Raw genomic sequence first — 72,089 nt, forward strand, 5'->3', positions numbered from 1 at the left:
GAAAAGACCTAGGTCAATTTTAAAACATCATGATTCCAGTTACACTAGTACCTCAGGAGAGGAGTCATCCTACACTGACAGCGAGGGAGGCACCAGTGTCAGATCCCCTGTAAAAAAGAAAAATCAATCTAAGTTCCCTTTAGACATGTTGGGAAATCCCGAGGGGGGAGGAAGCATAAGAGCAGATATAAATACAGATTCCATGACAGGGTTAGTTCAGGCACTGCTGAACAAATAGTTGAACCTTTTGACAATGTCCTGAATTTGTCTGATCATATACTTACTAAGGAACAACATTGCATTCTCAATAAAGGATTGGGTTTTGTCCCAAGTTTTTTCTCCGACCATTATTCAGTATCGGTTGATGTTATTGAATTTTGTAGAAAGTTGAATTTAAAAATTTTCTTTCATGATCAGAGTAATCCTGTCACTCAAAGATCTACTGATTTTATTTTTAAAAAATCAACATTCCAGCCTCCAATGAATAAAAATGTTGGGATTTTCCAACAAGCTGTTTTGAGGGACCTACATTTTCCAAATTTCAATATTAATATAGCTAAGGATAATATCACACCTTCTGAGAGGGAAGCTTTGTTTGAATTGAGACAAAATCACAATATTGTCATTATCCAGGCGGATAAAGGGGGTGCTGTGGTTGTCCTGAATAATGATTATTATGTACAGGAAGGATTAAGACAGTTGTCTGATGCCCAGTGCTATAAGCACATGAGGATAGATCCAACACCCCAGTTTAAACTAGACATTGACGCATTCATCCAACAAGCAGTACAAGAAGGCATTATTTCATCCAAAACTGCAAGTCATCTTCAAGTTGGTGATCCACAAAAGCAGATTCTTTATCTGTTACCCAAAATCCACAAATCTCTCAGTGCTCCTCCTGGGAGACCTATTGTGTCCGGATATGGATCCCTTACAGAACCTATATCGGTTTTTCTAACATCATATCTTAAGCCACTATTGCCCATGGTCAGAGCTCGTATACAGGATACCACGGAATTTTTAAATATCATTGTTGATACACAATTAGATCCAGAATGGATAATGTGTACTTTAGACGTGAAATCCCTTTATACGAGCATTCCGCATTGGGCTGGCCTACAGGCGTTGGATTATTGGCTTCAAAGATCTGATCTATACCCACCCGGATTTAACACGCTACTAGTATGTTTGTCAGAGCATGTTCTAAATAAAAATGTTTTTTTCTTCCAGGGTGATTGCTATTGGCAACTTAGAGGCACAGCTATGGGGGCTTCTTTTGCCCCCATATATGCTGACCTCTTTATGGCATACCTGGAGGAATGTCTCATTTATGATCCTTTGCACAACATTTACTTAGAGGAGATGGATATTTGGAGACGCTATCTTGATGATTGTTGGATGGTGTGGCGTGCGGATGTTGATTATTTGATGGAATTTGTGGAACATTTGAACAGCAATGCTTGGGGTATTGAATTCTCTATAACATACCATAAGTTTACTATTGACTTTTTGGATGTCACGGTATATCGGAATGAGGATAATACCCTAAGTACTAAAATACACAGGAAGTATCCACAATTTAACACGTTACTTCATTCGTCAAGCATGCACCCATGCCACACCATCCGCAACATCCCTAAATCACAATATCTGCGTCTTAAACGCATCAATTCATCTCCTCAGGATCATGAGGATGCCATCAAGGATTTAAATCACAGATTTCTTGATAGAGGTTATTCCACCAGGGACATATCTAGTGCCAGGGTGTGGACAGACCAGCAGTCTAGATCAGATCTTTTAAAATATCAGATTAGGGACACTGTTAAAGGTGATACCATTCGATTTATTACTACATTTGGGAAAAATCACCAATTGATTAGAAGTGTGTTGAACAATAATTGGAATATACTTTTGGCTAATGAACATCTTCGTCATATCTTGACTGACCAATGTTCTATTTCTTACAGGAGGGGCAAAACTTTGGGCACGTTATTTTCTCATTATAAACATCAGGACAGTGGAGGTGCAACATACAGACAACTTACCCTTACTGGTGATGAGTTGTTGGGGACTTTCCCGTGTGGTCATTGCACTTCCTGTATAAGTATTAACAAAACTAAGGAATTTTCCAGTGCCAATACTAGTAAGATATTTGATATACGTATATTTGCCAATTGTTCAACATGTTGGGTGATTTATTTAGCCATATGTCAGTGTCAGGCATTTTATGTTGGTAAAACCTCACGGTCCCTCAGAACTAGAATAGGAGAACATCGTAGTGACATTCGGACTCACAAAATCAGTAATGCATTATATCAACACACTGTTAAGCATCCATCTGCTAAATTTATATTTTGTGTCATTGATAAAGTACAGGGTAACAGGTCCAACCAGACTGGTTGGCAGAGTGTTCTAAGTATGAAAGAGAAATATTGGATCATTCACCTGGGAGCCCTTTTTTCTCCAGGTTTGAATGACCATTTGTAATATACCAATATATATACATTTATAAGTTATTATATACCACATCTTGGCCATATATTATTGTTATTGACATTATATTTTTGATTATACTGTATTATTCATGCACAGTTTGTGCATTTATGAATTTCTATTTATTAGTTAGATTTCAGGGTGATGCATGTCTTTAAATCTGACTTTGCAATTAATTGTTAGCCATTTGGTTATTGGCTAATTATTTATGCATATATAAGGAGCATGTCTTATGGAATTATCATGGCTTTTATCCTCACTGAAGAAGGTATTACACCGAAACTAGTTTGAGGTTTTTCTGTTTGGAGAGTGTTGGTGTCTTTGACACTATTTTTACTTCAATAAAGCTTTTGGGAACCGGTTGCTGGCTCTTGTTTGTTCGAGTTTGCAAACTATACCTGAGTAGGATATGTTTCAAATGCCTTATCCAGGTCCTGGTAGGCAGCATGCACCATTTTCCCCTCATCCATTGCCTTGGCAACCTTCTCAAAGAAGTCCACCAGATTTACTAGGCATGCCATTCCTCTGACAAAGTCAAACTGGGTTGGGTCTAGTCTCTGAAGGTTGCTTATGCGTTTTGTGATCATTTCCATGATAATTTGTTCCATGGCTTTGCATATTAGATGAGTCAGAGTAATGGGTGTTTAGTTTCCAGGGTCAGTTGATAGTCCACCCTTATGAATTTGGATGACCATTGCAAGCCTCTATTCTTGAGGTATAAAGCTTGTTTTGAGACTATAGTTGAAAGGCGAATCAGTGGTCCTGACAGGTTATGTTTCAATGTATTTGTTAAGCATCCCAGGACATTGTCAGGGCCTATTGAGACTGTCTTTTTGGATTTAGTGAGCATCTCCAGGACCTGCTTCATGCTAATAGTTGGAAGGTTATGCTAGTAGATGTTTTATGGGGGAAGCAGGGTTGAGTCAGGGATGAAGTTTGAGCTGAATTTGTCAGACAGCAGATAAGCTATTTTGCTGTGCTCAGTGAAGGTGTCACCATTGATCACCAGTTTGGCAAACTGGTCTGTGTTGCCTTTGGTGTTTTGAATATAGCTGTAGAAAGTCTTGTGGTGCTCTTTAGCCTGTGAGGCTATCTTGATCTCATACTTGGCCTTGTTGTACTTAATTAGTCCTCTTTGTTTCCTGTTAAGTTTAATTAGAGAGCTCTTAACATTATGGGAGGTGCCCTTCCTGATTTTAGCGATGATTTTTTTCCTTTTGTTGTATACGCTGTTACGGTTAGGATTTCACCAGTGTGATTTGTTTTTACAGTTTTTTTTCTGCTTACCTCTAGTAGGAACAGCAGCCACTAGACAGCCATTTACATGGGTCTATATCATTTCATTGAAAACTCATTTAATTGAAGCTTAATTCACGGACACATATTCACTGAAAGCTCGCTTCACTGAAAACCCAATTCACTGAAAGCTCAATTCACTGAAAACCCATTTCACTGAAACTCATTTAGTTGAAAGGTATATATGGCCTATTCCCCACTGTTGTGTGATCCTGGAGTTAGTATATAAAGTAAGGGGGGGTATTCAGGGGGTGCGGGGGGCGAAGCCCCCCACATAAATTGGTTATATGTTCTGTTCTTGAAGAATTTATTCATTACACTTGTAAGTATCCATCTATATGCTTTAAAATATTTACAATATGTGGGGGGCTGTGCCCCACACCCCCCCCCTTACTTTATACTAACTCCAGGATCACACAACAGTGGGGAAAAGGCCATATATACAATTCAACTAAATGGGTTTCAGTGAAATGGGTTTTCAGTGAAGTGAGCTTTCAGTGAATTGGGTTTTCAGTGAAGTTAGCTTTCACTGAATATGTGTCTATGAATTAAGCTTCAATGAAATGAGTTTTCAATGAAATGATATAGACCCATTTACATTAATGTACAGGGTCTCTGTGACCAATTCTGCATAGGTTGCCGTGAACTCAGAGTTAGCAGGGGCACTGCATTTTGACAAACCATTGCTTAATAGGATATAGTTTGCTTTGAAATAGTTGCAAATTGTTAAAGGATTTGCTAAGGTTACAGAGTTCATTTTTATTTCAAAGGAGACAGCTTTGTGATCTGATCTCACCAGTGAGAATGTGATATAGGGAGAGTGCGGTGCTCTCCTATAGTGGTGAGTACCAGGTCCAGTATGTTTGAACCTCTGATGCATATGCACACTATCTGGTCAAGGGTATTTGAGTTAATAAAGTCCAGGAATCAATGTGCATGCAAGTCTGAGGCAGTGTGTGTTTCACAGTCCTTAGAAGGGTAGTTAATCTCTCCCATGTTTAGGGTATTTGGTTTAATGGTGAGTGTCTCCAGTAAGTCTGGGTATGAGCTATGGGATTACTGGGGCATAGAGGCTGACCTATAGCTAGGATATGATACAGGACTTTGTATATGATGATTTTCAAGTTGGTAAACCCACAGCATTGTCGTATTTATGCAGCCTAGAGGTATACTTTTTTTCTTTTTCTATTTTTTAAACCTAGAGGTTTACTTTTTTCTTTTTCTATTTTTTAAACCTAGAGGTTTACTTTTTTCTTTTTCTATTTTTTAAACCTAGAGGTATACTTTTTTTTCTTTTTCTATTTTTTAAACCTAGAGGTTTACTTGTTTCTCATGTAGATCAAGACTCCTCCAGCTTTAGTCTCTGTTTGTGCAGCTGATGGTCTAAATGAGTGGAAGACAATGACGCCTTGCACTGTCAGAGTAGTTTTTGTGGGTTTAAACCATATCTTGCAAATGGCAGAGATGTCTATTTTCCAGAATGAGGAGAGCTTCTAGTGTTTAATGTTTCTTGTTCAGGCTCCTAGCATCGAGCAGTAATACCTTTAGGTTTTTTTAGGTTGTATTTGCTATGTTGGCAGGTTTTCCAGTTTGGCATTATCTAAAAGGCTGTTAGGGGTGGATAACATTTTAGTTAATATTTGGAAGCCCTGGTGGAATTGGTTCAGACCATCTTTTGCAAAGCAACATGGTTTGTTAACCATGTCTTTCCATGCTGACAAATATTGCATCCCTCAGGACAGACACCAGAAACTAAGGCAATTATTGAACTCAGTCATGCTTTGTTCGTACTGTGGTATCATTCTTGGTGGAGGTAGAATGCTGCTCAATGTAAGTCATGTACCTGCTGGAGACACATATTCAGAGAGATCAATAATGTTTGTCTTTATATAGCCTGCGAGGTAGATCTCAGTTCATTAACATCCACATGGACTATGGTAGAATCATACTGATACCTGTGATCAAGTGACTTGACTGTGTGTAAAGTGGTGGATCCTGGCTCCAGATAAGCAACTAAACAAACATCTTCTCCTTGTTTAGTCTGGTGAGTGGGGCATCTGTGTGTCATACAATGGACTCCCCTTGTGACAAGATTCCTGGGTAATATGTTTGCCTTGGGGCCCTACTGGGTGTAGGTGTATGTGTGGTATTTGGTGGTGGTTTTAGTGAGTGCTTTAGTAATTGCTGAGGATAGATGTTTCCATTTATAGGCTTAGGAGGTCTTTGATGTTTGGGAAGATTGCAGTTTAGTGCCTCAGCATAAGTTGGTCAATGTGTGTGATGGACAGTATGTGTGGTGCATGTAAAATGTTGTGTGTTCTTGACAATATTGCTTGCATGTGAGACTTTTCCCTCCAGTGAAACTGTGTATGTTCATCTTTCGAATGCTGTATTTAATTTTTTAAAGATTAAATGGTACATGACAGGGATAGTAAACTGCTACATTGTCTCAGGATGCCCTTATCTACCAAGCTGAATACAAAGATATATGGAAATCATATATCCATGTTGTCTGGAGTGTATTTGGTTGAGCTACTGTACACTATGGACTACATTATACAGAGGTCTTTTTTTACAGTTTCTGAGTTTTGGCAATGGACTAGGATAGATTGTGCTAAGATTTGATAGTAGTGTTGTTTAGTGCACATACTTGCTGCTCTAAGCTTGTCTCCACACAGTGGCTTTGTTTCAACCTCAGTAAGTTACAGGTTGCAGTTCTAATGGTATTTTTATAGATAAAATTTGCTCAAGAGCAATACTGGCTTGCTTGGTGGGCACAGTATTATGGATATATGGAAACAATGGGTAGGAAAAGTACTTTTAATAGCTTACATAACAGACAATAGCAATGAAAGTTGGGGGGGAAGGGACTTTGGATGTCAGATTAACATAAACCACAAGAGAAGAGGGTGATAAGGTTATTGAAAACATCAAGCTGCAAGATGCAGATTTCCTACTGAGGGATCCAATCCTTTAGTGAGATCTAGTCCTGTAGGACTATGGCAGACACAAAGAGCAGGGGAAACATAGTAGCTTAATACAAAGAAAGACAGTAGGATGCAACGTTAAGTGGGTAAATGATAATCAGAATGTAAGACTGCAGCATCAAAACTGGAATACAAATAGCTGTAAAAGTACTGAAGCACAAATCCTGGAGAAGAATTTAAAATACTGCCTCTACTGTTATCTTACCATAGACTAAGGCACCAGACTATGCAAACATTTACCAGTAATGTTGTTTATGGAAAAATGATATAATAAATGACTAAATTAGGCTTAATCCTGGCAGGAGTTCATAGTTCTGTCACAACTCTGAATGACACTACAATATTAATGCCCCAGACAAGGATCAAAATACAAACAGCTTTTACAACCAATTCTACTTATGGAGAAGATAGATGTACAATATATTGTATAAACAATGCTAAAATCTTGCAGCAATATACAATCTTACCACAAATGCAAATGAAGTGAAAAGACTAAGGTCACAGAACAAACTAAAAAAAAAGGCAAACAGATAATTTTTCTGGCTAAAATGTGCAAAAATAAAAAAACAGTACAGAAGAAAAGTATCACCACACAGGTCACTACAAATGCAATTTAAAATATTTAAGCAGCATTTAAATAAATGCTTTTTTCTTCCCTTTTGATGAAAAGCTTGTTTCTCAAACTTCGGGGGTTTCTACACTTCTCAGAGTTCATAGGTTCATACTAGGCTATCTGCCCTAGGGCATTTATAAGCCTAGCCAGAGTATGTTTGGCTTTCGCCACCCATTTTAAATTAATTTTGCTATGCCCTTTTTCGAGGTTAGTATACTGTGCCTCTGTCTAACAGTGACACAGAAGTGATACCCGGGGTAAACCTATGATCTCCCATCCACTCATCAAGATTCCTCTTGAAGAGAGTCAATGAGGGACTCTGCCTAACCTGGACTGGGATTTTATTCCAGAGTGAAGGGAGCCTCTGGGTTATGAATCTGTCCCTCCAGCATGTCCTATTTATTTCAGTGTTGAGGTTCAAGTCTCTCGAGCATGTAGCTCGATGGGATTTGGATTTTTTGAGGTGCAGCATGTCCCTTAATTCCGGGTTGGACATGGCTTTATACATCAGCACAGGTCGCCTCTGAGCAGGCAGTATGCCACTGAGTAGAGCTGGAGTTTCTTTAACCGGGCAGCATATGGCATCTGTTTGAGCCCTTTGATTCTCTTGGTGAGGTACTTTTGGGGGCTTTCCAGTTGCTGCAGGTGATTGGTAAGGTACATCCCAAAAGGGGCATTGTACTCGATTATGGGCCTGATGAGGGATGAGTAAAGAGGCACGATGACCTCCCCTAATCTAGATGTGAATCCCTTCATGATTAGGTGGGCTATATAAAATGTTTTTCTAACCACTTTGGCCACGTGGTTGTCAAATGAGAGATTACTATCAACTTGGGTCCCCAGGTCCCTAATTACTTCTTCTGTACTTAATGGATTACCACCTATGTGGTAATTTGTGGGCACTTTGTTTTATGTTCAATAGGCTGAAAAAGAATATTATCCCAGAACATATACCGTTGGTAAGTGAAATTTATATTAGGTGGGTAGGCAAGACATCTAATTGTAAAGCTGTTTTTTTTACTGACCATATTGATAAAGGGTAAAGGAGCAGTAATTAGTCCTAATGTACAATAAGCACTTAACAGGTCAAACATGGACTTCTTTTGGAGGGAATTTGAGGACTACTTCGTCCCAGACAAGTTGATTTAGCAAGTGCAGGTTTTATGTGATATCCATTGTATAGTTAATATGGAAGTAAAAGAATATTTGGAGTTTTCATGAAAACCCCACCAATCATGCCCTCTATTACCCTTGTTTCATAGGGTCATGGAAAAGTAATAGGCTAGCTGCCCTTGTGGCCATTTTAAGCCTAGCCAGTTTCCCAAAGGCGAGAATAAAATCCTGCACTTTGTGTCTGTGAGGGAAACACCTTAACCAACCCCCAATGCAATTATGACAACCCCAACCTAATTATTTATTCATTTACTTATTAATTTGTTAACTGGGTAGGTGGACAGGTTCAAAGACCCTTTTTACCATGACCCAGGCTCAGAGGTGATAAACACTGCTAGTAAACTTAAGTTATACATTTTTAATATGATAGAGTGCAAGGTTTACACAGCTGCAAACGTTTAAGAAGTTCATATACGGTTATTATTCATTTTTAGAAAGTAGAAAGTTGTACAGCTCTTCTACATTTCTAATAAAGTAGTAGATTTACATTACGTTTTATCAGTTTACATGGGTCACAAATGCAATACAGTTTGGGTACATGAAATTTGTTCTTAAAGGTTTATAACTGAATTTCCTAAAAAAAAACTTAGAGACTAAGAAAACAACACAGGAGTAAGATTTAAATAAAACAGTTGAGAGTCTGTAAGCATTTTTAGAGTTTTAAACCTTTTTCGAGAGTGTATATCCACTATCCTGAAATCATTTACATAGAACTTCCCTAAAGAAGTTCTCAGAAATGAACTTCTTAAGCATGGTAAGAGGATCCTGTTCATGAGAAGGATCATTGCCGATGAATGTTTCAAGTGGAAGATAGCTCTGTGATATTACATTCTCATGGGATTAGGAATGCCCACTAATTTCTTGCCAGAAGAAGGCAGTCACTGTCCTTTAGAAATGTATATATTAAGATACATAGAATATAAGTGGGCATTTTAGCAATCAGTTGTCAGTTTTAGTTATTTGGAAGGTTGTTCTGGTGTACGTAGACAGCAGCAGGTAGGGCAAATCTGACAATTCTGTTCTCAGTGACTTGTAGTCTCTGAATGTTATAAGTAGAGGGCAAAGACAGAACAGCAAGACAATATTCTATTCTATAGAGAAAGGCATTCTTGGCTAGTGCTTTGTGGACAACTGGAGATAGCAGACGCAATATGCTATAGCTGAGTATTAATTGTAAGACATTATCAATGTGGGATGTAATGTTTTATGTAAAGCCTCCTATAAAAACAAAACAAAATAAGAAAAAAAGGAAGTGAGAAAGAAATAGTATGTGGGATGTAGGAACAGAAGATGCAAGTCCAGCATAATGATTATAATGTATACATATATAGATATATACATATATAGATAGATACATAGATAGACAGATAAAGATATATCTATATCTATATATATATATATATATATATATATATATATATATATATATATATGTAGAGAGAGAGAGAGCGAGCGTCACCAAGTACTGAAGAAATGCAGTTTTCCAGTCTTAAGGGCAGTACATACTATCCTTAACGAAGACTAGTTGTACAGGAATGACTGTCCTAGATATTGGCATATGAATTACTAACATAGGCCATTGTCACAACTTCTTTTGTAAGAGCCATGTCAACGATCACTTTGCATTCTTATTAAAAATAAGTAAACAAGATCTGAGCTGGAATTACTTATTTAAACCATGGTTTATTGTGTTAAAATAAGACGAGTGCTTTCTCCCTTGTCAGAACTTCATTTTTAATAAGAATGCAAAATGATCTTTGATATGGATCTTATATAGGAACTTGTGATGATGGCCTATTTTATTTAGTTTCATGCCCATATCAAAAGCAGTTGTTCCTGTGCACTTTGTTTTCCATATCTATATCTGTCTATATATATATATATATATATATATATATATATATATATATATATATATATATATATATATATATATATATTATATATATAAATATATATCTCTCTATCTATATCTATGTATGTATGTATCTATTGATCTATATATATAAATATATATATAGATAGATATATAGACACAGATATATATTTTATGTATATCTGTGTATGCACACACATACGTGTGTGCATTTGTGTGTGTGTGTGTGTGTGTGTGTGTGTGCGTGTGTGTGTGTGTGTATATTTATATATATGTGTGTGTGTGTGTGTGTGTGTGTGTATATACATATTTGTTGTGTTTGTTTGTTTACTACTGACTATTTAATCCCATTCAAAAATTCATACTGCTATAGTCAGTTTTAAAATCTGTGCTGAGTTCAATGTGGTGCATTCTGCGTAACAAAATAATGTTCACGTTGAGATAAAATGAAGGTACAAGATTTATAGCAAAAATACTTATGTGCCAGGTTTTTTCCTCAGGTGATTCACACCCTGACTACACATGCCAGGTGTTTGATCTAATAAAAGTCAAGTTTTTACTACTGTCCATATCTGGTCTGTTTCCGCTGATGCAGTACAGTAAGTGATTAGTCATTTGATGAAGATGATCAGCGTGTGGATGCCTTATAAAAAGCCATTTACACCAAGGCTCTGGTATATCACAGGGGAGGATTCAACAGTTCTACAAATCTTCGAGGGACAAAGCAATGAACAGAATTCTGATTACTGCAGTACTGAGCCTTTATTTTGCATACGTAATTTCTTCACATCTGGAAATCAGCAAGAAGAAGGATGACATGATTTTTGCACAGGTAAGGTTGCTGTCTTTCAGGACTGTCTCACATTCACTTATATTTATGCATTTTATACTACATCAGCACTAACTGCGAAATATGAGTGTTTTTGTCATATATGGTAATGCATGTACTGAAAATGATTTTTTCCTATAAATACGCTACACAAAAAATATAGTTTTGACCAAAAGGAATGGATTGCATTTTTTGGTTTTACAAATCAGTTCTGTTTCCATTTTGGAATATATGGCTTTAATTATATTCATGTTGCATTATTTGTTGAAGCCTTTTTATAATTTCCATACTTGATGGGCAGTGTTTTATAGAACTCAATTCTTTCTTCTGCATAGCTGTGCCAAAAAATTAGGATAACTTTACCTTTTATCTGCGCAACCATAAAGCTAATTTCATCATTAAACATTTTTTTTGTTTCATGTACTCTTATGACAAAACATATTTAATGTGTCACTGAATTTTAATATTTACAGACATACATTAACAAACTTTAATCATATCACAAAAAGTCCTCATGAACTAACATAAAATGAACATTGATTAATTTTCTTACAATGTTCTGTTTTACTAAAACTAAATTCAGCTATTCAGACAGGACATTTTCTTTTCTTCTTTCTGCATTATATGTTCTTCGGTAATGCATTCGGTTAAGCTTAATGTCAAGCACAGCAGAAATTGAATAAATTATAAGAAATATGTCCTGGTCTTAAAGGAACTGGAGGCAGGTGTTTCTTGGGAAATCAAAACAGGTGCCATTCACATTATTGGCTTTAGCATAATGCATGCATCATATGCAAAAAAACTGCTGTATAAGTATGGAAGCATGCCGTGGTTTAACAAAACATTAGAATTAGGGTAATACTTATACTTTGTTGAATGACCACTGAAATCAATAACACTGCTTGTATTATTATCAATGCTTTCCTTACATTTTAGTTAGTATACAAGTTTTAAGATATGCCTGAGCATCTCTGTATACCTTGCAGTACGTAACTGCACATCTTCATAAGCAATGGTTTACATACAGCTGGTCAGACTTTTCTTTTACTGTGCAAGATTTCAGTACAGCGGGGATCAAGTAACCAGCCCTTTCTCTACTGTAGTGCAGTCTTGGAAATGGTATATATAATCAGCAGTGTAAGAAGGGGGTGCAGGGGGCTGGCCCCTAGAAAAAATGTTTAAGCCAATTGGTGTACTCTTACGCTTGATAATTAGGGTTTGATTTAATGAGTGTGCAACAAACTATCATATAGTCAAATGTGCGTGCGCGCGCGTGTGTGTGTGTGCATATGTGTATGTGTGTTTGTATATATATATATATATATATATATATATATATATATATATATATATATATATATATGGTTTACTATGGCAATGTCGAAGTGGACTCAGTTGAATGATGTTATCATCGACCCACTTCCACGAAATTGACAATATCAAATTCCGACATTGTAGAAATACATCTCAAATTCGACCTTGGAACAACATTAACAATTGTCAAGATAGGGGTGAGATTTGTACTTCAGTATTGTTGGGTTCGACATTGTCACCGTTTACTCTCTGGACTTCATACAAAGTGGATTTGACCAAATCCACTTCAACATTGTGATTGTAAACCATATCTATATATATATATATATATATATATATATATATATATATATATATATATATATATATATATATATATATATATATATATATATATATATATATATATATATATATATATATATATATATATATATATATATATATATATATATATATATATATATATACACACACACACACACACACACACACACACACACACACACACACACATAGATAACTGTATAATGTAATGAGTCAGTGCTCCTGTTTACTAAATACAGTGCACTGTTACTGTAACTGAACTCAAATATTTTAGTCTTCGTTCATATGTTAGCTGTCAAATGCCCCTTCTCCAAGAAAGATTTACATTATGCTTTGCAGATGAATAAACAATTCCTGCACATAACAAATATCTGGTATATGGTCATAGACATGAACTTACATTTATTCAGATATTTTTAATTATATTAGGAGGCTCTAAAGCAAAATGATTTCAGATGTAAAGGATGGTGAAACTTTTCATTGTTTTTATAGCTTCTGTGTTGCTTGTGTCATGCCTTTGCTATGCAACCGATTTCCAGTTTTCTACAAAATTAATGCAAATGTGAGTTAACAGTGGCTATAAACATGACTTGATTTCGTAATATTATCAGATCATGCTCAAATGTTGCAAGATGCCCAACAAGTTTTCACATTAAAGGTGTCAAGTTTGTTTTAGGAATTCCTCTTGAATATTTTGCTCAGAGAAAATATTTCTTTTTCCAGTTATGGAATTAAACATTATGGACAAAGCAGATTGCGTTTAATAACCCCAAAAGTATTCCATTCAGTTCAGGTGTTGCAAAGGTACATAATCAGTAAAAAAATAGTAGATCAGTTTTATGAAACTAATACTAATCTAAAATCAGACAATGCATACCCTATCTTTTCCCTAAGGTATGTTACCTTGGAATGAGAATAATTATGCTGTAAAGGCATAGGGAGTAGACAAACCACTGCCCACTTGCAAAAATCACTATTTCTTTTTTTTTTTTTTGAACTTCCAGTATTTTTCTCTAACTCTTTCATCTTACAAATCTTATAAATCATTCATGTTTTGCATCATCAAGATTATGATTGTTATTCCACAGGATAGTCAAAGTTTAATAATATAAAGCATTTATGAAACTAAGTACATGATAGGAATGTAATATGTTTATTTTCCATAAATATTTATTGTATATTTCCCCTCTAATGACAGCATCGTGGTATGTAAGAAAATGTTAGGATTATGACCCAGCTTATATTCAAAGTCAGAGTGACAGATCATCATGTCACACTCTTAACCTCATATGGTCTTCACAGTTTCTCCCCGCTTACTACTCAGATTCTGTCCTGCTTGGTGTATTATCTCTACTTTCACTGCCTACTTATCACCCTCAGATCTGGCCTGTACATCTGCCCTATTTGGTCTGTTATCTCTATCCCTTGCATACCTAACCCCCTCACACCTGGCCTCAGATCTATCCTATCTGGTCTGTTATGTCTATTCCTCTGCTTACTTAACCTCCTCACATCTGGCCTGTACATCTGTCCTACTCGGGTTGTTATCTCTACTTTCCCTGCTTGCTTAACCCTACACATCTGGCCTGTACATCTGTCCTACTTGGTATGCTATCTCTACTTCCATTGCTTACTTAACCCCCACACATCTGGCCTCTACAAGGTGGATTCCTCCCTCCATTTTTGCATAACTTGAAGCTTGTTTCTAGTACCCAACTACATTTTCTCATTACAGAAGTACACAATCTTTGTCCCGCTTTCTCCTACTGACCTCACAGTGTAAGTATTTCTCATGGAAAATACATCCCTTTTCTATCAATATTCTGTACAATACTACATTTTGCTCCTTTGATTTATTCATTTAGCAGGTTTAAAAATGGAACCAGTGTTACTTGCATAATGCAGCATGACTGAGTCTGGTGATTAAAATCATATAGCATTCTGATTTAGGGATTTTACCTACTACCATAAGGTCAGATGCTGTTTTTCAGGAGGTTTTTCTAATCGTTTCTATTTTTTAATTAATTATCTGCAATGCTTTTTTGTTATAAGTATATTCTTAGTCTTTTATGATTTTTACTATTTGACATTTTTGATTTGTGGATGAAGTTTATGATCACTTTTTGTACTTCAAAAACCTTCACATGTTTACTGGGTGAGTTGTACCATATACCAGACCAAGAGGAAAATGCTTGCTAACTGGAGGATAGAATACAAGATTGCTAACGCAGAAAGCTAAAAAACACTGGCTTACATTTTACTGTCTACTAGTTACTTTATAATACATCAGCCTGTAAATTACTGTAAGGGTTCTAGTAATGACCATCTGGTAATGTATACTGCATGATAAGCAACTCCTCAGTCCAGTACATTGGATGTTAAAGTGGTAATTCTACTTTTAACTTTAAAGCTCTAAAACAAGAACAGATAAAGCCACAAACATCTATAAATATAAAATAAATTATTGGAGACCATGGCATAGCTTATAGATTTGTTTGAAACAAGTTGTCGCAGGGCATGCCATCACATGCTTTCAAGCAGCTGCTGGCCAAAAAAAAAAAAAAAATCCCCCAACATGTTATATAACCAACACGTTATATCTTTTTTCTTACCTTTAGGAATTCCTCAGCAGATTCTATAATCTAAACAGTAAGAGTACAAGTTCTGGAAGAAGTATAGGTGAAAGTATGTTTGAAGCCATCATAGCAATGCAGGAATTTTATGGAATCACTGTAACTGGAGAGCTGAATTCAGAGACTTTGGAAGCAATGAGTAAGCCAAGGTGTGGCATTCCTGATGTCCGAAATTATGCCCATTACGCCGGGAAGATCAAGTGGCCGAGAACCAATATAACATACAGGTACTGTCTGATAACATGTACATACCTTTGGGATATAAGAATATGTTTTTTTTATCTGCTGTTGTTTCAGAATATACATAAAGCTATGTTGCCAACATGAGTTTTCTTACTCATTTCATAGTTTGAATTACAATTATGAAACAAGATAATGAAAATTCATAAGATCCTCTAAAAATAATACAGTCTATGTTGCTGCTGCAAACAAACACAGAACTGACACTAGCGGTATTGTTTAGTGGTTGGATTTTTATCTGTGAGTCCAGGTTCAAAAAAGCATTGTGTGATCCAAGGGACAACCACAACAGTGATGCAGAAAGCATCTGTTGATGGTTTTCTTTTCTGATAAGTTATAGGCTGCAGCAAGTGTATTCAGGAAAGATCAGAGTTTCCATGCAAAGAAGCAGGAAGTCATTTATAATCAGTATTACTCATCTCCTATAAGCTGGGAAATTTCCAGTCCTCCTCACTGTAATCTATCCACAGGGGTAAAAAACACATTTGCCAAAGATTCTATTGCCCACATACTATCCATAACTCTCAGTTAGTTAAATGAACTGAAAACACAGGCTAAGACTCAATATCAAGAACTGGATTGCTTTACTGAAAATAGCTGAGGGGCATGTCCACATAAATACCAAAAAGCTCTGTCTGCAAGACACTGTGTTTAACTTTTTTTTTTTTTTTTGCATCTTGAAGTTCAAGTCTGATTATTTAAGAAGCAACCAGTTCAGGTTTTTTAAAAACTCACATGACACATATACTTATCTATACATTTTTCTGTGTGTAAGTTCAAAGTTATTTTCCTATAAACTTAAAATCCATTTACTTGGAATACAGACATTGAATCAGGAAGAAATTCAAAACATTCTGAGCTGTAATGCTTATTAAAAACAAATACATAAATTGTTGAACTGTTACTTGATTTAGTTCTGTAGCCTGTTAGATACAGCACTTCACTGAAAAAAAAAAACGTAGTTTGATTATGTTGTACAGGATAATGCAGTTGAATCATTTATTTCCATAAATTAACTACATGGTGGCTATTACTTTTTTTTTAAAGGATCTTAAATTACACGCCAGACTTGACTCCTGCTGAGGTTGATGAGCAAATCTGTAAAGCTTTCAAAGTTTGGAGTGATGTCACTCCTTTGACAATAACCAGGATTCACGATGGCACTGCTGATATCACCATCTCATTTGGATCTCGAGGTAAATTTTGAACTGCTTAGAAATGAGAGAAGACAACTTTGTGGCTCAGAGTTGATATCCCCAAAGTTGTTTTTTTTTTTTTTTGTGGAAAATGAATATGATTAAATTTACAATACACATATCTTTAGAGAGCAGATGTTTTTTAAACCTGCTGTTGCTAAAAATTAAAAAAAAAAAGACTCATAACATTGAAGCTAATTGATCAACTATGTACTCTGATAGCCATTCATAACTGATGACTGCATATAAGGGTATTTACGCATACATGTAAAGAAATATAATAATGCCAACACTTTATTTCCACCTTTGTATGCTCCTTATGACTTCCTAGCTACCTTATCCACAGAGAGCATTGTTTAGGCCATATCTTCTTTCTTCTTGGGCTTTAACTATTTTTTTTGCTCACCACTGACCTCATTTATAGCAGCCTGTCCCTCAGAGCCCCATGTCTACACTGGGTCTTTCAATATCTTTCTAATCTCCCACGGATTCCCACCAATATTGCTGGGGTGGCTGTGGATCTTAAAGGCAACCAGGGGGCTCAGCTGTTTGTGCTTCCTCCTGTTTTTTATTTATTTTTATTTTTATTTTTTTTATATGCCTTTTCCAGTTTTCCCTTTCCCTGCCCCCACACTCACTGATTGGATTTAATTTCAACTCACCTCTTTGGACATGCCTCCCCTTAGGGAGTGATACCGGCGAATGTCCTCCTGCCAGGACAGGCATGTCTATTCCTCCCTGCCACTCTGTCGGTCCCTAGAGCTGCTAATTGAGTCCAGGTTATCTGGGTCATAATTAGGACTTTATCTCTCTACACCACCAGAGGGGCTTATTTTGATCTTTATTGGTATGATTACTTCTGTTACTGTCCTGCTTACCATTCTTCACCCATGTACTATTTTGTTATTATGTCTTCTAAAGCACACTCCACTTACCAGTATATCACCTTCTCATCCCTGTTTCCTGTCTTTTTGAAATGTATTCATTTTTTTTACCCTTCAGCCCCTTGCCACCCCCTTTGCATTGTTTCTTCTTCTCTCCCTTGCTGTCTTTCTGTCTGTACCCTTCAGTTTGCTCCTAGATAAGGGTCTGCTGCATTCACAAGCTGCTTGAAAAGACTCAGAAAATGTATTTTAAGACCCTCGGACAGGGCATTACCATGACATGTCACCAATCTTTGCTTGTCCTCTTATGTCATTGCCTTCTCTGTGTAACTGCATTTTTCTTGTTCATGTCACTGCCATCACTTCAGATAACTGAAGCTGACCTCCACTGTCATAGAGGGAGGGTTGTAACAATCTGAGATGAGTTTTAGTTTTTTTTTTATGTTAGTTCCATGTTACCAAGTATGGCAATGTATGGCCTATATTGATGTTAAAAAGCATCTAAAATGTCTTGTAAAGTAGGCAACAATATGGACAAGAAAAGTTATTTTTCCATGAGAAACGCACTTAGTGAGTAGGACGATAGTAAGAGTGTGCCATGAAGTTCAGAGCTGTAATAGAAATGTATACATTATCTCAATTTATATCTGTTTCTGTTTGTTATCTATATGTCTATCTATCCATCTATTGATCTGTCTTGTACAATTTAAAACTGCTGTGGGTGAGAAAGCTCTCTCTAGATTTGAACCTGCTACCTGGAACCACCTGCCTACAGACATTAAAAACCTGGAAACCATTAAAAGCTTCCAAAAAGCACTTAAAGTGTATCTCCTTACTGAATCTACCTGCAGTTGTTACCATTACAATGGTTAGGTAACTTATCATCCAATGTCATGAATAATAGAATATATTTAATAAACTTTTCTCAACCTCTTAATATGGCTCCTTATATGCAAATATATCACATGCATATAGGAGTTTAGGTTTACATGCATGATTACACCGTATTTTTATATGTATTTTAGATTGTGTTTTGTACATATTTTTTCTTAGTGCACTCTGACTGGATCTTTTAATTTTAACCTATCTGCATTCAGTCTTACAATTATGTTCGGAATTTTGCTATGTACTCGTTTCATGTATAATATTGCTGCATGACATTCTGTGATATATTTTCTGCTCTTTGAGGCTGGGTCATAGCTAGAAAGGGTCAATAGACTAGTCCACTTACCAGCTGAACAATTAGTAAGTAAATAAATGCATGTCTAATACATGCACATGTAAGATTTTAAGATTTATTGATACTAGGTGATAAACATTATAAACTCTTTTCTGATTATATTGCTGATCTAGCAGTATTCAAAAACAGCAAAACCCCATGACACTGATTTTTTATCCAAAAAATCGGTAGACCAACAATACACAACATACCAGTTAAAACATTTCAAGGAAAAAATCACTGACCTGAGCTTTCTCTGTTTTTGAATTTCGCTCTTTATGTGTCATCGAAATGGCATTCACTGTAATGCCGTTTTGATAATATAATATAGACCTGTATATAGTATGGTTTCTCTTGTATATCAACACTAACAATCAGAGAGTTTAGTAGTGTTAGTTTGAAACTGCTTTTTTGGTGGGCATATACCTGGAGATTCACATTTTAGAAATTGAAATTTCATTAAATTATAAGTTCAGACAATTGGAATTCAGTGAACTGTGATGAGCAGACTATGATTTGAATTTACAAACTTACCTATTCCTCCACTAAGGCATACTATGTCAGAAAAATGACAGATTCTATGGAGATTTAATTGTGCATGTTGTCTAATCTAAAGTCTATTTCTGAGATGGGGTGTGTTTGGCTTTGAACCAGTTTAGTGAAGGCTGGTGGAAGTATCTTAACAAATGAACACATATTCATTTTCTGCAGTTACTGCATCCCCTTCCTTAATATGCATTGTCCTCTCTGTTTGTTATAATTAAGTAGGGTTGACCTCTTGTATGGGAGGGGTCTAAGAAGCTTTGCCAGCATCATATAAAACACTTAGAGTTGTGTTTTCTCAGAACCCACTAACTGATTGAACAAAAGTTAACAGTCTTTGATAGGGGATGTCCATGATGAAACAAACTGCGTACCCATGGTTAAGATATTTACAATGTCACTAAATGCTTTCGGAAAGAAGCCCAAATAATCTATATTACATATTTACTGTGTAATTCTCTTTTAAATTTACAGTTCTTTGTATGCTAAATCAGAAGTCAATGCCTTGTGTTTCTTTTGCAGCTCATGGAGACTATTTCCCTTTTGATGGACGTCATGGAGTCCTGGCTCATGCTTTCCCTCCAGGTAATGATATAGGAGGAGACACCCACTTTGATGAAGATGAAACATGGACCAGAAACTCAGATGGTAAGACATAAAAATATATTAAGCTTTTACTTCAACCATGCTATGTTTGCCAGCACCAAAAACTACAGAGCCACATGCATTTTCACATTCCATGTCAAAACAATGCAAAAGCTACTTAGGGGGATGACATTTTACAAATGATCAGGAGGTTTTTATAAGAGCAGAATTATTTTTAACAGATGATACTAGTAAGCTTACTAATGGAGTAAAACTGATTTGTAATCCTACCTGAAGAACATTTCAACTTGCATTTTTAAATGCACCATCTTATTTTAATGTAAAAACAATAAAAGTATATGTGTCTTTAAAACCAAATTATAGTTGTTCTATGTCAGAAGGTGGTTACACAAACTTTTCACAAATATATTCATTTCATTGCATTTAGATTGCATTCTTAAAGTATTTGCAGAATAATGCGATGACTTTGGCCTAGTCTTTAGCTAGTTCATGCACCACACCTGTACTATAATTGCTTATTAATGCAATTTTTAAACTTCCAAGTTTTATGCAACTAAAATATAAAGATGCATGTCTTTGTAACAATGACTAAGCGATTAATGGCTACTAAGTACTGCAAGCATGGTTTTCTCAACACAATATTTGGATAGTTACATTTCTATATCAAACATTGTTAGGAAAACAGGGTATTGTCACTTTTTTCATTTTTCTGATTCATTTTCCAGTAGGGATGCTTTGTATGTGAAAATGGTTTACCATCTTTGTTTCAACATGTGCTACTGCTATGTTTTTTGTTTCCTTTTATGTCTCAAAGGCTTTTTGAACAGTAAATATGGAATCCTTTAAGTTGCTTGTAAGTTTAGATATGTGTCTTTCTGCACATATGTGCATATGTGTGAGCATGTACACGTGCATATGTGTGTGGGCACATGCATTTTGTGATGGACTGTTATCCATCTAAGACTGGCTTTTTGCTTTACTCCTGTTGCTTGGTGAGTGAGGTTCCAGCTCCTCCACAAACCTCAATAGAAAAAAAAAAAAAATCCTAAAGGATTGTATAAGCACAGCGCACATCATAAAATTCAAAACACAAAATAAAAAAGTTAACGCTGTGGTTTCATAAACTATTAAATGAGGGATGTCTAATAAATTCAGCACTTTATGAAAGCCAATCAAGTTTAAATATTCTAAGCAGACATTACTCGTGCAATCAGGAAAAGGAAAAAGATGAGCTGATATTGCTGGCAAGAATATGTTCAGCTGACTGCTCCATTTATACTCCTGGTGGCATGTACCACTACAGTCACGAGCCACAATATTAGATGTCTGGGAGCCACCAAATACTGACAATGCCATCAAGCACATTAGTAATAACAATAATAAATATAACAATACTATGAAATGGTTAACTATATGTCTTATTATTAGAGTACAAATCTGCTGCTTACTATATAGTTTAAATTTGCAAATCTGTAATATTTTCACTATAGACTGGTGCAGTAAGTACTGTAAGGTCAGTAGACATACTTGGAGATTTTCTTAGGAATAGCAACCCTTTTCTGTTGGAAACCTACTATTTGTCCAAATGTTCAGTTGAGTCAGAATGTCATCAGTGGATGGTCACTTTTGTGATGATGCATCACAGTCAGACAAGGCCAAGGGCTACATACTACACATAAGTAAAGAGAGCAAGAAGCAGCACATGAGGAAAATAATCACAATTTGTCTAGTAATGTTTATTAGCAAGCTACCTATTTATTGTCATCACAATGTGTTCAGTGCATAATAAGGCCAATGCTGTATTCAGAAATAATCTTACATACAGAAATGCCTTATTAAATACATTCAGTAATTCCATTTCCTGTACACAGATTACCTTATTCAGATTAGTGTGGAGCCAAAGCTTATCTTTTCAAGAAAGACTGTTTATGTCTCATATGACAACAGACTCCAAACAGTAACAATATTATAAGACATTTTTCATCAGTAAGTAGATAAAAATGCTGGCAATGTTGTGCATATTTTTGTCTACTAGTCTTGGACTAATCCACAAATATATAATATTTGCTGTTTAAGTATTATTAAATGATTGCATCTACTAATGTGAAAGTGAGCATAGTATGACACTATAGATTCAGTGAGGTAAAACAGATTTTGTTTTCTATACTGAAAAAGTCAGAGAGGGGAAAGGCACATTTAACTTCTGTATGGTTTCAGTACATTGTTTTAATTGACTTTTTTATGATTTGATGTTTTGCTACATTGCACATAATCTGGGTAAAATACATTTTTTTCTTACAGTTATCATGTTTCAATAATTTTATTAGAATTAATTGAGTTTTCAACGGTTTACTTATTTTTTTCCCAGAATTACCAAAATCAAATTATTCTGTCAGGTTCTAGTCTCTAATTTTGTGGTTGATATAAGCTTATATATAGTCTGGAAGGCTGCATTCATAGCCAAGTTATTGCTGGGTGGCCATTTTTTTCATAACCAGTCATTAGAAATGCCTACTACCTGTAGAGTAATGCACTCTAATCTTTATATATCTATATCAAAAGTATGCAGTCAGACAGTTGCTTTAAATACCTGTTTGTTTTTGTTTCATTAGATTACAACCTGTTTCTTGTGGCTGCCCATGAGTTTGGTCATGCTCTCGGACTTTCTCATTCTGATGATGATACTGCACTAATGTTCCCTACATACTCCTATGTTAATACAGAGAACTTTGTGCTCTCAAAAGATGATGTAGAAGGGATCCAAATTCTCTATGGTAAGTCTTGCCTTTAATATGTTTTTTTGTGTGTACTTAAGTTACTGCTTAGCTCAGCACAGTTTCATCAGCTAGTAGCCAGTATTAATTCATCGACAGGTATCCATTACCATTTCATCAACAGGTAGACAGCACCATTTCATCACCAATAGCCAGAACCTTCCAATTAATCAACAGTGAGGCAGCAACATTCCATCAACAGGTAGCCAACACAATTCCATCAGTAGAAAGGTTTGGTGCTAGAACTCTGCACAGACCTAACAAGACTCATTCGTCAACACTTCGTAGGGATCTGAATAGTATTATCATTTGTGTACATTTTTTTACCATTTTTGCTCATGCTAGTACATGTATTACCAAATGCAAAACTTAAGGTGACTTTTTATATACTTTTTCATAAGAATCTCAAATGGCATGCACTATAACATAATGCTCTGGGATTGATAGAGTAGCACAATTCTGTCACAACTAATTGGCAGATTCAAATGTTGGAGGCAGAGAATCCATATTCTAAGATATACATGAAACTTCATGTCCGGCCACAAACATGAGTAGCCTGCTAACCTGCATGTTGCTCAACTAGGGAGAAGCTCCTAGAAATATTGTCATCTTAGGAATGTTCTAATAATGCAATCACAATGTGCAAATTACTTCATGGAAAGTTTATATCACAATGTGGAATTATATTCTTGGTGAAGCAATCATTTTTTTTTTCAGAAATTAATGCAGTCATTGTAATGTTGTTTAAAGTAGCCACATAGTAATACTGAAATTACTGAATAATGAATAATGAATGAGCATTGAAAAAGTGGCTTGTGACTTGAACTGTACAAAACTAGAGAAGTCACATAGTTCTTAATTACTTAACATCTTTCTCAAAACAAATGTGGGTTTCCTGATAACTACACAGAGTAGAGTTTCCATAAAATTTAAATATATTTACAAATATAAAACCTAATAAAAAGCTATATAATATCCAACAAATGGAAGTATAGCTCTTTAGTTTTAATTTGATCCTGTTAAATTTTTACAGATCATGACTTGCTCCTTAGCATTTGCCTGTGAGGCAGTTTTGCTGTGGTCTGCCTGGCGAGATTAATAAAATGGTAATCACAACATTACTTTATACATAGACCTATTATGATGCACTCTGACAAAAGCAGTGCTGTTTTTATTTACATTGCATAGGAATGTTGAAAAAATGGAGTCACTTGCATTATCTTGCTGCCTTGATTTTATTGGTCCCAATGTAAAATCTCACAGACCTGGTTAAGAGCCCAGTTCTCAGTGCTTTTTATGCTGCTCATATTGCGGTCAGTGGTTTCTCAGTGATTGTTTTTCTGCAGTCACAAAGCTTTGACTTTCATTGATCCCTTTTAGGGTAGGATATTATCACTAATTTCTTAAGATCATTATTACACTCTGGTGATACTGAGGCTGTTAAAAGGCTCCATTATTTTAGCGGCAGTTTTGAAATTGAGAAGTGTAAGTACATTTACCTCAGTGTGCCCTCCATTAACACAGCAGCATAGCAACATGTCTTCAAAAGGTGTTCATTCATACATACATTTTTACCTTTCTTTTAATTATTACTATAGCATATCAGCAGGGCTGGCCTTAGATCAACTGGTGGCCTATGCAAAATGGCTCCATGACCCCCACCCCCCACCATATACACACACCACCTCCCTATCTAGGTCTACCGACACCATCCAGATGACTTTTGTCTTCATTTTGTCACAGTTTTTCTTAGTCATCATTTTTTTCCTGCATTTATTCATTCAGCACTTTTTAAGTAGGCAAGACTGTTATCTGAGCTGGAGTTTGAGGGCTGCAAGGTGCCATGAGTGTCTCTCAATGCTTTTTCGATGGTGTATTTTTCATTTTTTACAAGCTTTACATTTAGTAATGGCCTGAGCAAAACACATGGTTAAAGAAGAATTTAATCTTTGCATTTCAACTTTGTTCTCCCCTGAATCCTGGTAACATACCCTAACTGACCAATACTGTAATAACTGGAGTAAAAATAATTACATTTAGCCAGGAGTGTGGGGACTGCAAGACCCTAAGATGCCACAGATGATATGATGTAATGTGCCAGATGCACTGAAGTGTGATTTTTATTTATTTGGTAACAACTTATTCATGTAATGATGGTCTGAACAGAAATCTTGGCTGCAGTGGAAAAAACTGAATTGAGACATGCATCTGTGGGCCGCAAGGCCCCCAGAAGCCATGTAGGTTCCTGATGCTCTGAGGTACATTTACATTTATGTGATGAAGGGAAGACATTCACAGTCATGCTCTTCATCTTTGGTTTTCCCTGAATCATTTAAGCATGGTCTAACTGAACAAGACTGTACTGTAATAACCCTGAATCCTTTCAACACACCCAAACTGATGGAGACTACATTGTAATAACTAAGTTAAGCTGGTGTCTATGGACTACTAGGTTATAGTCTGAGGTGACCTTTTATTCCCATCCTTTTGATTCAAAAGGTTGGATAAACTGGGCCTGGCTGCCATGTCCCTTTTGGACAGATGTAGGTTATAAATGCCTGTCCCTATATGTGCTATTTGTATACAGGGCATCATTATTCTTTCAGGTAAACTTGCCCAGGCTTAAAAAGCCCCCCCCCCAAGGCATTAGCTTAGTAACAATCTGTGAATCTATGAATCAGTGATGGCTGAACAAAAATTAAACATAAGAAAAGAAATTCAGTCATACATTTTTATTTCAAGGTAGAAATGAGTAGTACCAGGGCTTAATGCTCAAAGTTAACATCATATCAATGTACAATAAACAAAGAAGACAAATGCATGTGTTGATACATGAATCTGAAAATAGTACCTCCCACCCTATGTCACCTTAAAAAAGGTAGTCACTTTCTAGGTATCCTTGTCTGGTCTTCAGTTAGTATGAAACTTAAGGAACAAATAACCACAATCATAGTTCATGTCAGCTCTGTCCTAGTATATACAACATGCCTCCTAACCTCTTCCCACAAAAGACAGCCACCCTATGCGTACCCCTCTGATGTCACATTTGGACAAAGTTGAAAAAACCATTAGAACACATTTGTTGTCAGACATACATAAACAGAATACTTCTTTACCTACCCCCAAAAGATAGTCACCTGTATATGCATCTCATGTTTGATTGTGAGGAAAATGAGAACATGAAAAAAAATAATTACAATAATGTTTCCAATTTACTTTTAGAAGTTTACGGCTCCTGAAAAAGCTCAGTGACTCCTTTACACCCCTATGGTGTTTGTGAGAAAAGTTAAAGAAATGATGACCACACTGTGTCCAGCCCAACAAAATATACTGGCTTCATAGGTATGGGTGAAAAGTTAAATAAATAATAACATCATCCCCAGTTCACCACACAGAATACAAGAATCTTCTGTGTATGACTCTGAGCAGGGCTAATTTTAGAATAGGATGGAGTCATGGTACAGGCCACTGCTAAGCCTGTGTCAAAGCCCACTTAGGCAGCCTTGTTATTTGGAGGTCGGTGATTGCATTTTATCCCTTTATGGAATGACTGTAAACTGAGCAAGTGTTAAGAGGATAAGTTACTTTCATCCAGCCCTCCCCCCATCGTGCAGTTATAGTCATGTCTTTGTATAATTCATATGTCAGATTGTGATAAAAGAGGATGCATTTCACTTTTGTATTAAACAGTCGTTTTTCACACAAAATTAAAATATTCCAAGTTGCTCCACATAAATCACTCTAGTCTGGCAAAGCCAGAGTAATAAGCAAACAGCAGGAAGATAATCATTTCCTCCACAAACAGCCCCATCAATTATACCTGCTGTGTACATATCATGTGTCAGTTTATGTAGTCCATCTTATTTCTCACAAATCCCCCATCTGCTTGTAGAGTCAGATTATAATTACTGCTTAAAACTGAGCAAATGACAAGAACTTCAAGTCACTTTCATCCAGGAAGCCCCAACTACAACCTCTCAACCTCTTACCTCCTGAAACAAGAACAAATTCAAAAATAATCATGGATACATTTTAAAATATTAGTATTATTAACATGAGGAGTTGTGAAAATAACAGAATGTGAAATAACATGCATTTTCTGAAGCAAAAATAGGCTATAACATTAATTATTGTCATTATCTATTAAACGTAATCCATCACCTTTTCTCCCAAAATTCAGGGACAGTTGAGAGGAATATCCAACTGCAACCAGAAGTCAAAGCCATTAAATCTGAAGTTTTACCTTTACTAGCCCAATCCACACAGGCACGTTGACACATATTGCAGTATTCCAACTTGGTCCACAAAAAAAAAAATCAAAAATACATAAATATTGCCACAAAATATCTAGTTGATCACTGCCAGTATCACAAAAAATAATAACACTTACCTCACTGCTTCTGGCATGCACCATTTATTTCAGTTGTCTAAAATTCATCAAAAATATCTCTCCCAACTCCCTGAACATCCAATATCTAAGCAGTAAAGCCACACTTTAAAAATTATACAATTATTATTATTATTATTATTATTATTATTATTATTAATTAACAAGGTTTTGTAGTTTAATTATAAAAATGCATCATCCGAATGGACAGCTCTGCACCTACCATGTGAACATTGCAAGGTTTCCATGATTATCTTGCAACATACTGTAAGTCTGATGTGACATGCTTCATTGACTTGAATGGTCAAGTCAAGTAAAGCATACTTTTCTGGGGTGTCTGACATGTTCGCGGGGAGGGGGTGCTATTTTTCCAAGCAGACCACTGCATTTTTGTATTTATTTCTTTATTTCTTTATCAGAAAGAGCACTCTTCCAAAAAACAGCACCCTAGGGAGTCATCTAGTTGGTCTATGCATAAAGCAGAGCCTGCAGATCGGAAAAAAGCACACCATTACACTGTCCTACAACCATGCTTCCCTTGTGTATTGAAATTCTTCCATGGCACTCTGTGGCCAAAGACCCATTTCCCTTCTTATTCACATCCACCACGGGCCTACCATGGGTTGCTGATTTTATTGTAACATAACACACATGATATGTATGGTGTAATATCTGAAAACAAAAATGAAGCATTTTTGATTATATATAGTAATTGACTTCCCCAAAATCAAAGTTTATAAAGTACAGTGTGTTAAAACTATGTATTATCTGGTGCATGTTTCCATTATGATAAATTGCATTTCTCTTAGGAGGTATAGTTTATCTCCATATCACATTGTCTATTATTAGGTCCTCGTATGGATGGCACTCCAACTGATCCAAAAACAGAGCTTCCAAATTCTCCAGCATTTTGTAAATCCAATGTAACCTTTGATGCTGTTGCTAACTTACGAGGCGTTCTGCTTTTCTTCAGGGGCAGGTAATGGAACATTTGTTAAAGTACAATGCACAAATAATCATAACCAGCTTTTGTTCTGATGAAAAACAAATGTAGATATGTAAATCATGTCTATAGATATGTTTTATGAAATAATGTCAAACTCATAAAGCTGTGATAAGATGTAACAGTTACGAAGTGCTGCCATGCCATGGCTATTCTACTTAAATATTATCAGCCTGAAGAATAGCTAATACTTTGAGAGAAAGGATAATAATGTAGGGTACATAATTCTCATACATATGCTTACAAATAAAGACATACAGGATGATAAAATAACAAAAACAATAATAATTGTGTTTCTGCATTGGTAAGAAGATACTGGCAGTAATGCAGAACTTATATTTTAAAAATATTGCACTGAGGAAGCTTCAGAAAAGTCAGAGTCAAATATATATATATATATATATATATGTGTGTGTGTGTGTGTGTATATATCTAGAGAGAGAGAGAGAGAGAGAGACATATGCACACACACACACACACACACACACACACACACACACACACACACACACACACACACACACACATACCCACACACACACAGCTCCTTGGTAGAGTGCCCCTTTTCATTGTTTTTCCCATTAATTGATTTTTGTTGTGGTTGGATATGCTCTAAGCAAATACAGTGCAATTTATAAGGTATGACACTATAGCTGTGGTTATGCCACCACACACACCCACACATATATTGTATATATATATATATATATATATGTTTTTTTTTTCAACTTATTATAGTCAAATGACCTAAACATCCATGTTCACAGCATCAACAAGGAAATGTTAACACTGCAAATGTTGACATGCTTCTATGCATGTTCCAAGCAACAGCTTCAGTATATGTTCATAGGTTCATAGATTAGTACTAGGCTAACTGCCCTTGTGAGCCATTTTAAGCCTAGTCAGTTATCCCTTGTGAGACTCAAACCCTGCACTTTGTATTTGTAAGGCAAACACCTTAACCATTAGGCCAACCTCACAACCCAAAAAACAATGTGTTTTGCAGGGGTTGTGGACCTCTCCAATAATTATACAAATTAACTATGAGATCACGCAGTATTAGAGAAAGGGCATATTCCACTATCACAAATAATGTGGGATCTCACAGATCTTCTGCTTGCTTGACCAGATTCTATATATTTATGGTTTAGTGTCAAAAGTTTGAAGATCACATGCTTGAAATCCATAATCCTGAATCCATAGTACCTAAAGATCAAAATGCTGAAGACCACAATGTCTAAAGATCTTGAATTATGAATTCCCCTACCAGTTTCACCATTGTAAAGGGTGCTAATATGGGTGCTGTGGGGGGGGGGGGTTCGGAGTTCAGTATTTTGGTCTTCAGAATTTTGATCTTTTGATCTTTATCTTCTTATACTCTGTGCTGATTAGATCCATCATAGAAGAAGAAGACCCCCTTTGTGATGACTTTTACTAACCATATCAACCAGTGGGAGAGACCCTAGAGGTTCTAAACTAAAAAGATCAAGAGCTTAAAGATTTAGCAAGAGAGACTGGAGGTTATAGCTCGATATTTAGTGTCCTGTGCTTTGCTTTTAAGGCCATAAGGGACCTAGTAGTCCAAGAACTATTATACCACCATAAATAAAGCAGCCCAGCTAACATTAGAGCCAGAGATGCAAATCTACTGCAAGACCTAAATAAGACAGGGTCGAAGGATAGATTTGTCATGTAATACCTACCTTTCTCTGGATCAAACTTCTTCTCCAAGTTAAGCTGTGTGACATACTCTCTGCCTTTAAAACAGAGCTAACGGAAATTCAGACAAATAAATACAATGTTAGTTAAATAAGCTCAGCTCAGCTTCCAAAATCAATAGGCAGGGTAGAATGTCCACAATATTTTATTCTGGTACCTCGGCATGATGAAGGTGAAATGCCAAGGTACCAGAATAAAATATTGTGGAAATTCTACCCTGCCTGTTGATTTTGGAAGCTGAACTGAGCTTATTTAGCTCACATTGTATTTATTTGTTTAAAACTGGGTGGGTGCTTATAAATTCATCCCTGGTATTACTGACCTGCCTTCCTTGAAAAGGGAGATAAGGCCTAATTGTTGGGACTGATGAGGTGACGATGGCCTTGTGGCTCAGTTGTCTTGTAATTCCTATCGGCCTATCATAAAGAATAATGAGTGATAGGAATAAAATGATGTGATCCACCTGTGTCTTTTGGGAATTTGAGGGTACCTAGATAAGTAAGGAATGGAATTGCTTTATTACTTCATTTATTTATTTATGTTTTGTTGGTGGAATTAGACCTAGTGTGTAAAGTCCTCTTACAGTGTGCAAAACTCTCTTATAGAGAAGACCAAGGGAAAAAGAGACATCTGAAAAACGTAAGTTTATTAGAAAATGTAAAATTCAATAATATTGGAAAGTCAGAACAACTTGTAACAAACAACAGTTCTGGGCAAATACAGTGCACTTATGTAAAACAATTCATAAAATGAAACAACAAAAAAGGTTTAAAATGAAAGTTTATAAGGAGATTTACTTCATGTCTTATAGTGTGAGAAAGTTGTTTACTTTACCATTGAAAAATAAGATGTGCACAGTGATGAAGGAAGGAGTTAGCAACTTACAGAGATTTTTACTTAAACTGCTGGATGGGGTGAAACGTGACAGCAGCAGTCTTAGAATTATTCTATTTAAGAGTAGTGATACTTGAAATATGGTAGAACAATATGACCATGAAGTATTTACTGCAGACATGAACAAGCAATCTGTAACGAATGAGTCAACAGCTAAGATGATGAAGGCAGATTTGTATTAATGAGGGCTGGATACTAATGGTTTTGACTTATAATTCTCCTGTAGAAAATACTGTCTGTGGTACACTTTTGGATAAGGAAAATTAATATGTTAGAGGGGTGTAGAGACGGTTTAGAGAAGGGCTACATAAATGGTAACTGGCATGTCACAATTAAAATTATGTGAGAACAGATCAAATCATTTTGCAGAGAGGTTTAAGAAGGCATGGAATAAATCTGAAATAAATATTGCTACAATGGGATATGGTAACATTTTTTCATCTGCAGCTTCATGTGCTTAAATGAAGCAGTGAAAGTAAAATGTGTCCACAAAGTTCCTTTACCATTTTGACTGCTATGTTACTATGAGTTGATTAGAAATATTCATCTAATGACATTATTTATTCTAAATGTTTTATTTGACAAAAAACATGATGGTACAAATTCTCTTTGGCTGTTATCACAGGTTCAAGGAGGCTACAACAAATAATGAGTGCCAAATGATGAAAAAAATAAGGCACTTTTTGACAAATGTTCAGTATAATTATGAAATAAAGCCCTTTCTCAGCGACAGCTGCCTTGTTTTAGAATTAGCATATCAGCTGAATCCAGGGGGTTTATTATTGTAAAGCAAATAAGACAGTATGGTTAGAAAGTAACATTTTCTAATCATGAACATCCATTTTACATAACCAAATGTTGTTATGCTTACTAATATGTTTGGTAACATGTGTTTGAATGTTGACCACTGACACTGGCTCACAGCATTATCTTGTCCTGAAGTACGTAAACAATGGAGACCTATAAGTGAAAGCAAGTTGCTTTACAGGTCCCAGCATTGGCCAGTTCCTTCCATATTGTGAAGGAAATAAATTGCAAGTAATTACATACATATATGCATATAAATATTTCAAGCACTGGTATTAATGCCCTTCTAGCTTGCCAATATACCAGCAGTTGTTCCTGTAATAAGTTTCCAGGCTGTTCTTAAAAATATCTAAATAAGTGCTTACTTTAATGTAATTTGGTAATCTAGTCCATGCATAAGCTGCTTTCTCAGAGAATCTATTAGTACACATTTCATTCCTATAGAATCTTCTACATATATTGCCTAATGATTCTGTACTACTTTTTGATAACCTCAACTATTCCCAGAGGTAGTTGTCTCTAAATGTCTTATAAACCTGAATAAGGTCTCTTAAGTATCTGTATGAGAAATGTATAAGATCAGATATTTTAGTCTTTCATGATAACATAAATGTTCACATCAATGGATGTCCTTGGTATATTTCCAATGTACTCTTTTTAATTCACTCATGCTTGTTTTCTTATAAGGTTTCTGCATTATATTCCATACTCAAGTTGGGTCTAATGTAACTAACAAACAATGACTTCATTATTTTTGATTTCCTAGACTTTACAAATATTTTATGCAACCTATAGTTCTATAACTATCATTAACCAATTGGTTGATATGATTAGAAAAAAAACTCAAAGCTTGATCTACTCAAATACCAAAGTCCTTAAAATATAGTTTCAATCACTGTGTGTTGCATTAAATATTCACCTTTCGAGTTATATCTCCCAAATTTCATATGCTTAGTTTTTTTATAGGCATATTATTCTCATGTCCCCAAATAATCAATTTAGTCAAGTTCTTTTGCAGACATATCCTATCTGTAACACATGTAACTGGTTTACCAAATTTCAAGTCATCTGCAAACAGACTGTAGAATACCTCAGATAAAAAAGATAGATCTGAAAGATGCAACCTAAACAGGTATGGGCCCAGGACAGAGCCCTGTGGGACACCCTGACTGTAACATAGTATTTCACCTGTCCAGTTGTTGTATAATTCTTGCCATGTCCTATTATTAATCCATGAAGTTATCCAGCTTATCAAGAGTACATCAGTACCTAGTTGTACTAATTTATTGATCAGTGTTTTGTGTATGACCCTGTCAAATCCTGAAGTTAAACCTATATAAATTACATCACATCACAATTTTTCATTCATAGCTGTTATTATATTGTTATAGAACATTATGTTACAGATGGTAATATACCTAGTTTCAACATATGCATGCTGATATATGGTTTCAAGTCCCAACCTTTCCAATTCTGACATCTTATCCAATATTACCTTTTTCATTACTTTTTCATGACATGAACATAGACTTATGGGTCTGTATGACTCTGGGTTTATCCTAATCCTCTTTCCTTTAAAGACAGGTTTAATAACTGCATGTCTCCAATCTTGAGGAATCTCCCTATATTTATATGACCTAGCAAATAATAGATATAATGGTACTGTGAGTTCTTGCTGAAGTGTTCTCAGGTGATTATTAATAATTCTGTCTCCTCCCTGTGCTTTACTTGGATCCAATTGCATAGGTCTTTTTCAATACAATCTAATTTCATTTCAGTATCTGAAGTTACCTGTATGTTACTAGGACACCTTATCATCCCTTTTGTGGAGCCAAACTCTTTTGCATAAGATCTTGTGAATAGAACTATAGTCTGTTGTGTTTGAGAATAATTTTTAGAATCTATACACAATTTATGTCTTTAATCCTTCCACATCTTATGTATCTATAAAATGGTTTCCTATTATGCTCAATATCTTTATATAAATTGTCTTCAATTTTTTCTCGATCTTGTTTCATACTATGCTTAATTTGTTTGTCCAGCTTGTTTATTTCAGTTTTCAAGGTTGTAGTTCGACCATCTTTTCCATTTCTTATATAGTTTGTCTCTCAGCTTAACTGAGTATCTTGTTCTTATGGAAATATATCTTCCTGATGTTATAGGCCTAGATCCTGATCTTAATCTTTTTGTTTCGATTTTTTGCATTCAAACAATTTATCTTTCAAAACATTTCATATTCCTTCTGCATTTTTTTTCAATGAATACATCACTTCAGTTAGTTTTACATGTGACTGTTTTGCTTCTATATAATCTGGCATTAATCTTCAGTGCATTGGTTTAGATTTCAGTTTGGCAGAATTATTTAGCAACAAATTAACCTTTATAACCCCATGATCACTGCACATCAGTGGTGGCAAAACCTGACATAAAGCAACAGTAATTTATTTAGGAACACAAACAATGTCTATTATGTTCCTTTGTCTGGTAGGTTTGTTTACAGTCTAAAGCAATTGTTGTTCCTGAATATACTTTGTGAATAATTTCCTTACTAATGTTGTTAAATCAATATTATTCCAGTCTGTTTCTGGTTAATTTAAGTCCCATCCACTATTATTTATCCCTGCTTTGTTTTGTGCAAGAAATGTATTAATTCCTCTAGGTCATCAGCACTTGACTTTGCTGGTCTATACACTCTAACAATTGTTACTTGTTCCAGGGTTGTCTTTATTGTCACAGTTACACAGTTTATAGTATATTGGTGTTATCATTGAACATGTAAAAATTACAGGTCTCATAACTATCTTTAATCCCTATCATAATGCTACCACTTGACTTTTTGTTAGAATGTCTGCTACAGTAAAAATATTTATACTCTGACAGAACTGGTTTCTAGTCGTTCTTTAATCATGTTTCACAAGCAATAACAACATCAATCGTGTGGGAACATAGCAAATTTTCCAATAAAAAACATTATTATTAATGCTCCTATCATTAACAACCATCAGAGATGCATCAAATGTTGCTATCTGTGAACTGTTAAATTTTCGACCTGGCAAAATTCTGCCTTGTGTTTGGCAAAATATCTTCTGCAAAAATTATCTTCTCTGATCTTAACAAGTGCACACCATCTTGTCTGAACACTTGTGTTCCCAAAATTAGGCTTAAGTGCTCTACATATTTCAGTTTTTTAAAACAGGATATTTTTTCATGTAGGTATTTACCCCAAAAGTCTTTTCATTCATGGTGACCTGACTCTCCTTTCTGTATGTGATTTGTGGAAAATATGTCCTAATACCTGTACAAACTATGCTGTCTAAGAGAGCTTTAAGTTCCCTTCGAACCATCAGATAGTCCTTGTGGATGAGATCACTTTTACAGGCATGAATAAAAACAGATCTGTACATCCTTACATTAAGGTGCTCCAAGGACTGTCTCATATCCTCTATTTTTGCTCCTGATAAGAATAACACAATTTGATGTTCATTATCTTCTCTGCAAATATAAGGTCTTTTAATAATCAAATCTCCAATTACAAGAGTATTTTTTCTGACTAGTGCTGAAGAATCTTCATCTTCTAATTCATTAATATCTGCTCTATCAGTTTTTACAAATCAATAATTTTTATCACCATTAGTCTTATTAATTCCACTGTTTTCATTGCTTATTACATTTGTAAGCATACAATTCTCATTCGCTGAATTTGTACATCCACAGCTTGAGCCGTGTTGTCAACATCTGTCTTTCTCTTCTTTTTTCTTACAGTAATGTTCTTCAATCATTCCACGATCAGTTTTGATTTTTCTCCTTTTTACCTGCCCCTTGCCTCTTTTTTCTACCTTCTCTTTTGGAAAAATGATGACTTTTCTATAGACTGAAGGTTTTCTGATAGAAAAATGTTATAATTCCTGCAATCTGTGTGTTACATAACAAAGCAATGTCCTGTTTAGTATGCGTACTCTTTGCTTTACAGACATTTATCAGTCTCTTTCTTTATTCCCTTTTCTTCTTCTCTTCTTTCTTGCTTTATTCCCTTCTACATGCACTGAATCCTCAGACTGCTGAATACATGCATCCAGAATTCCAAAGTCGTTAGTGGTATTATCCTGTTTCACAGAGATTGAGTGATCTTTACAGACAATAGATGCTTCCTTTCCTAAATGTATTCTATTTTCTTTTGCCTAACATTATTTATCTCACCAGTCCAGTCATTAATACATGTAACAACAATTGTCCAAGCCCTGACAACTGCACAAATGCAATCATCATCAGTAAGTCTAGATGTACTACTAATAATGCAAAGCAAACCATCCAGTTTTTGATATGAGGAACACAGATCACCAGTACTATCAGGTGTTACCTTTAAATATACAGAATATTACACTGTACAAGATATTTGTACTTTAGCAAATCATTAATGGCATAGTCATTTAAGGAATCCATATTCAGCTGCAAATGAATAAAGAATTCTAAAAGAAAAGAATACTCGAAATCAGTTACCACAGAACTCAAAGAGAATTTAAACCAATGTCTATGGAAAAAATAACACAGACAATATGCAACTAAATATTACGTTAAGTACAGTAAAATTGTTGCTCTTATTATTCAAGTTGTGAAAGTCAGACAAAAGCTGGAATTCCTCATTACAAGTGTTGTTTGCACCTCTTTTTAATAGTAAAGATCAATAAATCACAAACCAAGACATAATTGTTTAGATAAGCCCTGAATTGAATAGAAAACAGAGTGTTATGAGTGCTGCTCCCTTTTAATCAATTTTTGCATGTTATGTTTCACATATCATTAAAATGAGAATTTTTCAGAAAAATGTACATGCTTATTTTTAGTTACTATGGTTCTTAAGACATTACAACAATACGTTTGGAGCATTTTCCTTTTAAAATTGTTATACTTAAATATGTTGTCTTGTGATTTATTTAGGTTAATTTGGCGCAAATACCCTAATGGAGGGCATCTTGAATCTACAATGCTTCAGTCAATCTGGCCATCTCTTCCATCCAGAGTTGATGCTGCTTATGAAATTGAAGAAAAGGATGAACTTTGTCTTTTTAAAGGTACAACCACATTAAATTTACAAAAGAGTTATTAAAAGATTGTTTTACTAAATTGTTATATAGACTAGAAGATTGAAAATTCCCATTTTATTTTCACAGCAACAAATCTTAATAGTTGGTCTTGCATATGTGGTAAGTTGTTTCTGCAGGACAGTACAAACCCAGTATAAAACTAACCGGCAAATCTTAAATAACAGTGTATATTGTACTGAATGGGGCATCTGAGCATTTTATGCAGCTTAACAGAAATGCATCACCATCTCATTGGTGGCATGGGGCAACTATGCTACATACATTTTCTTACTAAAAAGTAATATAGTTTTGGTTTTCTACAATGTCTAACATTTTTGAAGTCTAGAGTTGGGAAATATGTTTGCAAACAATATTCTAAAAAATCAGCTCTACTGTGGATTCGTTTTCTGTTAATGTGATGTACATATCAGCTAGCCAATCAATGAAGATACAGAAATACATAATGCTAATTTCCGTTCATGACATTAATCTGTGTTGAGATCGTGGCTGATACTGATATGGATTCAATAGCTACGATTACAAAAAACTGAAGAGTTGTAATGTGTAGAACACTTCTTTACATCTCTTTTGAGACTATATTATAGGATAAGGGTAGCAATAAAACATTTATTTGATTACCTGCATAATTAAATTCAGAGTCAATGAGGAACCATAGTCAGTTCTGGTACTCAGTGATTGCAAGGCCATGAAATTAAACCCACTTGGGGTCTCAATTCCTTGCAACATCTAGCTGCCTTTTTATTTACTCAAACAATGTTTATGTGCATGTTATTTGTCTTTATCAAGTATCATAACAAAGACTTGAGTGGGCAGGAACTCCAGGCTCAATTACAGAAATAAGTATAGAAATCTAGTCGGTTTTATGCAGTTCACAAATAGCTAACTGGTTAATGAATCAGATAAATAATGTATATGATATGCTTGACAAAATATGAGAGCTTACTACGTTGTGTAGCAGAACGCATGTGGCTTATAAACCTGTTCATGAAAAGTTATTGTAATTACAAAAGCTGGAGCTGTGAAGCCATTCATTTCAGATCAGTATTATTGCAACAGTGTGCATACCTGACCACTGTAAAAACATTAACAGCAATGGCAATATTGACAATCATTTCTATAATCGCTGTATTGATATTAAACTAAAATGTTGGTTATCCAATTACACACATGTATATAAAACATTTTCTGCATCTTTATTTCATTTCATACATCCTTAAAACTGATAAACTGATTTTGTGTGTTTGCATGTGTGCATTTGCAAGTGTGTGTGTGTGTGTGTGTGTGTGTGTGTGTGTGTGTGTGTGTGTGTGTGTGTGTATAAGTATTCTGAACATGCATAGATTTCTTTTACTTTGCTGCAACTGATATTTGCCTCGTTTTTCACACAGGAACAAGATATTGGCTTATTCGTGGTCAGAGTCTCTTACAAGGTTTTCCTCAAACAATTCGTCATTTGGGATTTCCAAAAGGTGTCAAAAAGATAGATGCAGCTTTATATTTAGAAAACACGAAGAAGACACTTTTCTTTATTGAAAACAGCTACTGGAGGTATGTCTACTAAAGTTTGTATAGCATATATTTTTACTCTTTTAAATGAAATGACATTATATAATTCCACTATAATGTTCTTTTTAGTTATGACAATACCAAACAAACAATGGACAAAGGGTTCCCAAGGCAGATAACCCAGGATTTCCCAGGCATTGGAAATAGGATAGATGCAGCAGTTAGCTATAGAGGTAAGATTACTTTTCCTTTAATGTTATATCCTCTTTTCAGAAATGGCAGCCTATTATTTTTGGTTTGTAAGCTACTATGTTTAATTTTTAATAATTTTTTTTCAATGTTTTAAATGTGTTTTACTGTGGATAAAGTGATATTGAAAAATGGTCAGGTGACCTATTTCCTTTTCTCTTTTGCCTTGGAAATTCTCCATGCAGCAGTGGCTATCATGGGGGGGTCACTCCAGGGGTCAGATGTGAGAGTGACAGTATTACAGAGGTGGCCTTACAGCAGAAGTATCAGACTGTCAGAAGTGTCATTCGCTCACTGGTAGATGTGTGACATTGCAGTAATAATGTATATTGCAGCAGTATAGCATGTGTTACATTGTGATAATTTCACACCTGTGGTGGTTGTTACAAAACTAATCTCTTATGATTTGACTAGAATTTATAAGTTAATATACAGAATTAATGTTTTAAGATCATAATAGCTTTTGTGAGAGGTCACCTGCTACTCTTTAAAGCAATCCAATATTTCTATAGAAAAAGTGTCAAGTATTACACATGAAGTATCAGAAATTATAGGAATTACAAATGAAGGCATATAAAAAGAATATTCATTTTGCATTCAGTTCCTACAATATATATGTTATGAATGTACAATGTTGCATACAATATAAAACATGCAGCATTTACCTGACCTGTTTGCCATGCTATGTCTCTTCCTTAAATGTATTATATTCCTACCTCTAAATGTATGGAACTGCTTTCCATCTCAAAAGTCTTTCCAAAAAAAATATGTTTGTACTGTAAAACAAAGTTGGTGTGCATTTCTGAAATATCATAGTCCTCTGTGTGCATTTGAATGTAAGTTGTTTTATTGCACTCATATAATTAATTGTATGTTTCAACATGGTAAAATTCAGCAAGATGCCATGTTTCTGCAATTTCCAATATTTTGTTATGCCGTTTATGATTTCAGCTGATAGTGGATGTTGTTCTTGTAAAAGGCATAAAATCCTGGTAGATTAAAGTAAGTAGAGTCAGTGAGTATATGCACATTTGTGTGTGTGTGTCTGTGTGTGTGTGTGTGTGTGTGTGTGTGTGTGTGTGTGTGTGTGTGTGTGTGTGTGTGTGTGTATGAAAGAGAGAGACGGAGAGACAGAGAGATTGAAGGACTGACTAACTGACAGAGAGAAGCAGCTTGGGAGTTAAGAGACAAGAAAGAGACAGAGAAGCAGCCATAGAAGCAGACAGATTTCAGCATTAAAAATATACATCTACACCAGTGCAGTCTGTGAGTGCCATGCCTAAGTAGTTACTTATGTAATAATATAGACGTTTATCTTCATATTATTTTCTTCTTGTTTGTTCCCTCATGTGATTGTCACTTAAATGCTATAAAACATTGTTGTGGAGTGCTTACCACTGAATAAATGAAAGTGAAAAATCCAAACAGTTCACTGGAGAATTCATTTTGCTTTTATTAAAGGTTGCTTCACATTCTGAGACTTTATTGCTAAACAAGCTGCTCAGATTTGTTTACCTTGTCTGGGACAATGAAGTAATTAGGAAAATATCACACAGGTTTATTTTTACTGTTAAGGATAACGGTAATACACTTGCAATGGATGACTAGTTTCCAGCTTCCTATTGCAGTTTCTTATAGGGTAGATGGGGGTTGATAGGTGCAGTGACTTTGTCACAAGTAGAAATTGAGGCTGATTAATGCAGTTTCTGTTTTTGTTTCTGACATTTTGTACTGTGATAACTTCAGGCCTTAGTGGTGTACAGCTATTTGTGTTTTGATATTCTTAAGTTTCATTAATGCTGTAGGACTGCTGGTTGCTTTACACATGGTCAGCTCTGTTGCAGTTAGAATATATAAGTTAGGGGACTGTGCAAATAAAGTCTCCAATATAATGCTTCTTTTTTTTTTTGCAACACTAGCCACCCATGTACATTGGCTCTAGATGATTGTCATGAATGAGGTGACACCTTGACCCCCATGTACAAAACCTAGAAAACGGGGTTATGGACAGATGGAGGAATTGTGATAGAAAATGTGTTTTTTCAATCCTTTTGGATTGACAGCATTACACGCAGTGGGTTTGGGGACTGACATTTCATAGTGGAACCAGGATTGTATTATGTTTTTTTCTCCACTTAGTCCACAAGAACAACTAGTTTGTATGCTCTTTATCTTAATTTGTAACTGTGAGCTTTTCATCCCACCACAATACTACAGTTATTCACAGTCTCATCGTAATCTAGTCATGACTGTAAATCTTTAATGCAACATTTAGGAATGTGCATATGGAGTCCTGATGTATATATTTAGGAATATTATTACACAGCTTATATGCTACATACTCCTTTTCTGTCGGTGATCAATCCCTGATTGCAGAACTTTGCAGAAAAGAGCATACTTATGGAGCATGTATGACTAACAAAGTCTTGTTTTTTCTGCGATGGTTCCACAGCTTACTTTTGTGAGCATACCCTTCATAGCTGTTCAGTGGACATTAGACATACTATTAACACAATTGCACAGCTTTGTAACATGTCCAGGAGTAGTGTTCTGTATTTTATGGAGTACTGTAAACAAAACATTATGTGTACACAGAGTTGCATCAGAAGACATGCATACTATTACTAGGCATTGCAAGATCCCTTAATTTAAATGGAAGATACTGCAGATAATTAGGGAGAAAAAAACAGTGTAGGGGTATTCAGAAAGTATTTGTCAAAAGCCACTTAGTGGGGGTTAGTGTTTGTTTAAACTTTCCTAGCTGCATGGAATGCATTTAGATATGTATCTGAAATACTTTAGAAACTTATCTAGACCCATTAACCCCATTCTGTGAAACTAGGAAAGTATAAAACAACACCAGATCACAGTAACTTTCATTTCTCACAGCACTAATATTTTTTGAATATCCCCTTAATTTCTGTAGTTGACACTGATATAGCATGCATTATTACTGGAGCAATACTGAAAAGAAGAAAAAGAACTTGCAAAGACTAGAAAAATGGCCATCAATACATCACACTAAAGAAAAAAATCAAAATACAATCCACAGATTCATCTGAATGATGGAAGCCCAGTAGGGGAAACTAAGAGGAAAAATAGCAACAGAGAAGCTAAGAAAGTAAAAGTTACTTTTGGAGGACATAACTATTAACCTGGGGATATATATATATATATATATATATATATATATATATATATATATATATATATATATATATATATATAGTGGAATAAAATAGTAAATAAGTCAACAGGATGATGGACTGCTTAAAAAGAGGCATCATCTATAGCGTACAGAAAGTTGTTATCTGCCCCATATCTAATGATGGTTATGACTCCTGAATCATCATTTCCACAAGGATATAAACAGAATGTAGGTAGTTTAAAGGTCAGTAGAGATAGGGGTATATGTAAGAAATTATACGATAACTATGTAAATGAATTTATCACAACAACGGAATTCCACATCACAGTAGCAATATCAGATAAACCAAAAAATAGTAAAAGTGGTCACACTTGCAGCTTTATTGTTGTACCAGCACGACATAAACTCAACTCATCCAGTAAGTGCTTTCGTCTACTAATAGACTTCTTCAGAATTTAATAGTCATAGTTATGATTATCATAACAAATTATATGACACGTACATTAATGAATTTAAAAAAAAAAGCATATGTTTGAGGAAATAAGAAAAATAGGGACACAGAAAACCATTTTAATGTATCACTGGAAATAAGTGCTCCAAAGAGTAGCATTCATTGAGAAATACCATTTGGTCGAAAGAAACAGACGATCAACATGTGTGCGAGATCGACAATCGCTGGGTAGGGAAAATATGCACTTTTTCCAGGGATTGTGCAATGTCAGTGTTAGTATATATAATTCGCAGGGGATGGGAGAGTACATTGGGAAGTTATGTGCTTTAAATGAATCTGTTTGAGAATGGGATACATGCATTATGAGTAATATAAAAAAAAAAGCATTCTCCCTTTCAACAAAAAAAAGCAGAACATTCATACACTGGTTTTCTGAGCAGCCTTTTACTGTGAATGAATTCAAAACTCTGTAGGATTAAAATAAGATAGTCCTTTTCATGAATGGAACAACTGAGTTTTAGTTTAACTATTATTATTATATTACCTCTAGATAATACATCAGGTATACATATAAACACACTAGATTGTGACAAGGTTATATATACAAACGTTTTTTCTTTCATTCTTTTATTTCAGTCTATGGTTTAGCATTAATCTTCCCCAAATTCTCACAGTGTAAATGAGAATTCACCATAAAGTGCTTTTTGCAGATCTATAAGCACTGAAGTGCTGACAGAGAAAAAAAGTTTAAGGAAGCCTGCATCTAGTCACAGACTAGAAGCTAAGTAGTAGCTTCCTTCTTTCAAGAACATGTAAGGACATTTTTGGATACTGTAAGACAGTTATTAACGATATATCCTTTCTCAAAATGGGCAACAGTAATGAGGATGATGTATAATTAGAGAGCTACTATGTAAGGAATATACATTTATGCAAGTGTATTTCTGGAGTTAAACATACATTGCATTTAACGTTGGTGTTTTTGTTAATTCCTACAGCATGAAGTTTGAAAATATAGACAATTGTTAAGTGAGTGCATTTTAAGGCTGTTCATATTACTCTTTGTGTTTCTACATGTTTAAGGGCACTTCTGATTAAGCTATAATTTCCATATGAGTTAGGTCTAGACCATTTGGGCAGTGATATGTCACATTTATACAGATATTACAACTTCCAAGTTCAAAATGACTCATTTTTGTGCTGCCTGTAAAATTGTCTCATTTAAGAATAGCTTAGATTTGCTATGGATCTTGTGTTTTTGCAAGATTTCTGCCATTATATCCCACTGTGTATCTTCTTTTACAAAGATCCCCTTGTACTGATCTTAGTTAAACATTTTTAGACTTAATCTGAGAATACAAACTCATTATTAATATGATCAAAGTTTTCCATTGTATGATATTGACAATTAGATTAGAAAAAATAGGCATACAGAAAAAAGCTGAACCTTCTGAGCACTTTTATGTTTTTTGTATAGACAATTTCTAATGATGCTGTTTCACTATTTTTAAAAAAATCATTATATTTAAAGACAATGCTACAATCTGCTGGCATCTATGTTGTAAGCCAAAATTTCAAAAAAGTAGAGAAAAAAAAGGCTATTAGGTAGCCCTGAGTCCCAAAATACAAACACATTTTAATAAGGAAATTTTTAGTCATGTATGTATATCACCAACTGACTAGGGCAAACATAAGATGTATTCCTAGTGCAGCAGTATTGGAAAGGCTGGGCATAACATTCTGACAAAGAAGATTCTGGGAAGGCAGAGTTAGAAAGATGAAGACAAGATTTTGGGTGCCTACATTTTAACATTATTACTCCAGTGCAAGTTTGGATCATGGTTTTGGATGCCTTCACTTTAACACTATTACTGCAGTGTAAGTATGGATCATGGTTTGGGTGCCTACACTTTAAAGGTATTATTGTGGTGTAGGTTTGTATCATGGTTTTGGTTACCTACACTTTAACAGTATTATTGCAGTGTAGAATTGTATTATGGTTTTGGGTGCTTACTCTTTAAAGGTATTATTGTGGTGCAGGTTTGGATCACGGTTTTGGGTGCCTACACTTTAACAGTATTATTGTGGTATGGGTTTGGAAAATGGTTTTGAGTGCCTACACTTTAAAGGTATTATTGTGGTGCAGGTTTGGATCATGGTTTTGGGTGCCTACACTTTAACAGTATTATTGTGGTATGGGTTTGGAAAATGGTTTTGAGTGCCTACACTTTAACAGTATTTTTGCGGTGTAGGTTTGGATTATGGTTTTGGGTGCCTACACTTTAAAGTTATTATTGTGGTGCAGGTTTGGATCACGGTTTAGGATGCCTACACTTAAACAATATTATTGTGGTGTGGGTTTGGAAAATGGTTTTGAGTGCCTACACTTGAACAGTATTATTGTGGTGTAGGTTTGGATTATGGTTTTGGGTGCCTACACTTTAACAGTATTATTGCGGTGTAGGATTGGATCATGGTTTTGGGTGCCTACACTTTAAAGGTATTATTGTGGTGCAGGTTTGGATCATGGTTTTGGGTACATACACTTTAAAACTATTATTGCGGTATGGGTTTGGATCATGGTTTTGAGTGCCTACACTTTAGCAGTATTATTGCGGTGTGGGTTTGGATCATGGTTTGAAGTGCCTACACTTTAAAGTTATTATCATGGTGCAGGTTTGGATCACGATTTTGGTTACCTACAATTTAACAGTATTATTGCGGTATAGGTTTGGATCATGGTTTTGGGTGCCTACACTTTAACAGTATTATTGCTTTGTAGGTTTGGATCATTGTTTTGGGTGCCTACACTTTAAAGGTATTATTGTGGTGTAGATTTGGATCACGACTTTGGTTACCTACACTTTAACAGTATTATTGCAGTGTAGGATTGTATTATGGTTTTGGGTGCTTACTCTTTAAAGGTATTATTGTGGTGCAGGTTTGGATTATGGTTAATACTTTAACAGTATTATTGTGGTGTAGGTTTGTATCATGGTTTTGGGTGCCTAAATTTTAAAGGTATTATTGTGGTGCAGGTTTGGATCATAGTTTTGGGTGACTGCACTTTAACAGTATTATTGCGGAGTGGGTTTGGATCATGGTTTGGTGCCTACACTTTAAAGGTATTATTGCAGTGTGGGTTTGGATCATGGTTTTGGGTGCCTACATTTTAACAGAATTATTGCGGTGTAGGTTTGGATTATGGTTTTGGGTACCTACACTTTAACAGTATCATTGCAGTGTAGGTCTGGATCACTCAAAAAGCAGTGTCATAGATAGACACTGCAAATAAAGTCAACGATCCTTTATTACTAAGTTGCAAGCAGATAACATTTAGACTTCACATCATGATAAACTCGGTGCTACTTTGCATATTCTAACAGTATTCTACATTCTAAAATGAAAGACTGCAATTCTTATACATTTGTATACACGCGCACTCTCACACACACACACACACACACACACACACACACACACACACACACACACACACACACACATATATACATGTGCACATATACACACACACACACACACACACACACACACACACACACACACACACACACACACACACACACAAACATATACACACACTCACACAGACACACAGATTTGGCTAAGGTGGCTTAATGATTAATTTGCTTACCTCACAGACACAATACAAGGTACAGGGTTTGTTTCTCATCTCTGGTCATTGTCTTGTTATTGGTTAGGCATATAATTGTATGCAAACTGATTGCCTAGAATTTGCCAATTGACATATATACATATATACGGATGTAATACTCTACATTGAAAGGATGAAATATTGGCATCCATAATGTTGTCATAAAAAAGTTGAAAAATGGAATTTTGACAGCTACTGTGCATGCACTGAGTATTAACACTGGAGCAGGCAAAATCAACAGCAAGTACCCAGTGACTGTCAATCTCACCCATATGTCGATCATCTGTTTTAGTCGACCAAATGGTAATGATCAAACAGATGTTGACATTTGAGTATTTCTCTCCAAAGTATGTAACCTATATATATATATACACACACACACACATACATACATATACAATATATATGTTATATATTATATAACTATATATACTATGTGTATGTAAATGTAGATATAGATATAGATAGCATACCTCTCAACTGACCAGAATTTTGCAGAATGCCCAGATTTTTTGCTCATATTTTTGGTCTGTTCCTCATAAAATTTGTGGTTTTCTGACAAATCACTGGGATGTTCTGAGGACCAAAGTCACTAAATAATGTCATATATTTGAGTTTCAGATTTAAAATCCTTCAGAAAATGTATGTTAAAACAAACCCTGTTACTATAGCAATATTTTCAGTTTATAAGAATAATATGTAAAATACATCCCTAGTTTTGCCCCTTCGTCCTTTGCCCAGATTTCTTGCACTAAGGTTGACAGGTATGATAGATACACTTTCTACAATATACAGAACAGTTTTCCATTGGCAGCAAAATCTATCTCCTCTTCTGCCAGTCACTCTGGGAGTGACACAAGATTCCATCTTTGGGGCCTCTCCTCTACGCCCTGTTTACTAACAACCTACATACATCTACCAGACATGCTTCTCTGGTCCACTATGCAGATGATTCAACTGTAATATGTGCTGCTCCCACTCTCCAGCAACTACAACACCCAGCAGTCATTCTCACAGGTAGAAATCATGGCTTGCTAATGCTCAGCTTATTCTTAACCTGAATAAGACTAAACTTATGCTTTTTCAACACACAAGAACCAATGGCCCCCCTCTCCATCCTTTAACATAGCATCAACAAATAGCACAATTATTACTCAAGTATCCTATACCAAACTTCTCAAAGTAATCATAGACAGCAAAATGAAATTCGACATACACATAGTCCAGTCAATAAAAAAGTACATAAAAACTTGGATCATTATATAGACATAAAAAAATTCCTCACCTCATAGCACAAAAGTTACTATCGCTAGAACCCAGGTAGTCTTTACACTTCTATATGCATCACCAATTCTCACCAATATCAACAAATCTGACCTAAGCAAACTTGACACTTGGTACAACAAAACTGGAAAGTTTGCCAGTGAATCTACTTAAAGATCTCATCACTGCATAGCACTAAAACAACTGTCTTGGCTAGAACTGCCTACAACCAACTGGCCATGGCCCATCAATTACGCTATCATCCAGACAAAACTGCTGCCTTCCTTAACCTCCTTCAACCATTCTCTGCCAATCATGTCCTTCGTTCCAACAACAAATCTCTATTAAAATAACTAAAGCTAACAACAAGGCCAGAAGAGCTCTCTAATCCAATTGTATAGCTAAACTGGAAATTCTCTTCCCCTAAACATAAAAACCACCACCAGCATTCCAAAATTCAAAGAGATCCTTAAAACACATTTAAACACGTCTTGGATATGCTCTTGCTGTAATCCAGGCTAAGAAAACTTATCCTTTTTCATTCAGCCTCCCTTGATCTAATAAAGATTACTTTGATTGTGTCCTAGCAAAAATATTATCAAAAACTGGGGATATACCAATTACTGTATTTTGTGTCTAATACTGCTGTTATCCAATGCACTATAATCTATGAACACTGAAAAAATATTGTACTGAAATGTTATTTTATGATCTGTTTGATCTGTTATCTCTATACTTAATCAAACTACTTGTCATTCTATATAATTATAATTGTACTTGCTTTGTTCACTTTTTTTACTGTTGGAGCTTTTCTCCCCGGGCCTCCGCTGAAAAAGGACAGCTTGTCCAGTTTTACTTTCCTGGTAAACAAATGTAAAAATAAATAAAATAAAATTAAATTGTGTTTCTAATTTTTTCCCAGCGAGACTCATGATTTCCTCAGAGATTAAGTGCAGTTTTAGTTTCTGTCTGTTATAGGTATTTCAGACAAATACGTCATTGAAATCTCAGTAGAATAACATCATGTATTCCAGTTTTATATTAAATAAAATACCCGACATGTTGATATGAAATCTTATCATGTCTCATGCAGCTCATAGTTTTGTAGGAGTAAATATCCTGGGCATTTTATTTAACATACATTTATTTGTCTTATATAGCAATACTGCTGTCTAGTTAACCACCCTCATCTAGCAAGTCAAGTCAGCAACAAAACTGGATAAATAACTAGTTTGTCTTTTTAGATTTACAAGTCACTTTTTGTCTTTAACTGCAAAAGGGCCCTTATACAAAAAGTTACACTGCTGGGTGCAATGAAAGAAATGTTTGAAAAGAACAGCTAGATTCATAGCAAAACTAAGCTGTTGTTATATGAGAGAATTTTAGAGACAATGAAAAATAAATATAATTCAGTTTGAACTCAGCGGTTATAATATTTATAGATGTTCTGATAGATATAAGATCCCATAATTGCGGGCAGACATTAAATTAGGTTGAATATGCGTGACATCCCCAATGAGGCACTTTAGTGTTTGCCAAGTAAATAAGGTGAAAACACTGACGATGTTGGTCACCCCTCAGAAAACATAGTTTCAGTGTGAACTGTCCTAATATATATGTAAACATGAGATGTAGATCGCTGAGGTAGACTTGTTCCCATTTAAGGCCTAATACCCCATATGTTACAAGAACTACAAGTAGCAATCGCAGCCAGCATGCTACATTTGCAATCTTTCATAGTCCCAGTGACAGACACAACAACAGGTTTCTAAAGAAAATAGGCTCTGCCACTGACGTTGAGATTACTTTCTGGGAAGCAGGGTTTAACAATACCATTGGTTGATTACTGCTATTTGTGGACTGTAATCATTACTACCTAGTACAGCAGCCATTAGTGGAAAGTAATAAAGATGAAGAAGATTAAAAGTAAGTATGTTAAGCAAGACCTGCATTGTTTTCACAGGAAGTCAGTCTGATCTCTTGAAAGATATACATTATTACTTAAATTGTAGCGATGTCAGAATGAATATGTATATTTTCCTACTAATATTAGGATGGTGAAGCTGTTCTGCCCTGTGTAAACCAGACATAAAAGACTTTTCTATCAGATGTAGGAAAATGCTTTAACAGTTTCCATTCCCATTCCGGAAGTGAGGAGGTCTGAGATATTTCTGACAAGGTCACATATGTATAGCTTTTGTTTCTTAAGCCAATAACATGACTTTGGAAAAATAAATGAGGGTATATCCATATGCAAAGATATCTGAAGTGGTAACATCGTCACAGAAATAAGTTAGTTTTTTTAAGGATGCCTTGAAAGTGCCAGGGGATACAAACAGCATGAATTTGTTTTTTTGTAATCTGGAGTACATGTTGCTTGTAGTTGTATTATGTCTTGCTGAAGGCCATTTAACTACCAGAGATGATATTAGTTTATTTTTTTATTATGACCATGTCATCAGCAGGCATGATACAGCTAAGGTTTTGAGGAGGTCACGATTTCCATAGTTGATATAAACTTAGAATAACCGAAGTTCCAGAACTAAGGTGGGAATCCTCACCAATGACACTGGAGAGGGACGTTCACTTGGAATACAAATAGATACATTCAGTATTTCCAAATACAGACCTCTATGCATCAAACACAATTTCCCTTAAGAGCACACAGGGGACACAGTCAGCCCAGGATCTGGATTTCTCTGTCTCCCTCCAGGTCACCAGTAGCACTCCGCACTGGCACAGCTTCAGAGTTAAATCCTCTGCTGAGTACCCAAGCCAGGTACTCCACCACTATCTCTGTGAAACCAGTGCTTCATGTCCCTGCTCCTAGTAGCTGGTACACACACACACACACACACACACACACACACACACACACACACACACACACACACACACACACACACACACACACACACACACACACACACACACTTTGAGATTTGATTTGCACACACACTCACACACACACACACACACACACACACACACACACACACACACACACACACACACACACACACACACATACATACATATACACCTGGGAAAGGCTGGCACAGGTTTACTAGCTATGCTTCCTTATGCCTAGACTACTAATGCCACCAGGCACTACAAAGTAAGCTACCTAAGGCTCTTATCAGGGTACCCAATTATAGTAAGTGAAATCAATATTACTATAAATGGTAGTTTGACCTGCAGCAAGACTTTCAGGAGTGGCCAGAGTTATCACCAAATAAATTTACGCAAATACTCTCAAAACTTAAGTATTTTTCTAAAAAGACCAGCCACAATGAGAAGATATATTTAATAATAAATAATAAAAGAACAAGAAAATACTAAATATCTATTTACAGTAAAGACTCGAGTTTCAGTCATAAGAAATATTAGAATAACACAGATGAAAAGATTCACACAGTTACAGAAAAACAGCAGTTCTAATCTCACTATATTTTCTGACTAATCTAAAGAGAATTACTGTTCCTACTTACTGAATAGAACAAGGCAAGATGATGTGGGGGTGAGAGGTCTTTGCTGTCAGATCCAAGACAGAATACAGAATACTGAGTGCAATTTCTTATTAATATCTAAATATTATTTCTGGCTTACAGAATGACATCACACACATCTAGTCATCTGACTGTTTCCCACACCATCCCCCATCACTAGAAGCTGCCAGGATTTTAGCAGTTACATGTTGCCATACACACATATAGAGCTTTGCTCAGATCTGCTGCTGCTCCTGGAAGTCATAAAACCATTTAACACTTCTATGCTTCTTACAGAGCTACTAACTATTCTCTAGCATAGACATTGCATCTCTGGCTCCATTCAAAACTGTGGAATCTGTGGCTTAACCCATAAAGAAATTTAATTTCAGATATATTTTAAAGTTTGCTGCAGTTGGATTGTGATTAACCTTTGCTCTTCCAGTATCCCCTGTTGAAACATATACATTTAATTCAGTTACAATAATGCATGTACATTTCTTTCCCTCTGGGTACACTGTTGATGCATTTTAATATAAGCAACTTTACAAATACATTTTTCAACACAAGCATCTGTACAAATCAGTTTGATATACAAATGGCATATGATTCTTTGCAAAACTCCAGCTACCTGTGTTGGCATATGTTAGACATTCACTGCCCTACTTCTCCTGACATGGCTGGCAGTACCTCCTATTGTCACAAATACTATCAAATTTCCAGTTGATTGTATTTATAAATTACTGATTAAATATGCAAAAATGTTGCTCATTAAGATTTTCATTACAAAAATTCCATATATACAACTTAAACATTCTGAATTTAAAAACTATAAAAATGTAAAATAGTTGTTATAAATCATTTGGTGCTGAATTTGCTTTCATTTTATAACGTTACCTGTGACTTATATGACGGTTAGATATGGCACTTACTAGGTACAGGATTACTTTACACAAACTAAATAGTTCCAGAAATGGAATATGGAATTTAAGTTGACTAGCCTCCATATCCTTTTAAATAATAGTATGATTTTTGCTCAGCTGTAATCATTGCTAAGTTATTTACTATATGAGTTTGAAAATACTTTATTTCTTTCTTTACAGGAAATGTGTATTTCTTCAGTGGACAAAAACAGTTCCAGTATGATATGGAAAGAAAACGTGTTAACCAGATATCAAGAGCTAACATCTGGATAGGATGTTAAGAAAATGTCACTGAATAATTAAACTGATCAGAATAATAACTGCATTCTTTTCCATACAGATATTTTTGCCAAAGTATTGTATATCTAATTGATGGAATACAATTTAAAATGATCATTTTATATTTATTGAAAAACAATATTTATGAAAAAAAGTCCTGCATTTGTATAGCAGTTTATACAAAGCACTTAAACAGACACACACACACACACACACACACACACACACACACACACACACACACACACACACACACACACACACAATCAGTGGATTCACTAACAATGAATGAACGAATGAATGAATGAGTAGCTGTAGACATTTAATACTAAACACACCCTCATTTACACATGGCCTGGAAAATTCATGCATTCGTCTTTTGAGTAAACCAAAGCACTGCAGAAATTTGCCTTCTCAGATTAACTAGCATTTTGAGTTCCTTCTCCTCTACCACAATATCATAAGAAATTGGATGTTTATTGAGAACCTTTAATTAGCATTTTATTCAAGTGATGACATATCCCATTATTATAGAACTACTCTTAGATACTCAAACTATTTTTTATTCTTAGTTCCAGCCATCTACTATGCATAGACCTATATGTCTTATTTATTAAAGATCAAAGAATGTTGAAAGTGGGAAAAGAAAACAAAGTATAGTTTTTCATTGTGTGCATATTTTATATTTCTGTTAAATATTTATATTAAAATGTACTTTTGTTACTTGTAATGCAAATAAAATATATTTTACATAAGATCTGCATTTGGTCTCTGATTTTCAAGCAACAGTTTTGCAAACTTAACTATTGGCATTGACAAAAGAAAGGCATGCAGTTTCAAAAAATAACTGATTTAGTAAATTCTTTGGTGTTACTATACTCAAGTACTTCAATTATTGCTTGCATATGATAGTTTCTCCATATCTCAACATGACTTTTGCCTTTTCTATAGCAGAGAGACTGATCCATTACCCTTTACACACTGTCTACACTGTAAACTGAGTCAGGGTTATTGTACTAGAGTGCTATTACTTGGCAAAGGGTCTCATCAGTAGTACTCACACTATCCTTCTTCACTATTTGGTCAGGTGTGTATTAACTGAGTCTACAATCTTTTTTGTTTGTTTTTTTTTTTGTTTGTTTTAAATCAACATATGTATTTAAATAGTACTAAACAATCTATTATAACACGTAGTTAATGCAATCTGTATGCAAGGTACACACTTTAACAAAAATAAATAAATACAAATGAGTAATTGTGTTTTCACTCGAGCTAATTATTCAGAGAGTATTCATTGTGAATTGATGCATTGTCTTCCATAGGTTTTGGCTTCTGCCTACATACCAAAATGTAGTGCCCCTTCAGTAGTTGAAATGTCATACTTTAATTCTGCCTACTTTAACCATAATATTAATCCTTTCACAATCACCACACTACTTCTTCATGCAATTAATACAATGTATTTCTTCATTACTTTACTTAATCAGCATTCTTTTGTTTCACTGAGTCTTATGTTACTTCCACTTCACCAGTACATAAAACTGAAGATGCTGAAGTAAGAGGTAAAATATAAGCAGGAAAGAAAAGGAAAGAATAAAGAAACACAGTTAAATGACCACATGGGCTTCATCTTTAATACACTATTTAAACTCTTACTAAATAAACCAGTTTTAAAGTGTTCTTTTTTCTTTTTAAATTGTTGCTTCTATCTGTTCTTAATTTATTCCATACTGTCCTCTCTAGGTTCATTAAACTCTTACCTTAAAGTGTCCATCAGATACCTTTGCCAAATTTGCCATTTCTGTCTCACTATCTGATTTTTGACCACATAGATATTCATCTTCTTCCTTATTTATTTTATTTATTTTATTTTACATTTGTTGACCAGGATAGTCCGACTGGATACATGTCCATTTTTTCAGAGGCCCGGGAGGAAAAAGCTCCAATAGAGTTACAACAGATAGATACAATAGTTATAGAGTTTAAGAAAATGAAAAAAAAAAAAAAAACCTAAGTTTCTTGTTTACTGACTTAATGGTTTGGTTGATATGCATATCAAATCTGAGTTTATTGTCAATGTTTACCTTTATCTCTAATTGTTATTTTAGATTTGATTTCTGTTGTTAGCCAGGGCTAGTTTTGTGTTTTAATTCTGGGTGACGACTTTGGAGCAGGAGAGAGTCGTATATGGTAAGGAATTTATTAAATTAAGACACTGCCTCCTCAATTAGGGAAGGAGCTTTTAGCTTTACAGGATTTGATGAGTTCCATGTGAAATTTTGTTTGTTCAAAGTTTTTCTTTCTGATGATGGACCTAGATAAAGAGCAAACTAGTGCAGATGGTTGTTTTTCATAATGTATGTGTATGATGATCTGATCAGATCGAGATCAGAGGGGAGAGTCCCAGACATATACTTATGGGGTGTCTTATGGTGAGGTATCAGTCATCTTTACTCTTTTTGGTTTGTGGTTAGTCTGGATCTGAGAGATCTGAGAGATGTTTAGAGAAATTATAGTAGATCACAATTAGATTTATGCTTTTTGATTGTTTTAGTTGTGTTTTAGAGCTAGTATTTTCAGCATTGAGACTGGGGGGTGGTTGGCTTGGGATTAGTTGATGCCTGAGTATATTGAATCTGGGTGGCAAGATCTCATTATCTTTTGGTTGATGGCTGGCCTAGTTTCTGATAGAACACATATGTTCATTCCTTTCTTAGGGTTTCTACTATTATATGTTCTATCTTAGAAGCATCTTACTTTTTCCATTTTCATATTATTGCTCTTTGGCCAACAAAATTACCATCCCTATCAAACTTTCTAAAACTGCAAGCCCTGCTTTTCTTTCCTTACCCACCCCAAAAGACAGCTCTGTTGTCAACTTCTTCACCTATTAGCTTCATAGTAACACTAAGATATCTATTTTAAATTAGAGCAATGTACAATAGTTTCAAAATATGTGGTCCCATGTGTGATGCCCGTGCCCTGGCCCAGCAATCAAGGAGCCTCAATCCTCACCACTAACACCAGTGAGGGGCGCCTCATATAGGAGGAAAGGATAACAAATATAAACAGTAAAGTGCAATTTCCCTTAAGAGCACACAGAGATCACAGTCAGTCTGGGGCTGGTCGCTACCTTGCTCTCCAGGTCCCCAATAAGATTCCCTACTGGCACAGCTATAGGGTCCAGATATCAGCCTAGTGGGCAAGCTAAAACTTCCAGCACCCTCTCTGTCCAACCAGTGCTTTATGTCCCTGCCCAAGTAGCTGACACACACACACACACACACACACACACACACACACACACACACACACACACACACACACACACACACACACACACACACACACTTTGAGAAGAGTTTATATTACCACACAGACACTACTGGGGAAGGCTGGCACAGGTTCTTCAGCTGTGCCCTTTTTCCCCAGACTATACGGTAGTACAAGCTGCCACCACCCACTAATATTTATCAGCTACTCAAAGGCCCTTAAAAGGGTGTCCAATTATTACTGTGCAATATTACTATCCAATTGGTAGTATAGCCCAGGGCTAAAGCTATTGAAGTGGCTTTGTACAATTTACCAAAGGCATGCAAGTACTCTAAAGAGCTTAAATTATCTCTGCAAAAACAGCCACAGTTGAAATGGTTTAAAAATATTTAATAACAAATAGTCAAAACACAAGACAATATTTTTTCTACACAGTGCTAATCAAGAGTTCAGAGAAATACTTAAAATAATTCAGTAGTACAGTTCTGACATCACAGAAAAACACTTAGTCTAATCTTTCTAGTTTCTAGCTATTTCTAAGAGAAAACACAAGTCTAAGATAAACTTACATATAGAGCAAGACAGTGCTGATGAGTTGGATGGTCAAGACAAAAATGCTTAATGCTATCTGATTCTCTCTGTTTTTAAAATCACATTCCTGGTTCACATTACATCATTCTTCACACTTCCCTGGGTTACATTACATCATTCTTCACACTTCCCTGGGTTCCCAGGCTAGCAGAAACTACATTTACATTCTTCGCCTCTGGGCAGAAACCAGAGCAATAAAGGACATTTAGCATGCCAATTATATCCATTAACTCTGGCCTTAAAACAATAGCAAGAATTCCTTCATCTAGACCGACCGGAGCCATGTTTACATCAAAGGGTCACAACATGCTTTATTGGTCAGTAGAGTTGCACTGTTGTTACATTTTTTCCAGTTCCACTTGTAACACTATTTTACCATTTAAGACAACAAGCCTGTGGTTTACATTAATATTAACAGATGACAGAATTATCTCCAAAATTCTATCTGGCTAGGCTGGCAGCCTTCACCTATCTTCACCCAATCTTCACACCATGTACCTCATTCTTCTATCTAGCCCCTCCATTAATTAAGGATTCTCTGGAAATAATCTCACAAGCTTATCAGGGGTGCACAACAACTTATGTTACATTTCCACCAGAAGATTCTATACTTCTTGGTAGTTGCTGCTCTTGGGATCCACATTACCTTTTTCCAGCATTAGCCTGTTATCTCTGTGTCCAAACATCTAGCCAGGTATACCTCTTCCAACAGATCACTTCATTTTTAAGGCATAATACCTCCCTATCCACCCTAGATATTAAGTCCCTGTTCATAAGAGTGCCTCCCTTACCTCTACTATCTATTTAATAACTGTCAGCCAATCACCTTTCTAGACTTTTCCCCAAACTGGTAATGTAGTCTTTCACAATCAGGTAAATTGCATTTCCTCCTTACCATTTCCCAGCTGAAGATTCCATCACAGTCAATTAATTGAGCCCAAACTATTTGATTAATCTGTCCTTGCCCTCCCTTTTAGTTGTATCTATCAGAACATCATACTTCATTTTCTTAATGCTTTTTTTTGTAAAAAGTTTTATTATTTATTCACTTATCACGTTTAATAGAGGTATACTAAATGGCTTTTTCTCCACTGTCCACATACGATTTATTAGATCATAGCTTTCTAACTGCGGATCTTTTTTTACTGACATTTCTTGCCATGTAGCAGTATAGTTCTCAAGCAGACATGTCATAATGAAAATCATCAGCAGCAGGTTAGAATAATGAAGAAGGTCTGGTATAGACAAGCCTTCATGCTGCTCAGGAAGTAGCAGCTTGTTCCAAGATGCTCTTGTAACCTTTCCTTGCTAAATAAAATCCTTCATCCACCTTTTTTTTCTATACATTCCTAACTTTAATGGTCAGCTAAAAGGCTTGCCTCATGTTTAAATTATGAGACAATACATGCCAATACAATACTTGAGTATGTAGGTCAAACTCTAGATATAGATCATTCCATGACTCCATATTACCACATTATTATTGAATAGCTGGACACCCTTGATTCTACCTCCAAGCCAGCCAAATTCCCAGATACCTAATGGCTGTTCCCACATATCTGAATATTGACCCCTTAATTTTTGCATATTTTCTGTATTTATACCTATACCCTGTGTTTTTCTAACATTTATTTTAAAACCAGAAATTTGGTGATACTTATTCAAGATGTCTCACTCTTGGTAGATATACATGGGGGGAGTCATCATTATTATTACTGAGTCTGTAATTTGTTGATTCTCAGATTATTTGTATAAACGGTCTCAATTCATCAGATCAACCAGTTCTAGTTCATTTCTCCATCAAGTCCCTGTAACTGTAGACTCCCCCCAAAAGCTCTGTTGTGGGTCCCCTGCTTCCTGCAATCACTACAAGTGACATGCATCTGTATTGTGGTCCTGCATATATTATCCAACATGTGGATGATTCTGTCATAGGTTCATAGGTTCATAGGCAATTACTAGGCTATCAGCTCAGGAGCCTTTACAAGCCTAGCCAGTTTTATCCAGATTTTACCCAATTTTCTATCCCTAGGTGAAAGATAACAGGGGTTAGCAAGTGAGATTTTGACTATTTTTACAGACTGCCTCTGTCCATAAGGGACATGGGCACCACCCCATGTGTGAATTTATGATTCCCCACCCATTGGTCTAGATTGTGTTTGACGATGGTCAGGGAAAGGCTCTGATTCACATGAATAGAAAGCCTATTCCAGAGGAGGGGCAACCCCTCGGACACATATTTGTCTCTGCAGCATGACCTATTCACATCTGAGATCAGGTTTAGATTCTTGGAAAGGCTAACCCTTGTGCAGTTACCTTTGTGAATATGCAACATTTCCATCAGGGCTGGGTCAGAGACTGCCATGTAGTTCAGACATAGATCACCTGTCAGTAATTAGTAGGATATTGAATACAGTGATAGGGTTTTTAATCAGTCCTCATATAACATGTTGGTTATACCCTGTATTTTTTTGGTGTCAAACCTCTCATGATACCCCCAACTGTTGCAGGTGCCTAGCAAAGTACATGCCAAAGGGTGCATTGTACTTGATTATTGGTCTGATGAGGGCTGAGTACAGTAGTACTATAGCATCTTTAGATCCGGATGCCATGCATTTAGTTATAAGATGAGACACATAGAAGGATTTCCTCACCACCATGGACATGTGCTGATCAAAGTTCAGATTACTATATATCTGAGTACCCAGATCTCTCACCACTGGATATAGTTTTAGGGAGGTGCTATCAATGTTGTAATTTGCAGGGGTATTTGATTTCTCAAAGGGTATTATTCTGCACTTCTTCACATTTAGTTTGAAGCCATGGTTCTAACACCAATTATTAGTCTGCATCGGACCTTTCTGTAGGACAACAACATTGTTTGTGGAGTCAATGATTGCCCCCCAAATTGCAATCATAAGCACACTTGATCAGCCAAAGGCCATCTGCATTTGCCTAGATATCTGAGAAGTATATTCCAAACATGAGGGGGCACAGCATTGTTAGTGATGGATTCTCCCACTCTAGCAACGTGTCCTATACATGATCCATTTGACCATCCAGCTTATGATGTAGAGGTTTATGCCCAATTTTGTGAGTTTCTCTATAATATTTGAGTGGGGTATTGTATCAAGTGCCTTGGCCAAGTCAAGCTAGGTGGTATGCACTGTCTTACCCTCATCCATGACCTTGATGACCTTCTCAAAGAAGTCCACCAGACTGAGCAGGCAGGACCTGCCCTTGACGAAGCCCAACTGAGTTGGGTAAATTGTCTGGAGATTTCCTATGTCATTAATCAGGTACATGTTTATCATTGCCATAGTCTTGCATATGAGGCTAGTCAGACTCATGGGTCAGTAGTTCTTAGGGTCAGTTGATGGTCCCCCCTTATGCAGAAGGATGACTGTTGCTGTCCTCCACTCCATTGGGGCAAAGCCTATTTGGAAACTGTGGTTGAATAGAGTTCAGAGTGGATCTGCTAAGTTCATCTTTCAAGCTATTTAACAGGTACCCTTGGATTCTGTCAGGGCCCATTGATGCTGTGTTTCCAGCTTTAGAGACTGTGGTAATGACTTGTTCTTTTGTGATAATAGGCAACAGAATGGTAGGGATTATTTTATGGGAAGTGAGCAGAGATGAAGCAGGGGTAAAATCTGAGTTGAATTTATCAGCCAGTAGGTTTGCTATTTCTTTTGGATGAGTATAAGAAGAGCCATCTACAGTCAACATAACTAATAAAATGCTTTGTGGTTATCCTTTGCTTGGAAAGTTATTTTAGTCATGTACTTACCTTTTGAAGACTTGACTAGTTCCCTGATTTGCCTGTTGAGACTAATGAGGCATTTTTATCTCTGCTGTGCTTCCTTCCATTTACTTCTAGGCAAGAATTCCTTCCTTCTGCCAGGGAGCCACCAGGGTGGCTTGCCTTTCTGGCTAGACCTGGGTTTACTTCAGTCATGTGCTGCCATTTCTATGTAGTTGTTTAGGTGGTTGTGTAAGGCATTTGTATATATTTCTGCATAGACCTCCATGTTTTCAAGGTTTGAGAGAGCTTTAAAATTATCTATGTTATCACTTGATAGGAGATTATTTGCCTTGGAAAAATTCCTTACAGTTTTAAGGTTGTATGGGGATACTACCATTGCATTTATTTCAAAGGAGACCAATTTGTGATCTGATCTTACCAATGAGGAAATTGGGTATGTATCACTTCACCTGAAACTCATTTCTCCCAAACTCATTTCACCAAGACCAAATCACATAAAGTTCATTTCAACTAAAAATAATTTCACTGTAAAGTAGTACTCTAAAGTCAATGGTATACGTCATTTTCCCCACTGTAGTGCAATCCTGGTGTTAACATATATATTAAGGGGGGGAGGGGTGCAACACCTCACATTTGGGGGTGTGGGGGTGTAGCCCCCTCCTAGTTGACTTTTACCAAATAATGTAAAACAAAACCAGACACCATAAAACCAAAGTAAGTGGGGGGCTTTGCTCCCCACACCCCCTAATGTGGGGGGAGGGCTGCATCCCCACCCCCTTAATTATATATACTAACACCAGGATCGCACTACAGTGGGGAAAAGGACATATACCTTTGACTTGCCTTATTGTACTACTTGTCAATGAAATGAGTTTTAGGTGAAATGAGTTTTAAGTGAAATGAACATTAGGTGATTTGGTCTTGGTGAAATAAGTTTAGGTGAAATGAGTTTTAGGTGAAGTGATATGTACCCGATGAAATTATGCTAGGGGGTGGGGGGTGCAACACTCTCCCTATGTTTGTGAGTACTATGCCAAGGATACTTCAGTCCCTAGTGGGAGTGTAGACTAGCTGTTCTAGACCATTTGCATTGACAAAGTCCAGGAATCTCTGAACCTGCATGTTAGTAGTCGTACATCTTTCCCAGTGTATTGAGGGGTAGTTAAAATCAGCCATGGGTTGTGTGTTGGTCTGAAAGGTAAGTGATTCTAGTAACTTCAGTAACTTCAGATATGCAAAGTGGTTTTCCTGGCTCTTGGTTGGAGACCTGTAGCTAGTGATGCTATGGTGGGGGATTTTGCCTATGGTCAGCTAGACATGGAGCAGCATAAGTGAGTCACCCTGCTTGACCAATCTAGAGGTGTGATTACCCTTCTCTAACTGGCATCCATTTCAGGTCTTCATGTTTTCAATAATGTTCAAATCTGTTTCAGTAAACTAAAGTACTCATTAGAAGAAGCTTTTCTGAAGTTAAACATATCAAAAATTAAAAATGTGATCTTTAAAAAAGAAAAAGAAAAAGAAAAAAAAATGGAAACTAGGCTTCCTCTATAAGGTAATTTTTTTTTGCTGTCCATTCCAGAAAATTGCTAGCAAAAACATACCTACTCCAATCCCTACTTTATGCATCATCTAGCTTTACTAATCTCAGCTTCACACTAAAAGCAAAATATAAATGTTTTGCAATAGACTTGCCAAATTTGCTGCAAATACCCCCAAAAGTCTCACCACTGCATACCTCTAAAAGATCTTAATTGGCTTGAACTTCCACATTACCTTAACTACTCACAACTCACAATAACCCAGAAATGAATACACAGCAAAAATGAACAATGTCCATCTCTACAAGGTACAATGCAACTTTATAGTACAACCAGAATCCACAGATCCAATGAAAAAACATTACTCCCTGTCACAAAATCTATTACATTCGGTTCTTGACTCACTTTAGTTTTATGTTATAAAAATCTGGAACTCCATCTCCTTATAACTAAGACAAACAGACAAACTAAATTTATTGAAACCATCATTAAAAAACACTTATTAGACAATTGACTGCGTGTGTGAAGATTTGAGGTAGTGCCAGCTGTGCTAGGGGGAGTAGGGCAGTGCATGTGTAACATATGCTAGCATAGCTACCTGGAGATTTGTAAAGAATTACATGTCATTTCAATATCAAACTGATTTGTACAGATGCTTATGTTAAAATGTATTTGCAAAGCTGCTTGTGTTGGACAGAAAAGAAATATACATGCATGTCAGGCTGCATTGTTGTCACTGCTGAAATGTATATATTTTAACAGAGAATACTGGAAGAGGATAAGCTCAGCCCAGTTAACCTTAAGAAAAATTGTCCAAAATTAAATGACTCAGATTAGGCCTTAAAGATTCTATCTTACAGGTCTGAATGCAGCCAGCGATGCAATGTCTGTGAAAAGCCTTTCTGCAGGAACATAGAAAGGGTTGGAATTGTTTTATAGTTTTTCAAATGCTGTAATAAATCTTTAGCTAAAGTTATATGTGTGTATCATGGCACATCTGCGCCAAATCCCGGCTCAGTATCTAGTGAGGGAGTAGTGTGTGAACCACAGAGTCAGATGACCAGATGTGATGTCATACTGTAGCTAGCAATGAAATTGTATTTATATACTAGTGTGAGATGTGATAGTTGCACTCAGCACTTTCTTTTTGGTACCTGTCAAGACACCCATTCACCTTCGTCTTGGCTTATTTTAGTAAGTAACTAGGGGAACAGTAATTAGGAAAACATAGTGAGATTAGCTAAATGTTTTTTTCTGTGTCTGTCTGAGCCTTTCCATCTGTTTTTGATATTTCCTGTGAATGAAACTCTGGTGTATATTGTAAATAGATATTCAGTATTTTCAAGTTTTCTATTTTATTATTTATTATTAATTGAATATATCTATATCTTTCATTGCAGCTGGTGTTTTATAAAATATTTAACTTTTGAGAGTAATTGCATTTATTTAGTGGCACTGTGGCTCTACATTCCTGAAAGTCTTGTTGCTCGGTTACCTCTACCATATGTATAAGTATTAATTTTACTAAGAGTAATTGGGTACCCTGGTAAGAGCCTTAGAGTAGCTGGCTTTGGGTATTCTGGTTGTAGTGTATCTACCTTATAATCTGGGTGGAGGTGGCAAAGCAGATAAGCTGCGCCAGCCTTCCCCAGGTGAGTGTGTGTGTGTGTGTGTGTGTGTGTGTGTGTGTGTGTGTGTGTGTGTGTGTGTGTGTGTGTGTGTGTGTGTGTGTGTGTGTGTGTGAAAATCAAATCTCAAAGAGAGTGTGTGCATCATCTACTTTGAACAGGGACACTGAGAGCACTGATTTCACAGAGAAGGTGGTGAAGGACTTGGCTTGAAACACCTAGCTATTGACTTAACTCTATAGCTGTGTAAGTAGGGAGTCTTATTTGGGGCATGGAGAGAAAGCCCAGCTCCAGGACTGCAGTGTGCATTCCCTGTGTGTTCTTAAGGAAAATTGCACTTGGTGCAGAGGGTTGCATCTGAAAATACTGTGTGTATCTGTTTTTATCTCGGTGAACGTTCCCCACCAATGTCACTGGTGAGGATTGAGGCTACTGTATCACTGTCTCAGTGAAGGGGACATCACAATGTGCTCCTGCACAGCTCTAGGATAGTATATAACTACTGCTCATAAATACTGTTCCCCTCTCATATATTGCTAACCTCCATCCTTTCTCCCATCACTATGTCACCTAACATCTGTATCTCTGAACCTCTATCTTATGTTCCATCGCATACTAATATTCATTATAAAACAAACATACTAACATCCAAAGGTACAGACTCCTCTACAAACTCTAGCCTACTTACTTTACTCCTGAAACTGAATTTTTATGATAGTTAAATAACATAACATCCAAAAATATTTCTAGTATATCTGTAAACATATAACTGTCTTTCTAGTACCTATATATATATATATTCAGTTTTATCCATATTGTTTGACATTTCAACTGTAGATCATGAACTGAACATATAGTTTTAATGTACATGCATCTAATTCACAATGAAAAATGTCACAATATTTTAATAAGTATGTAGAGTGAATATGTTCTGTATTTTGTAATTGTAAAAACCGTACAGCTTTATTCTCATTGTACATTGAAAAACTCCTACTATGTTATTTTATGTATATGTTTTTTAACATTATCTGTTCTTATACCTGTAATAACTATGGATCTTTTCTCCCCAGGCCTCTGCCGAAAATGGGATTAATCCCAGTTGGACCTTCACGGTAAACAAAGATAAGTAAATACATTTTTTTTCTAAACAAACATTTATTTATATTATAGCTATTTCCTCCTAGAAATGATGTTCTCTGTCAAGCTCTTGGAATTAAGGTGTCTGTTCTAGTGGTGTAGAGAAATACATTTTTATTTATTTTTTATCCTTTGTTCACTGGGATAGGCCCAACAGGCCAGTCGCCTCTTTCATGGGAGGCCGAAGCTGGTATTTATACTACATGGGGAAATTCAGCCAGGGAATTTGGGAGCTTCCCCTACCCATTATAGCACTCATGGTCAGTAGGTCAGATGAGTGTGTGCATGTGTATGTTCCATTACTGCTGCAATGACGGCTGGGAGAACAGCAAAGTATGGCAGGTAGTGAGACAGGAGCTGAGGTGAATGCCAGTTCTATAGTTTTAAAATAGTTCAGATTGATTTTCAGAACAGAAGGAAATGGCAGAAGGTGTTGTGTAGGATTTGTAGGTGCTACTTCAGATGTAATTGTTTAATAGTTCAAAGTTAGAAATGTTGGTGCAAACAGAAGTTGTGGGATAATTTATTGGTGGACTTGATGGAGGAAAATAAACCAGAGTGGGGAAAAGACTTACTGTGGGAAGAAATTATGGAAAAAAAAATCCAAAAAGAAGATGCAGAAGAAGTAAATAGGAAAACATTTGCAGAAGAGGTGAAGGACAAGAGAGAAGGGAAAAGAGAGAAAATGAAGATAGAAGAAACAGGAAGAAGTATGATTTATGTATAGAAAGTAAAGAAGAGAAGGAGATGGGCAGGTATGAAATATGAGCACAGTGATTGTGCCTTTAGAAATAAAGGCACAAGAGGTACAGCATTTATTTTGATAAAAAAGGAGACATTTTGACATTTTTTGAGTCTTCTGCATGACTAGAGACTTTTTGAGGAGAATATGATATCTATATATATATATATATATATATATATATATATATATATATACACAGAATAAGTATATTTTTAAGACTTTTTATCATGAAACACAAAAGAAAGTGTATATACAGTTTTGAGAAGAGACTGACAGAGAAACTGGTTAAAAGCATTTCTCAAAGAATTAAAGAACGTTTGTAAACAGGTTAAAAATATTAAAAAAGTAGTGGATAATAGAGGGTTTCATAGTTTCATAGTTTCATAGTATAGTACTAGGCTATGTGCCCTAGGGCATTTATAAGCCTAGCCAAAGTGTATGTGGCTTTCGCCACCCCATGTAATGATACAAAAGTGTACAATTTAAATTACATTTAGTTTACTGTGCCTCTATCTAGCAATGACACAGAGATAACCCCCGGGGTAAACCTATGATCACCCATCCATTCGTCCAGATTTCTCTTGAAGAGAGTCAGTGAGGGGCTCTGCCTAACATGGACAGGTATCCTGTTCCAGACTGCGGGAAGCCTCTGGGTTATGAATCTGTCCCTCCAGCATGTCCTGTTCATATTTGTGCTGATGTTTAGATCTTTAGCTCTCGTGGCTCTGATGGATTTGGATTTTTTGAGGTGGAGCATGTCCATTAATTCTGAATTGGACATGGCCTTGTACATAAGACACAGATCACCTCTGAGCAGGCGGTATGCTACTGAATAGAGCTGGAGATTTTTCAGTCTGGCAACATATGATATATGCTGGAGACCTTTGATCCTCTTGGTAAGGTACTTTTGGGGTCTCTCCAGCTGTTGCAGGTGCCGGGTGAGGTACATACCAAATGGGGCATTGTACTCAATCATAGGCCTGATAAGGGAGGAATATAAGGGTACAATGACATCCTTTGATCTGGATGTGAATCCCTTCATGATAAGGTGGGCAAGGTAGAAGGTCTTTCTAACCACTTTGGCGACGTGGGTGTCAAATGAGAGGTCACTGTCAACTTGGGTCCCCAGGTCTCTGATTACTTTTTCCGTACTTAATTGATTACCACCTATGTGGTAATTTGTGGGTACTTTGTTTTTACTAAAAGGGGATGACTATACATTTTTTGGCATTTAGTATAAGGCCATGACTCTGGCACCAATCACCTGTATCTGCGAGGCCCTTCTGGAGGATGCATGTGTCAGCTGGTGTGTTGACTATGGCGCCTAGTTTGCAGTCATCTGTGAACTTTGTCAGCCACAACCCCCCTATGTTTGCCTGCACATCTGAGAAATAAATGCCGAACAAGAGGGGTCCCAAGACAGAGCACTGTAGGACTTCACTTGTGACTGGCTTAGAGTCTGACATAGCTCCAGCTATTCTGACTTTGTGGGTTCTGTCCTTTAGCCAGTTTGCAACCCATCTTGTGACAAACGGGTTTACATTTAAGCTGTTGAGCTTGTCAATGATGCCTGAGTGGGGTATTGTGTCGAAGGCTTTTGCAAGATCCAGGTAGGCTGTATGAACTGCTTTGCCTTCATCGATGGCTCTAGTGACTGTTTCAAAAAAGTCTACCAGGTTTAAAAGACAGGATCTGTCTTTTACAAAGCCAAACTGGGTAGGGTCAATTGTCTGTAGGTCCCCGATGTCTTTGTTTATGAGTTCCATAATGATCCTTTCCATAGCTTTGCAGACCAGGCTGGTCAAGCTTATGAGGCGGTAGTTTCCAGGGTCTGTAGAGGTGCCACCTTTGTGGAGTGGGACCACTGTAGCTGTATGCCAGTGTTCAGGGACATATCCTGTAGCAAGGCTAAGATTAAACAGCGTTCTTATGTGCGGGTTTAGCTCCTCTAGGAGTTCACGTAGCACGCAACCTGGGACACCGTCAGGTCCCATGGATGCTGTATTTTTAGCTTTGCTGAGGGCAGCTCTCACCTGGACATCTGAGATTTCAGGGAGTTTGCATTCAGCTGAGATATTTATTTCGTCTTTTGGGGGAGAGGGAGGGGAGAAATTTGCACTGAACCTGTCTGCCAGTATGTTGACAATATCTGTGGGTTCAGTGTATTTTTTGCCGTTATGAACTAACTCTGCACATATCTGAGGGTTTCTGCCCAGGTTTCTAACATAACTGAAGAAGGCCTTGTGATTATCTTTAGTGTCCTTAGTGATTTTTCACTCGAAGTTGGCCTTTGATGATTTTATTAGCGAACGTAGTTTTTTGCTAGTGCTGATCAGGGATGCCTTCCCTTTATGGGATTTTGCTCTGTCTTGCAGAAGCTTCCTTCTCCTGTTATAAAGTTTGCTTATGGCTGGGGTCCACCAGATAGGATGCCTGCCTTTGGTGGAAAGGGTCTTGGTTTTATTTGGGGTTGCATGACCCATGCATTCTTGGAGATGCCCATAGAAAGCATTTGTGAAGGATTCAGCAGTGTGGGATGTGGCTTCCACTGGCCCAGGGGGCTTGAAGGATACCATTTCAGTCCTAAGGAGTGTAAAGTTGGCTTTTGCGAAGTTTCTCACTGCGGTCTTTTGTGCTGGAGGTGGAGGTGGGATATAAATATCTAGGGTTATTAGTTTATGGTCTGATCTCACTAGTGAGGGGTATACTTCCAGTGTTGAGCATTTTGTCCCCATGTTTGTGATGATCAGGTCAAGTATATTATTTCCCCTTGTGACTCGCATTTGAGTTGATGAATTCCAGGAACCTTTGGGCTAGGGTGTTGGGGCTTGAGTAATGCACCCAGTCTATGTTTGGGTAGTTGAAGTCTCCCAATATGATGGTATTTGGTGAGACATTCAGATCCTCCAGTGTCTTCAGGAAGGCTGAATGGAGTTCCTGAGATTGCGAGGATGGTCTGTAGCATGCTACAAGTTGTATGGCAGTTTTGCCTATGGTTAGTTGCACATGGATGGTCTCCGATGCTTCGTGCATTGCCACTAACCTGGAGGTGTGGGTGTCTTTAATGAATATGGACACTCCCCTCCTTTTGTGGTTCGGCCCAGGTTTTGGGGCCAAAATTCATGATACGAGGTATAACCTTGTAAGGCTGGGGTGCTCTCAGGAGCCTTGAACCAGGTTTCAGTTACTGCACAGACATCGATGCTCTCCATACTGAGGAGTGCTTCGAGAGCCTGCATCTTGAGATTTAGACTTCTGGCATTGAGCAGCATTACCCTTAGTTTTTTTCCTTTATTGTTTTCTAAGGTGGTGGGTTTGTCTTTTGAGCCTTGCCTAAAAAAGGCACTATGGGGGTGGCAAGAGCCTTAGCCAATATCCAGAAGCCCAGTGGTGACAGGTGCAAGCCATCCCTTGCAAAGCAGCGTGGCTTGTCCAGCATGTCATCCCAAGCAGACAAACATTGGATCCCCCTAGAATGACACCAGTAATTGAGCCAATTATTAAAGCTGATCATCTTGTCTTTGTATTGTGGCATTATTCTTGGTGAGGGCAAGATGCTGCTCAGGGTCAGGGTCATACCGGCCTGGGCTACATAATCAGAGAGCTCCTCTATGTCTCTTTTCATGTAGTCCAAGGAGGTACATCTCAGGTCATTCACGCCGGCATGGACAATGACGGAGTCATATTTGTACTTGCTTTGGAGTGACCTGAGTGCTTGTGTTATGTGGCGGATCCTAGCTCCCGACAGGCAGCTCACCGTTACCCTCTCTTTGTTCAGCCTGGTAAGTGGGATGTCAGTGTGTCTGACTATAGAGTCACCTATTACTAGTGTATCAGGCATGGTGTTTCACCTTAAGGGCTGTGATTGTTTGGCACACTGACTTTGTATACTATGTGTTGCTTGTGCAGAGTTTTGAGGTGGTGTTTTCTTGGATGTCTGCTTTGGGAGCCTCTGTTGTTTTGGTAAGTTTTTTATTAGAGCCTCCGAGTATGTCTTTGTGTTACTATGTGTTTGGTTTGCAGTTGTGGTTGGTTTATGTGAGACTGGGTTTGTTGTGTGTGTGGTTACCTTCTCCTCCTGTCTGGTCTTGCTAGTCCTGTGTTGAGAGAGTTCAGCCTCCAGTTTGGCTATATAGTTGCATCTCTCACATGTGTTTGTGTTTGTTGGGAGGAGGAGAGGGTTGTCTGTGTACATGAGACAATTGTAACATTGTCTCAGGATTCCCAGATTAACCAGCTGAACTGGAGAGGATGTCAGTAATATACCACTCAACATGCCAGAATAGTATAAGGGGGTGATGTGTAACTGGGTCAGAGAGAGGACTTTGAAGGGAAGTGGGTATTAGCACGGGTTGTAGGTGGATGTAGTGCTTACGTTAGTTTAAGGGTGCTTCACTTAAAAGAAAGGTTTTAGGAGCAAGTGCTAGGCTTATGATAAAGTGAATAGACTGATTTTGTTGAAAGTAGAGCTTTCTTAAGGGAAAAATTGAAGTTCAGACTTGGCGGAGCCAGGAATAGTTTAAGCCTGTTTAACCGGCGCGTTACGGACTGGGTTTGGGGATTGTAATGTTATAGTGAAAGTAGAAAATTATAGAATTATACATATTCCAAGTATGATTGATGTTGAAGAAAATAGACCTTTTGTAAAATATAGGGGGCAACTAAAAACCTTTTTTGTGGAAAAGAAGGACATTTTGTGGGCAATTGGGATAAAAATAAATGCTTTGTATGTGGGGATTTGGACATGATGCAAAAATGTGAAATGAAGTGTAAATGTAAACAGATGGGCAAACTGTAAAATAGAACAAAAACAAAAATATGTTTAGAAGAATATATAAATGATAATGAAAGGAATAAGGAATTAAAGACACAAGGAATTAAAACCATAGGAAGAGGAATAGGATGATTGTGTAAAATTCAAATAAAGTTATAGAAGATTTAGAAAGAAAGTGAATTAGAAATTGAGTCAGAAGTTAGTAATGAGGGGTATATAGATTGCAAGGTAGTTATAAAGTAAAACTATTTTGGAAAAAGAATGAAGGATAGTAAAAATAATTTCAAGGATTATGATTAAAAGTGAAAAAGAAAGGAAATGGATAAAAGCACATAATTCCATATAGACTAAGAAGAAGAGAAGCAAATAATCTTAGAATTGTAGCAGTTATTATGAATAGTATAAAACATTTAGTAAGAAGAAATGGGATATTTGAGTGGTGTGATAAATGTGAAGTAGATATTATAATATTATAAGACGTTAAAGGTTTAACAAAGGAAGAAAGACTGCAAACAGAAAACTTATGGAGAAGAGGTAAACTTTGGAATTTTTGAGAAGAAACTTCTTCAGGAATAGCAGTATTGTATAGTACAACAATTTCAATATTATATTTTACTTTAGTAAGAGATTAGGACAATTAGTAGTAGTAGACTTAAGATGGGAAAAAGAAGTATATAGAACTATAGCAGTATATGCATATGCATCATATAAAGAGAGAGCGAAAGGTTGTTTAAAGATATATTAGACTATATAATAGTTAATATGGATATAAGAATTTCAGGAGATTTTAATTGTGATTTAAGGGATATGAAGAAAAAAGATAAGATAAGAAAATAACAAGAGAGATCATGAAATGTGGAAATTTGATATTATGGAATATAAACACAAATAGGTGCAGTGGTAGCATTGTTGCCTCACAGTAAGTGGTTCTCCTGTTCAATTCATGGCTGGAGTGACTTCTGTGTGGAGTCTGCATGTCCTCCCCGTGGTTGAGTGGCCTCTGAAAGACATGCATGGATGGGCATGCCTTCGCTGAAAGTTGGGCATTGGGCTGGCAACTCAGCACCATAAAAATCTATTGCCAATCATTAGTGGACTGGAGTTCCGCTGCGACCCCTAACCGGGAAAAGCCGAAAAGACAAAACAAAAAAAAAATATAGAAGAGGAAATCTTAAAACAGAGATTGACTTTTAGTTTCTATAAGTATAAAAATAATTATAGAAAAAGCAGTAGAAACAGGTTTTCAGATGACATGGTAATATGGATAGAAATTGAATTAATAAAGATATATAATTGGTAAAAGAATTAAAAATAAATGAGAAAATAAGGATTGAAAAAGGAAAAGGAAAAATATGTAAATTTTGCAAAGTTCATATAACTATGAGAACATTTTATAATTGGAGAATGGTAGTATTTAAGGAGAAATATAAAATAAATTATTTAAAATGGGAACATGGATTGAGACAAAAACAAAAAGAAGAATATATGGAAATGCATAATAAGGGATGATTGTATGAACAAAGATGTTTTCTGCAAGGAAAAAAGGAGTAAGCATTTCCTTATTTAAGTAAAATGGCAAAAGAAGGGAAGTGAAAAATTAAAAAGGGAAGGTAGAAGAGCAACACGGTAGAATTATAGAAATTGTAGTACAGTATATTAAAGAGATGGTAAGGATAAGAGAGCTGAAAAGTGAAAATGAGTGGAACATTAAGTAATTCATGAAAGAAAGAAAGAAATATAAAGATAAACAGATTGCCTTAATAGAATGAGAAATGATGAAAAAAGTAAATCTTAACTTTGCAACAGGTTTAGATAGTATAGGTTATTTAATGTATAAGAATATGGAACCATGGCAAAAATAAATTTTGATATGTATATTTAACAAATTGTTAAAATATAGTATTTTTTATACACAAATTTGAAGTGGTATTATTAGATTTATATGGGAGAAAGATGAAATTATTAATTCTAGACCAGTTGTACTAAATAATACTGATTATAAGATTTTTATGACAATAATACAAATAATTATAGAGAATAAGATATGTAAGGTGTTAGAAGATATTATTTATGGAGTTAAAGGAAGAAGATGTCAGAAATTGCTAATGATTGTTAGAGAAATGACAGGTGATGTTTAAAAAGAAAGTAATGGAGCACAATTATTAGTATCAGATATAAATAAACTTATTTGATACAATAGATCATGATATATTATGGAAAATAAAGGAAGGATATAATTTTAGCAAACAGATACAGAAAGTGATTAAATCAGTATATGGAAATAGTAAAATAAAAGTTTTGATAAAGGGTTGATTCAGTGAAGAGATAGAGATCTATAGGGGTTTAAAACAAGGATGCCTAATGGGTAGTGTTTTATTTGTAATGGTTATGAATTGTCTAATAAAGAAAACAAATGAAAAATGACAAAAGCACAGCATATACAGAGAAATGTTATTGAATGTCCAGTTATTACATCTTATGTGGATTACATGACTAAGGAAAGTAAATGATGGAAGAAGTGATTTTAAGTGTAAATAATAGCTTACAAGAAATAGGGATGTCATTAAATAGAAAAAAAAGTAAAGGATTTGATTAGCTAAGAAGTTGAAAGGAATTCAGTTTGGAAGAAAGAAAAGATAGGTATTAGGAATACAATTTAGTACATTTTGTGTTGTTATGGAAGAATGGTTGAAAATTTTACATATATGGAGTAGATATAGATTATCTTCCAAGAAA

General features: G+C 36.0%; 1 protein-coding gene across 1 annotated transcript; it reads left to right on the forward strand.

The window, feature by feature from the left end:
* Positions 1-11,138: 11,138 nt before the first annotated feature.
* LOC122802794 (collagenase 3-like) lies at positions 11,139-52,833 on the forward strand. The gene is made up of 10 exons (XM_044072588.1): positions 11,139-11,270; positions 15,527-15,768; positions 16,829-16,977; positions 20,146-20,271; positions 22,842-23,003; positions 28,240-28,369; positions 36,749-36,882; positions 38,304-38,463; positions 38,551-38,654; positions 51,800-52,833. Exons 1-10 carry the CDS (start codon positions 11,166-11,168, stop codon positions 51,898-51,900), a joined length of 1,413 nt encoding a protein of 470 aa, XP_043928523.1. The 5' UTR covers positions 11,139-11,165; the 3' UTR covers positions 51,901-52,833.
* Positions 52,834-72,089: the final 19,256 nt, after the last annotated feature.

The sequence above is a fragment of the Protopterus annectens genome, chromosome 5.part0, assembly GCF_019279795.1.
Source record: "Protopterus annectens isolate FY-2018-M chromosome 5.part0, PAN1.0, whole genome shotgun sequence".
NCBI classification, from domain to species: Eukaryota; Metazoa; Chordata; order Ceratodontiformes; family Protopteridae; genus Protopterus; species Protopterus annectens.

Bases quoted from the DNA above. Each gene is read 5' to 3' on its own strand.
- LOC122802794 (XM_044072588.1), top strand. From the start codon at position 11,166: ATGAACAGAATTCTGATTACTGCAGTACTGAGCCTTTATTTTGCATAC. The intron at 16,978-20,145 runs GTAAATTTTGAA...TTTCTTTTGCAG, and splicing joins CATCTCATTTGGATCTCGAG to CTCATGGAGACTATTTCCCT. The intron at 38,655-51,799 runs GTAAGATTACTT...CTTTCTTTACAG, and splicing joins TGCAGCAGTTAGCTATAGAG to GAAATGTGTATTTCTTCAGT.